Genomic DNA, 56,959 nt, shown 5'->3' on the forward strand with positions numbered 1-56,959 from the left:
GTGGTCACATACTGGGCCAAATGGTGAGCAAAACCTACAGCCGTATGAACGTATGTTTTCCAGTTGTCCATAGTTCTAGGCCAAATTCGATCTGGCTGATGAGTGTACATAGTTCTGTTATCTTAAACATGTCTCATCTATCAGAATGGAGGTAAATTTACTTCCATTGGGCTAAATCACTGCACAGAATGTTTATACTTTTTTCAATGTCATAATCAAGACAAGCGCCTTTGTTTAAAACACAGTCCCTCCAATGATCATCCGTCATCACGTCACTCGATGCAGAGCGCTAGCCTTTCGATGTCAGACAGGGCTCCCCCTAAGTCACCAAAATGATTAGCCAACTCATTAGCCAAATCAAAAATCTTTTAGCCATTTTGAGTAACTTTTAGCCAGTTTATGATCTCAAGTGTGGCAACAGCTTTCTCGTCATTCAGGAGTCCCTAATTTTACAAATCAAGATGTTTTGTATGATGTTCATGATGGTTTTTACATTAAAGAAATATGTGTTTAGTTTTTGCATTTATAATTTGTGTTTTTATGACTTTTCAGGGATAGAAATCCTTTTTGGTGGTAAACTTTAAACACCAGAAATAAAATTAGGTAACAATTGAATTCTAAAAATCTGGTAGCAATGTTCAGTGTATATTACAAGAGGTACAGATTGAATATTTCTGCCACATTCAGTTAGTATTCACAGTATGATAGCTTGTCATAAGTTACAGGCTTCTCTTGTGGCAAATTTATGCAGTCTTCCATAACCTAAATGTTTGAGACACACAAGTAAAACAATTTTCCATGCAGAAGACAGCATTTATGGTATAGCACAATGGCAGTGTAGATACGATTATTGTGGTATTTAAGGCCCCGGTTTTACTTGTATGTCATAGATGTGATCAAGCAGGCTGAACTAGCATCTTGAGTATAAGTACTTTTCTTGAGACAAAAAGGGCTGGGCCAAACAGAACTCTTGTAAAACAAGACACAACGATATATGTTCATTTAAATTACTCACTGTTTGAGGGCATTCATTGTTTTAATGATTATGATAACATTTTAGCCCAGATATATTTCCATTTGATATTTTGATATCATCAAGAAATGTCTGATGATGTTCACTTCTAGATCATTAAACTGGTTGAATCTACAAAAATATTAAAATCATTCAGAATCACATAATTTCTTGTATAAGTTATAGCAGTTTGAAAGTAGGCCGAATGGGAGTCAGTCAAGCTGAATGCCATTTAAATTGGCATTCACTTCTAGATCATTAAACTGATGGAATCTACAAAAATATTAAAATCATTCAGAATCACATAATTTCTTGTATAAGTTATAGCAGTTTGAAAGTAGGCCGAATGGGAGTCAGTCAAGCTGAATGCCATTTAAATTGGAAGGCAGCAAAATTACCTTTCACCTATTGGACCACCCTAGGTGGTTTCTTGAGAACCATAATTGTGTAATTAGGGGGTCTTCATGCATGACATCACATGATGAGATGACCTAGATTTGACCTTTCAGAAAACCTCAGATTTTCTCCTTTTCCTTTGTATTATGGCTCCGTTTGTGAAAGTTTCCTTTGAAATTATGGTTTTTACTATCAAACTGAGTAGTTGCAGGCCAAATTTTGATACAGCAAAGAAGGTAAAACTTTTGATAGACTCAAGGACGACCCAGGGACTCACAGAAGCAAAGCAGGCCTCAGTGTATTCATGGCCGTTACGTTCATGATGTATTGTAGTATCGAACAGCAACAGTGTTTGTTTTACGTACCAGGAAATTTGTAACTTTGTAGAAAGGAGATTAAACTGTTTCAATACATTGCAACTTTGTAGGAAGGAGGGTAAACTGTTTCAACATCTTACAACATTTTATTGTTAGGTGTAGTTTTCTGTTGAGGAGGTCTAAGAATTCAATAGCCACTACATTCGCCAAACAGGAATTTTTGTAGCCATTTTTAACTTTCTTTCGCATTTGGCGAATTGGCGAATAGGTAGCGGGAGCCCTGTCAGAGATACAGCTAAGGAAATATTGTGCTATTCCGGGCTCCAAGCACGTGACGTGTCGCTATGTCGGCCCACCGTTGCCATGTCGCCTATTAGGCCGTATGTGGTCTAACTTTGGAAAGTCCCAAGGACGAACTACATCTACTACCTCACAAGTGACCGTAGCCAATATGCACGGTGTGGTGATGGTGCACGGGCACTCGATATAATTTATGTAGGGCCTGGTGACTGCGCTAGTATAGTTGCAATCACATGGCTGCCGATCTTACAAAGTGTTACCTGTTGGCCGAGGGCTCGTAGTGACGTGCCCTATACGTTTACAGTCGTCCATGTTCCCCGCCAAAAAATGCACAGGTCCAGTGAGTTCCATAGTCACGTGTCTCAGTTGATACTTAACTCCACATTCGAGGGAGCTAGCTGCCGATGAGAAGCGGGAGGCATTCACCGTTTAAAAATCGTCGCAGGAAGCAACTAAACTGAAGAGGGTGACTGGGACTTGTTTGCATACGTAAGTCATGAGAAACAATATGTTTGTGATATAAACTCAGGCCGTAAAAATGACGTTTAATTTAATTTTGAACAGTGACAACCAGAGACATTTTAACTGATAGTATGCTTAACGTACGTCTGCTTCATCTCACACTCCCGTGACGCGTAGCGCAGCGAGCAACCCGAGATGTTGTATATGAATTTGTCGTAGCTGAGTACTTGTCTTACTATAAACCTGCTTTGAATGTCCCTTAGCTTGCATGTTTTCAAACTATTCCTTAAGCTATTGTGTTTGAAAACGAAACTTATGCATGGTTGTTTCAAGAACAAATTGCACGATGCAATTATATAATTACATCCTGATAGTATAGCTGATTGTCGCGACCTATATTTTACAGTGGGTGATTACAAACAAGCAGAGTTGAGGTCATGAGTTAATTGTACCAACTCACCAGAAAGCATTTCTCCGTGAACAATAATTTGAAAGTGGGACTCGATAAGATAGGAAAAGAAGCAGAGTTTTGTACGTAAGACCATCACTGTGGCAAGACTCAAGGTGTTGTTGGTGTTACATACATTCCGTTATGACCAGCATTCGTTTTGACCAGCGTAGTGTGTGGTTACGTGCGCAGTATCACTTCGGTGTGTGCATATACGATTATCATTATGTCAGACGTTTAATACGATATTCAAACTCCGCTGAAATGTTCTTCAAACTACAGTCCCTCCACCTGTCTTCAAACTTCAGTAATTTTTGCGAAATTGCGTCTTCATTTTGACAAGTGTGACTTAAATTACTTATCCTGCATTATCATCGAGTGGTAGAAATTTGGCCATGGGATTTTGCCCTTTTTAATTCTGCTTTGTATGAAGACACCTGTTGTGTCTGCTGGAATCTGTCATACCACATATGCAAATGAAGTTACCATGTTCTGCCGAGAAACGTGTCTTTGTCATGCTAATCACTCTCAAACTTGCATTTCTGAGCCTTTTCTCCAGATTTCCCCTGTGGTAATACTGTGAACTTTGTGGACCAGTTGTTAGGTCATCGAAAGTTCACAGTGTCAGTGCAACAAATACAACTGAACAAGGAAATTTGAAATGTCCATCAATCCTTCATTGTCGTTTTGGAGTGCAGAGAGAAATGAAACCTTTTGCATTTGACAGTCTTCTCAAGCAATGACTGACACTCTACTACACCTGAACAAACTGACATCAAATTTCAAAATGCCAATTTTATTTACAGTAACCTTCAACCTGCATCATTTTTTCCTCTTTATGTGTGCTTCTATCATGATTTGGCCTCATCTATTAGGAAGCACTTCTCCAACCCTACAAGAATTTTTGAATTGGTCACCACAGGGAACATATATTTATAATTATCCATTCAGTAAGTTTTAATTTCATGTTGAATGTCTGTTGGGCAAAGCCCAATGGGTAATAGATAAACTTGGAGAACTGTTTCAAAATCATGGAGGCTGGCATTTAGTCGAAGCAGTTTGCTTTTAAAAGGTAGCGTGCTCATCCCGTTTATTTGGTGTTCTTTTTTGATAGGTTTTACTACTGGTAGTAAGTATGATCAACTTAAACTTCTAGTTACAGTTTCCAGATACTTTTTTGAATTTTGTTGAAATTATGCCCTATATTCTGTGAACTGGTTGACCAAATACCCACAAGTCCAATTTCAATTTATAAGTCGCCTGCAAAATGCAAAACATTAGGGCAGACACTTTTGAATGATAAGATAGGTTGCCAGAAACCATTTTTCATTTTGCCTAATATGAAATGAAGGTTAATACAGAATAAAAAAATTATTCAATGCAAAATTGCCCTATTTTTCCCATCCTGTTTATGGAAAATTAGTCACTAAAAATGAAGAATCAAACATCATTATTAATTTATTTATTTATTTATTTATTTATATATTTATTTATTTATTTTAAATCAGCATCTGAACATGCTTCATAACCATATTTTACATTTGCTTCCTTGCCATGAATGAAATGTAATTATTTAAGGATATTAAAATATTATTTATTTGTGTAAGATTAGGAAATACTTAAGCTTGTTTGCAACTAGTCTTGTCTTCTGTCCATTTTCACAAATGCCTTCCAAACTTCCTTCCCAGATGGCCAAACCTAATCCAATAACACAGCCCCAAGTGGATTCACAGTCACATATCCCTGCGTTCTCAGTGGTGCAGGGTAGGCATCCTCTTCTACCAGCCAGCATTATTGCCCCAGGCTTTGTACACGGTGGAAGTGAGCAAGATCGGCATGCACCTGCCATACCAACTCACACAGCCACGTCAAAGACAAGCAGACCTTACTTTGTTCCCATATTTTATCAGGTAAGTCAGCTTCCTGATTGTTTCTGAAATTCAAAGTTAAAATGTTCATTTCATACACCTATACAAATCTTTTTAATCAATATATTAATTTTTTGTAACATAGTCTATAGAAGAATATAGTTTGAAAACACATCAGTGGCCAACAGATAAAAAACATTCACTTGAAGTTTGATATACTGGTAATGTTGGGTATGTTGTACTGGGTACAAACTGAATACATACATGAAGACCTGATTGGACCATGACTTTGTACTCTGAAACACTGTTGCATTTTTATGCACAAATCAAACATTTATATTACCATCCTGTCCACACACTTGAAAACAAAATATTGATCAGTCACCGTGAAATACCAACGTGGCTTTTTTTGTGCAAATGGGAATATTGTCTGTAGTGGCAAACTTTGAAGGAAAAAAACTTTAGCAAGTCACATACATTATACCTGTTCAGTCCTGTTACCTGTAAACAGTTTCATACTCGCTGTTGACAACAATGCATTTGGGCAAAACCATGATGGTGAACAGGCTAAGGACCTATCCACCGAGCTTTTTACACCTTGCAATCCGAGCTACATGTAGTATGTACCACAAGAAACAGTAAGATTTAACTGTTTCCATATTTCAAAATGCTGTTGTAATGTAGCACTGATTTAAACACAATTTGTCTTTTGCCGATAGTCACAGAACATTTTCAAACATGTTGATAATAGGTTAAAATTGAACAATGTAAAGTCCAGTGTTGCAACCAGGGACGTGCCCTTGCAACAATGTCCCCAAACTCTAACCATTGTCCTGCATTCTTGCATACTGCGGGTCACCTCGGGGGCACTCACGAATCGACTGTGTCGGGCATTGTCTGCAAGTAATATCTGATACTGTTGATAACATTTGTTTTGTATGCTTATTTTGAGGTTTATATTTTCGTATTTTTAGAGCTGTGAATAAAAGTAATTAAAATGCTGCACTTGTACTTACCTATAGTCCGACTGAGCTCTCTGATTGGCAACAGATCAAGTTTACTAGCTGCTACAATTACTTGCCCGAATTCATGCACAGTGAAGCGATCCCGGTAGCTTGCATTTTTGTTTGTAAACTAATTTGTTACACAATAATACGAAATTTGATTAACAACTGCCGCATGTTGTCCCAAAAACGTGCAAAATGTCCCAAAAAGTAAACAGTAGGGGGACAGTGTGTCCCGTGGTTTAAAATTCCTGGCTGCAACACTGAAAGACGTTTTAAACTAGTTGTCAGTGCAACAAATAATAATGTAGGACCATTAAGCATATCAGCCATTTAGAAGTTAAGGAAAGCAGGGATATATGGGATGGCTGAAAATACTCTGACTATACTTACTCTCCATTTCAAATAAAATTTCTTAAACAGTCTTCTCTCACTTTCACAGCAGGTCCCCTCTCTTCCTCCTGCTGAGCTGGTCAAAAGACTTGCAGAGCATGAAATCACTGCCCAGGGAATACCATACCGGTACCTTAGTCATACAGCACCTGTCCATCACAAACGACATAAGACTATCCAGTCTGTTAGCACAACCCATGAAATTCTACCAGTGCAAGACACAGATGAGCAAACTTATTTTCAACGCAGCGCAAAAGAGAGAAAGAGCCGCCACGCCACAAGTGATGAAAATTTCAAGTATCATTATCAATTCGATGACCGTTCCAATATACAGGCTAGTGAGAGACCACGACGATGTCAAATTTGTCCCTACATGTGTTTTGCGGAAAGAGACCTGCAGATCCATTCATGGAGATACCACAACAAGTCGTTTGATCATTCAGACCTGATGCAGTCCAGGACCGGAGACTCTTCCCAATCAATATTTATGAAAGCTGCTGAAGAACATGAAGCAAACCAAATGCAGATAACTCCACCGACCAAATCAGATACTGATTGCATGCCACATGGAACTGCTGGTAAAACAGAAGATGTAAGTTATCCACACAACCCAACTTTATGTACAACCTGCAGAGTTCCACTGCCATCCACAGACAAAATTTCCAACCATGTTTGCTTCGAGATCGTTGTCCATCGCTGTACATCTTGCAACTTCACCACGGATGACTCCGATGAGATGACAAAACACATTGCCGAGTCCCTCCACAAGAAGACGGTGGCTGCTTTCAAGTGCAGCAAGTGCTTGAAATCTTACTCCAACCAGTGGCACTTGAAGATGCACATCCGCAAGCACATCTGGTCTAAATCGCACAAATGCGAGGTATGCGGCAGAGGCTTCAGTGAGAGATGGTACCTCAAGAGTCACTTGAAGACGCACAAATCAAAAGTTAGCGTCCCAGTGTCCACATCAGCTACCCTCAGCACCGTTCATGCACAGAAAGGCATCACCGCAAGCATGCCTACGACTAAAGTACCTTCAGAAGAAACAGCAAGCATAAGGGATAAAGTATTCACCTGTCAATTGTGCAGTCAAGTTTACTCAAACCCTCAGTGTCTTGACAAGCATGTTTCTACCCACCATGATCAAGATGTATCGCAATCGTCATCACAGAAGAAGATACTTATACCAAAATGTCCGACTCAACCAAAAAGTACTAGAGTGGGAGACACCAGAAGGATCCTTTCAATATCAAATCTGTACCCCTGCCCCATCTGTCGAATCATCTATATGACAGAAGATGAACGACAAAGTCATTTAGTCAGCTTCCATAAAGTGTTTCCCACAGTTTTGCAGTTTACACATAACCAGCCCCAGCCAACACCATCCAGTTCAGTGAGCAGCCACAGGGAGAAGGCACGGAAAAGCACTCTCAGTGCAGCTAAATTGGATACAAGCAGCACTGTGGCTAAACGTGCCAAAACAAAGCACTCCTGCACGCTGTGTGAAAGAACATTTGCCGAAGTGTGGCACTTGAGAAGGCACATGACCAGTCACATGAACAAGATGAAAGACAGCGACTCCAGTGCCAGGGACCAAAAGAAACCTGCGGTCGCAAAGACTGAAAAACCAAAACAAAAAGAAAAGACGGATACTGATCATAAAGGAAGTGTGAGCCACTTGAGAAAAAGAAAATGTACCTCTCTTCTTGAATCTCTAGAAGACAGACATGGAAAGAAGAAAAGGAAATCCCTGTCCGAAGGTGTCTTTATCTTAAAACCTCACATGTGTAAAGTCTGTGATCGTACATTTGCAGAATGGTGGAATTTGAAAAGGCACATGCAGAGCCATGAGAAGGTTGATGAGGGCGTGCACCTGGACGGGGACATTGCTACAGTATCAAAAGTATCTACACAAGATGTAGCAGTCAGCGGTAATGTTTGTGCATGTAAGCTGTGTCCTCGTACCTTCCCAGAGTGGTGGCAGCTCAAAAGACACATGCAGAGCCACAGGAACGACGTAGCTCTACTGTGGACGGACTTGGTTTTATACAGCCATGCGACCGGTGTTCTGTTTGTGCCAGACTCCATCTGTAGAGACTACAGCATAGACCTGCTGATGCATTCCCAACTAATGCTGAAGAACTTGGAGACGGTTGCGGAAGACCCTGGACCTTCTTACAGGATCCTTGCGGGCCATGTGGTTGACAGTATTACATGTAGTGATCAAAACCAAAGAAAAAATCAGGGAGTTGATTCCAGTTTACAGAAATCAATGGCAGAAGGACAGCTGAGGACAGCCAATGACAAATCAAAGAAAACATACCTGAGTCAATTAGGCTTGGCAAAAATATCAGAGGAAAAGGACACCAAAACCAGTAATTTTGACCAGACAAGCACCTACAGTACGGTTTCAATCCATAGGGCTGGGCTTGATCCATACACAACCCTTTCTCAGCAGACAATACTGGCAGAGGAAAATGGACTTCTTGTCAGAAGAGACAGTAAACATATCAAGACTGTTTTCATGACAAATCAGGCAGTTCTTGGCAATGAAAGTGAAAAACCCAAAGTCCCTCCACCAGAGAATGATACAAATGACAGCACCATGAAGAGGGACCGAAAGAAGAAGAGGACAGGATTTTCTGTGAAGAAAAGCACAAAGAGAGACCAGTCATCATGTCTGAGACTGGACAGTCACTACACATTTGAGAGAAGCCAGTACGAGTCGGATCTAAAACTGAGCAGGGAGAAAGACACGGGTATGTACCGGTGCTACTTCTGTGACAAGAATTTCCACCAGCCGTTTCACCTCAAAATCCACATCCGTACGCACACTGGCGACCGCCCCTACAGCTGTAACTACTGCACTTACTCTGGGACGCAAGTGGCGTCCATCAGATCACACCTCAAATCCAAGCACAAGAACGTAGCCTACACCATCATCACCAGGAAGTCCAAGAGCAAAGGATTAGCTGATGATGAGAGTTTGAGTTCAGCTGAGGAGCAGACGGAGTCAAACAGGGAGGCAAAACATGCCAAGAACACTGATGAAATGAAATCTTCAATCAACGCAGCCTCAGACCCTTATGATGTTAAGGCCCACAGACAAGATGAGCAAGAAGTTAAACCAGAGAGGTCTGCAGTTCTCTGTAAAGCAGATGTTACTGGCAAAACGCTAGACACGCAAACAGAAAGTCTGGGTGATCTTCTGCAGCCAAAAGTTTTAGAAGTCAAATGTGTGCAAGGTGTGGCAGGTGTGATTACAGTGTCAGAAACCAAGAAAAATTTGTCAAGTGGATCGCATGAGTCCCTGTTGTTTACCTCATCAGCAGTACACCAGTGCATTGCTGAACCGCAGTCTTCTGCCGAGCCATTTGTAGAGAATTCTGGTAGCCTGCCAAGAGTTGTCACTCCGTTGTCAGAAAATAATACCATCACCCCAGAGTCAGATGCACCTATTCCAATCATGACCCAAAATATGGCCAAATCTGTGACTCCATCCATCGATGATTGTCATGAAGCACTCTGTCTCTCCAAAGACAGGTCAACAGTTTCAGTAGCTGAAGTCATTGAGGATGAAAACAACAATTTACCAGTTCCTTTGAACTTAGTAACATCGAGGGAATCCAGACCTAACAAGCCAACAAGGTTTACTGGTCACTTTGATCCCTACCACATTGTGAACACCTTCCAGGCTCACGTTGGCAATCAACTCTCGCTCCCCATTTACAGCCATCTCTTCTTCAGGGACATCTTTGAAAGCCATGCCAGCACGATCAAATCAATGTACTTGCAACCACTTGACCTGAGCATGCCCAAAATGCAACCTCAGTCGTCATGTGACCGGGAACTGCCTCTTGATTTGTCAGCGAATGTTTCAACACAGACTACCATAGAGGGCAGTAGACTGTCCACAGTGGAAGAAGCAAAACTTTCAACAGAAACAAAGAATGCTCCCGAAACTCCACTGTCAGTTCACAACCAGTGTAGTAAAATTCAACCAGGATATCCAACTAGTGCCCTAAGTAGTTGCCTGGATCTTAGAGCCTGTGTGGCAGGTGAAAATCCTGGTATAGTTGGCTTCACTGACATGTCTGGAAGACACCTACATGGAAAAGGACTTATTCAACAAAGCAGTGTGGACAGGAAGTATGATCAAGTGTCAGACAGGTTTGTGACTAGAGCATTCCACACAAACTGGAGGGATGATGATAGAAAAGTTTCCCATATCTCTGATACAACTCAGTGCTCAACCAATTGTTCCAGCTTGTGTTTACAGGCATCATTTCATCCAAACCATCATGCAGTGACACCAAGTCTGAACGAGGACATCTCTTCAGATACACAGACAGCCAATCAGTCACAGTTTGAAGACTTGAGGACCACAGAGGTCACAGAAAATATTCACGGCGATGATGCTCGGCATTTAGGAGATAATGCCCAGGTGGAAACTGATATTCAGAAGAGCAGAGAATCAACAGGTGTCATTGCTAATCCACAGTCCAGTATGTGTAGTGAAACATCTCTGCAAAAGCCAGAGGATGCGGAAGATGGCATGAAATCACAGACAGAAATATCAATGTTGAAGAAAGCAGAAGGAGAAGTGTCTGATGACTGCACCAGTTTCCATAGAGATGAAGATTCCACATCCAAGGTGATGCTAATGCCAAGTGATGAGGACGAAGCTATGGATACAAGAAACCATGGTGATGATGACAAGACAGGATTTACAGCAACAAAAGATGAAGATGAAGACAAGCATACATGTGGGGGTCAAGTCAGCGACGAAGAAATGGAAGTAGATGGCATCCAGAATGTATTCCCTGTCGATGGAAACGACAGTTTTGGTTTTACAGAAGGAATCCAAGAGGAACCTATAAACAGTGTTGTTGCAAAGAGAGAGGATGAGGACAACTGTACAAAAGAAGAACAGAGCAGTGGTTCCATGATAAATGAATTGAACAACAACTATTATTCTCCAGCTGAATACTTGAAACCAGGTGAAGAGAATGGTAAGTTGTAATTCTTGATCTTTCTTCCTTCCTCAGTTAAGCTAGTACGCACCTTATAATGGCAAATGTTGAACATTAGTTTAACCATCCTCTTTCAAAATCCAGAATAAAAATCAGGGGGTCATCTTGCAAATTTTTGTAGCTTTCCCTATGTTATTTCTGTTGGGAAAAGTTGTGTTTCAATTTTCACAAAAAAAAGGTGGCAATGACTTCTCAAATACAGAAACATGAACAAAATGATAAAGTGAACAGTAGCAATCATACTCATGTTTACAAGGAATTTGACCAATGGACCATAAAAATGTTGAACTATGTAAGCTGAGAAGCTTTTTTCCAGTTCCTCATTTTCAATTATTTGTAAGTTTTATGAAAATTCCACTTTTTTCGCTGAAAACATTGGACACATTCTACCAGTGCACAACTCACAAGTCCATACTTTTCAGCATATGGTGATTCTTTAATATTGTAACATTTCCTACCGGTACAATTAAGTTCTAACTTAACCTTCGTGATGTACAGTGCGGCTTATATGTCATAGGATTGCTGTAGATAGAATATACAATACCATCAAAATTTTATGGACTTGGGTCACGTGGGTGAATGGCTCCCTTCGTTTCTGAGAAGTAAAACATACTTGTCTTTTCCAACATATGTTGGCAGGTAATTAATACATCGTAAAACAGTTGAGTCACTAATCACAGACACCAAAAAGTATAGTTACCACTTGTTTGAAGTTTTTCCATCTTCCCAGTTTGGTTCAGTTTGTCAACTTTTCAGTCATCTTTCTTCAGTCAGTGACCATGCAAGTCTGTTTGTTTTCTTTTGTCAATGCTTCTTATCCTGCAGTTTAATTACCCAATGCAAGGCACTTTCATCAAAATAAATTTTACTCCTGAAATGAAAGAAATAGAAATGGGTGTGAAACAGGAATAGTAGGTTAAGGGGTATGAACACTTCCATGGACAGTTAAGGAGTTTGTCAATACAAGTGTTCATCATGGATTATGTAAAATGGACTAGACATTGTATTACTATATTATTACATTCCAACCCAAAACTTACTCAATGATCAGCCTGCAGTGACTGGTATATCAGTACATGTACTTGTAACACTGCCACAGACTTGTTCATACCTTACTCAGCTCACTGGTAAGATTCGAAAAGCAAGCTCTGAAAGACAAGTGATAAACATAATAGTATTAGTAAACAACATGGCTATTTCTTCTGTGTTTTCCAAGTGTATGTGAAAACTACATTTCAAGCGATTTCTGCAGTGTTTTTTTTGCTTATTTCTATTTCATATTTTTTGTCTAGATGTTCATCCAGTTGGTATATCATATGCAGACACCACTGGCAAGCTCCATGACAGCACTCAAATTATTCAAGGTACAGATTACCCTTTGTAACATTATTTCATTTGTTGACTGTGTGTAGCCACATTTGTCTACTGACTTTTCTTTGCTCGGTATGTTTGAACCATGTGTAAATTTATGTGGTATCTTTCTCCTAGATGTTTATCCAATCGGAATATCCTATGCAGACACTGGCAGGAAACTTGGTGAAAGTAATCAGCTAAATCAAGGTACAGATTTGAGATTATATTTGCCAACAGTATAGTCATCACAAACATGGCAACTTTCTGCTTCTGACTTTATAATACAGTTCATTTAAACAGTGTGTAGTTAAAGTTCCACAGTGTTTGTCTGACTATTCTCTCCCCATCAACAATAGTGCGCTAGTCCTGTTCTCCATGGTAAAATTCATTTCAAAATATGAGTTGATAGTACCATGCAACATATTTTAACATTTATATTTGCATAAAACGGTCAACTGTTTAACCCTTTGAGTGCTGTAATTTTTCCCACCAAAATTTTAGTGCAACATTTTACCAATTTTTGTGAATTTTTCTGTAATTTTTCTGATAATTTTGGACCAAACGGACATCACATTTCATTGGTTACAGTTTTCATAAAAATTTTGGCAAAAACCTGAAAAAAAATTGACTGGAGTACATACTATAAAGGCAACAAAAATTGACTTTGGCGCTCAAAGGGTTAAAATAGGCATGCAAGCTGACTGCTCATGCCATGTTCTTGCATGACTACAAAAGGTACGACTTGTCCAGCCTATTGTTACATGTGACCCTTACTTCCTGTTTAATGATAGTGAATGACAGCATTAATGTGTATTTACAGAATCATTAATCATTTAAACAGCCATATCAATCTGTAAATTTTCCTTTGACAATTAGTTCTACACCCCAACCTTTTGCATCACGGTCATTTTTTTCTTTCTTTTTTTTTATTTTTTATTTATTTCTCAGAGGAAACTAATCATCTCATACACAAAAAAATGGAGGAAGAAAAAGAGGAGAAAAGATTTCTTTCTGGAAACAGTTACCCAATCAGAATACACCAACCAAATAAATCTGAATACCCCATTTCAGAGTGTGAATCATCGGTGATTGACCCAGACAATACTCAGACACATTCACTGGATTGCTTTGATGGCAGTGGTAATTATGTAGGAGAACCCAGTGCTTTCAAAAGACTGGTACCAGTTACATCTGATGCAGTAGTTCAGGCCTATGGAATGAAGCACACAGGCAGTCACCATGACAACACGGATATGGACACGGATATTGCACCATCAGATATTTTGGTTGCTGATGATGGTGATGACAGTGAGGTCAAAACTGAAAAAGTGTCACCAAAGTTGTCAGCATCAAATAGTTATGATTTTGAAAAATATGTTAAAGGAAGCATTATGCAGGAACATAAAGCATGTACAAGGATTTCTGATGGTGATTTCAGCCCACGTTGGTTTACATGTGGACAGTCCAAAAACGAAAGCAGTACACTGGAAAGTGTGGGAGACACAAAACTCAGCCAAGCAAACAGTACTTCATCTTCTGCTTGTGATACAGAATTTCTTGGAAACATAGAAGAACTCAGAAAAGTCATCAGTCTCACTTCTAGATGTGTTTCACAGCCAAGGATTTTATACAGTAGAGATCCATACTTCAGAAGGTACAGCCAGTGGTCTCAAACTACCATGCCAAGTTATTGTACAATGACAAACCAACCCTGGAGGAAATTTACTCCACTCTGCGTACCGCCAGTTATACATCTGCCAACTTCTGACAACTTCAGAGTTGATTCCACTACGGTCATCAGAAAAGGGAAGAGTTCTGGATCACAACAGGGGCCTGTGAAGATTGCACCAAAACCACGCCGTCAGTTTGCCGCGTCTTCACCAATCAGTGGACAGAATCAGCAGATAACAGAGGTTATAGCGCCACCATTCAGAGCGTGGCCACCGATGGAAACTGTCAGGTCTCATGTCACTGCAGCCAGTGCTAACACTTTGACGTACACCAAAAATACAAAGATCTCTCCAGGGGACAAAATATTTATTGTATGGTCTAGAAGCAGGCCTGAGCCCAACAAAAAATCAATTGAAAACGCTCAACCAAGGTGGGCAACTGGAGAAGAAATGTACAGAACAGCAAGTACATCTAGAGAAAATATGCAAATTGTGTGGTCCGGAATCAAATCAGAATGCAACACAAATATTGATAAAAGAAGTCCAAGATTGTACAATATAAACGCCATGGCCACTGATGACACCACAACCAGTAGTTCAAAGGTCACAATGTACTCAAAGAGTGAACAACCAACAGATACTGGTATACCTCAACCACAAATATGTGATGTGAATTATCCTTTGCTTCCTATTCCTACATACCCAGCTGACAGAGTGAAGGTGTGTGCTACGAAAACAGTTGCGAAAGCTCAAGTACCATTAACGCCAATAGTACCTCTTGCTACATCACCTATGCCTCACACAATGTTCACAAGTGTTTCTGATGCTATTATACAGACCCAGTGTTCTACGACAAAGACACCAATGTCACTGCCATGGTCAGGATGTGGAACATCGTTAAGCTTGCCATCAACCACTTCTACAGCAACTCACAATGCTTCCTGCTCAGGGTCAGTGTCATCATCAAGTCGGCACGTCGTGAGCCACCCATCTGAAAGAGCGTATGAACATGACCACTCATATACATCAAAACACTCAGCTTATGAAAGTCCAAAGATCATACCAAATCTGCCGTGATCCAAGAATTTGAAAAAGGTGGCTGCGGTCACACCTATCAGGCATCTCAAGTTGATGATGGCAACTGCGCTACTATGCAGACAAGAGACGGTAAACAAGGTTGCAACAAAACAGGCATTTTGTCATCTGTTCACAACAAACTCCCTTTGGATCAAAGCAACTCCTGGGTTCATAGAGAAAGGAAAACAGAGACAAACAAAGGTGAAAACTGTGATATGGATATTCTTTCCCAGGCATTAGAGATCAGTAACATTGGACATGATTGTGCAAGGTCTGAGAAATACTCTGGTCAGGCTGGCAGAGGACGTGAGACCGTTGCCGACAAAAATCACAGTAACCAAAGCCTTTCAACTACTATCTGCATGATTTCAGCAAAAGAAGCAGAATTCCCTAATACCCAGAACCCTTTAAGTGAGAGTGTTTGTGAAAACAGTGAAACTAAAACGGAAGTTGTTGACATACATATTGCCAGCAGTAGAGAATCTACTATGCAAAGGTCTCATCCTATACCCCATGGAGTTGAAAATATGAAGGCAACGGAAGAGTACCGTCTAGCTAATTCTGTTGATATAAACACAAATGGCAAAAACAACCGTACTGATTTCCAGGCTGATGCTCCAATGGTCCTCAACTCAACCAGCAGTCCTAAGATTTTCAACCCATCCGGTAGCCCTAAGGCGTTCTGTCCAATCGGTAATTCCAAAATTTTCAATCTAACCGGCAGCCTGAAAGAACAAGCCCATTCGTTAGTCCCAAGATTTCAGCTCAAGTTGGTTGTCTGAATGTCAATCCAACACCCAGTGCAAAGTTTTTCACTCTGACTAATAGTCCCAAACTCATCAGCAGCCCAATTGATGGTCCCAAGATCGTTAGCGGAGCTGGAAGTCCTGAGATGTCCTGTCCAACAGGCAGTCCAAAGATTGTCTGTAGTCCTAAGATTCTGAGTCCACAAACACAAAGCAGGCAGATGCTCCGCACAATCCCCCAGATGCAGGATTCAGAAGTTATCCATACCCATGGAAGGCCATGCTCTACACCTGAGATGGCCAAGCTGACCCCCCTGAGTGGGCCCGGAAGGAGAAGGAAACGCAAGAAAAGGAGACGGAGAGAGAGGAGGAAGCAGAGGAAAACCCATGAGGAGGTCAGAGAATGGTTGCTGTCACTTCCTGATGATATCACGGAACCACCCTCAAGCAAGGACGAACTTCACACTGATCATGCAGAAGGTAGCAGTGATCTAAAAGGCAGATGCAGAGATTCTGTTCAAAGTGAATCCAGCACTTCTCAAGTGTATTCCACGAGACTACTCATCAACCTAAATGACCCAGCTTGTACTGCAGTCGGTGAAGAAAATGACACCTTTCCGGGCAGAACCGGGAGAGAATTTGAAATTGTGGATAGGTCATTGCAAGCTCACAGCCCTGATGGAATGGGATTGGTTGATAAAAGGGACGAAGGCACCGGCAAAGGGATCCAAATTTATCCTGATGACAGCAACAGAAAGTTTGGCAAACACCATCTGGGTGAGTTTACACCTCATGAAAGAGAGGCAAGTAGTCTCACTGATGCCACGATTACAGACAACCAGGTTGTCGACCCTGAACAGATTGTCTCCAAAAGACACAGCAGAAAGAGAAGATATGACAAATCAGCCGATGAAAGCATGGACAAGCAACGGCAGTGTAGTCCCTGCACTTCAGAAAATATCCAATACGTCATCACTTCATCATCCTGCCGAGATGATTTCAAGAACACCACAACATCACAGAAAAAAGTGCCACCCCTGAAGATAACTCTGAAAAACAAAACATTGTCCACCGCCCACCCTGATGAAGCGTCCGTGAAAAAAAGTACGAAAATGGAAAGAGGAGCTGAAATTAGCACAATCAGACTTCGGAGACAGTCATCTGAGTCACAGTGGTCTGTTTCCAGGAAGTCGCCGCCGAGAGATTTCTCCCATGAGAGCAAGGATGATCATAGAGAACATGCAGGCAGCATGTCTGATTTATTATTTCCGGAAGGAAATATTGCTGGCCCTTCACTGGTTGGGAGAGTTGAAAAATATAGGATGTATCGGATGGCAATGAAGTGCACCCCCATCACTGGATGCAAGAGAATTTCTAGTGCCAGCGCCAGTGCCAGTGCCAGCAAGTCGAAAGGTCAGACACCGATGCTAGGCAAGCACATCTCGAGTTCAAAAACCAGGAGTTCTAGCGACTGCAGTGATTCTTCATATTTCTGTGATAAGGAGATTCAGAGTAAAAGTGTTTTGTATGACAGAGAGTTTTGCCCTAATCCTCCCAAAGTGAGAAGAATGATACAGCCATCTCCCCAGCCTCACTGCCGAGTTGACAAACAGTGTATCTTTGAAAAATCTTCAAAGGTTTTAGAAGCCAAGATGTCTGAAGACTTCACAGGGCAAGTTGATGAAATGCAGCATTTCAGAAACAGCACAGTAGTGGAGGATACTGGTGTTGCTAACACTGGTTGGCTAAGCAGCACTGAGATGTTTTCACCAACCATGCAGATTTTGCCAAGTTTCTCTGATCATGACATTCCAGAGACCAAAAATATGCAGGAGTTAGTTAAACACAGGGATATAGACACTTCAAATCTCAGCTTATCAGTAGTCCGTGAATCTGCATCTTCTGAGAACAGTCCTAAGTCTACAAGTAAAACAAAAGAAACATTGCCTAGTTGTCATGGAAACTCTCCTCAAAGATGTGGCAACCCAACCAACAGTTTTCAAGGAAACTCTCTAAGACTTTCCCTTGGAAATTCTCCAAGAAGTTACCATGGAAACTCACCAAGAAGTAGTTAAAAAGTGTACCCATTGTTGCCACGGAAACTCAGAGAATTTTCCGGGAAAATGCAACATAAAAATATAATATTTCCCCCAGTGAATTATGGTTCTGGAAGAGTGGTATCCTTACTGTGTATTGCTATTCAACAAGGTCTGTATGCATCTTACAATTTGATTTTTATTTCTCTGTTTTACAAAAACAAACCAAAAGTACAGATCTGGTGAAACCCAGTAAAGCTGTTTAGAAGCAGTGTTCTGTTTTCAAGAAACTTGTTCCATAAAACAAGTTTATTATATTTTTGCAGAAGCACATAAAGACATACTTTTGCCTGTAATTATTGATCAAAATTACGTTGCGTGTGAAATTTTACTGTTGGTGGCATAAAACTTGTTCATCCAGTTCAGTTCATGGCTAAGCAGACTCTAACACTTTGTGTTATTTACAAAAATCATTCTGCATGTTATGAATGCGATACAGTAAAAGTCATGAAATATCATTCATCTAACGGTCCAAAACTCTCTGTTAAATCATTGCTTTTGGAATCTATCCAGTTGTTTGCAGCTTGGGCCAAAAGTTTGATCTTTCATCCTTTGTACCAGAGATGTCATTATTTTAGTGTTAGAGAACCAAATGAACAGCATACCCATGGACACTCTAGACATAGTTCAAACTGGGAAATCAACATTTGTTATATATTTTGAGATATTGATATCTTTAGTGGACCCATCAACTTTATTGTCATGTTTGTTCACATGTTAGATGTTTTCATTGTGTATTTGAACAGTTTTGTTTGGAAGATAAACCATCTACCATGCACCATTCAGCTTCTCAAGAAAGCAACCATTTTTATAACATACTGATCGCTTCTTATCTGTATGGTTTAACGTCATATATTAATGCTCAGTGAAACGGTTCTTGCATGTATGATGAACAGTTTATTGCTTTTCAGAGCAGTTGCTCATTTTGTAAGTTACATATTATAATTATGTGGACCATGGGGGAAAAAGAATTGTTTAATATTTCTGGGGAAAAAAACATGTTTTTTCTTGTAAACTCTGAATGGTCTCCAAGTTAGTAAAGTCCCCGTATTTATGAAAGTATTTCAAAGAATTATACTGGAGACAACGAAAACTTTTGATCCAGTGGTGGCAACTCAGACAGTTGCAGATTTTGTGATAGCGAAAAGCATCTATGCCTTGTTTTTGTTGAAGAATATATGATTTCCCTTAAATCAACTCATTCCTATTCACTTCTCGTGTACCGGTATAACACTGTTATATCAACTGCACAGCACAGCAAGAAACATTTTGCTATGAACAGCGCCCCCAAGTGTTCAGAATTACAAACGGGCATTTTCCTCCAGATAGTATTGTGTAACTTCCTATCACGCCTGTTGATGATTGATGGAATAAACTGTTAATAACAGTGAAGCAACACCTGTGATCGCACAGAATGGTATCCTTGGGAAGTACAGTAAAGATAATATCTGAATAGATAGGGGCTTAAAGCCAATATTGATAATAATTAAGAGACCTTTGTGTTTCTCTACTTGTTGAGTTTATTCATATCAGTCAAATTTGAAAAATAAATAACTCTTGTTGTTTGATAATTTTTAATATCATGGGTGCTAGCCACACATTTTCTTTAAAGGAAAGTGCACTAAAATGATAGAAAGAATTGAACAAACTTGAACTTTTTACAGGTTTCATTCCGGATATACAAAACAACTCTTCTGGTTAATCTTTGTTACAGCATCATGCAATTTGTCAACTTATTCTTCGTTTAAACAGCGAATTCCACTGATAAATTTCAGAATCTATACTTGTTTGGAATTGTGAGTTGCGCAAGATCAGTTTGAATTTCTGAATAAAACCCCTGTCAGAAATGTTCTGAAGTGTTATCGTATTTTGTCAACGGATCCACCTTCCGAGGAAGGGAAAAGCATCTGGAAAATGTAAGATGGTAACCAATATATGAGAGATGGTATCCAGGCAATTGCAAGCATTTATGTCATACTCTAGATGCAATTGAAATCCCATTTAGTTAGAGCTGCAAAGTCTCTCACCATAATATGAGAATATTAAAAAAAGTATACAAAGGGAATGAAAAACTTAATTTTTTTTTTAATCCACTAAACTGACCCCTAACAAAATATTGATAAAGGTGGAATTTGATTATGTGGCATTTTGATGCTTTGAACATCGCCAGCAGAAAGGCTGACCATAAAAAATAAACGTGTTTTATCACCGTAGGAAGTAAGGGAACATTAATAGAATATTACAAATAAATCATGATGAACAAGGTGTTTAGGATTCTGTAAAACGACTTGGGTTAATATTTACCTTGGAGCAATACTTATGTATTCATTCATATGCAAAAATCGAGATAAAGGAAATTCTGTTTCCAAGACTGCTGAAAGATTTTATTGTAGCAAGTGTTGCCGTGCAAACAATGATACTAAAGCATGCGTATCCCACGCAAGGTTACCGCACAAAAGGGTGAATTTCTTTTTGAGCCTTGCAGAGCTGGTACTGATCATTTGCAGCTTTTGCTACTGTCATTACTCATTTGGCGGCATCTGAATTGAAGTCAAAACACAGTCTGCAACACGTTTCATGGCCTATCCCTCTCACTAATACTTCATCACTGATTTGCTATGATTAGTCCAGCAGGCGATTAAACAGGAGTTGGCGTGTCATCTTTCACGCCCCCCTCCCCCCTGCATCACACACACGCACACAATGAATTCTAAGCTAGTCTGTTGATTGATTTTGCTTTCCAGTCAACTTCCTCGGCATCATCGCGTTTGATTGATGAACACATTTACTGTTCACCGTGTGGAGTGTTTGTCGATGATGAATCATGGTGCCAACACCTGACACGTAGACCGTAACAGTAACAATGCATATCCCATGGTGCATTGCCAAACTGATCTGCTGATATTTCATGAATTTACGATTAAAAATGAAAGATAAATAGACGTGTTTCACTATCGAAAAAAATGTTCAAACATGAATAATCACCGGATTTTAGGTGCTTACATCTGCCAACTTCAAACAATGGTAATATTTTTTAGACTATTTCTGCAATAGTTTTTTTTTGATATTTTTTAATGTGCTTCAGAAAGTTCAAGTTGTGAAATGCTTTGACAATATTTCTCAAGTAGTTTTGACGCAAAGATGAACTTTTGAACCCAGCAATAACACTACAGTTAATAAATGTATGCATCCAGATGTGTTTATGTGTTATAAATAAAGTACAATTTTTAATTTATGAATAACAAAATGATGCATAATAATAGTGACTAACCTGGGATAATATATGAGAAAAATACTTTATAAAACCTCATCAAAGCTGAAATATCTGTTTCTATTTACGTTCATTTGCTTATTACGCACCTTGAAATTGAAGGACATAAACTTTTGCTGAATCTTACTATGAGGAAAGTTTAAACCATTCCGTTACGAAATCATAAATAAAATCAATTATTTATAAATTCTAAATAAACAAGGCAGGGTAAAACGTTTGTAAACTGTGGCAAAGTGAGATACATTCGAGACTAAGGGACTCGCACATTGATAATTCAAACATTTGCATGGCAAACATAACTCATCATACTTGATCCAAATCCACTACAATCTTACCTTGAACAAAGCTAGGTTTGCTGGGAAGTCAAAAAAAAATCTGATGAAGAAATTTTGTTGACACCTGTGAGCATGATAAATTGCTTAATTAAGGAAGCGTTGTACGAAACCAAGGCACTTTTATTTAAAGCAATATTTCTTATCAAAGATGACATGAAAACCCCCCATATTCTATGTATTTTCAAAAACAGGAGAATCTACAGTTTAATATGGCAGCAATAACTTACTTGAAGGATGAAGTAGACATAATATTTGGGGTAGAAAATCTCAATTTTGGTATTCAAGATAAAAATTAAGTAAAAAACTTGATACATTATGAAATTTAATATCTCATTTAAAACTAGAGTATATGTAGGAAAAAGTTGTCTGCATTGTCTATTTTCATTCTTAATTGGCAAGCGTTGAAAGACTGGCATAAAAAAAAAGCGATTCAAATCATGATGAACAAAATTGAAATTAATCTTATGGAAATGTAAGAACTTTACTGACAAACAAAATTGTCATTTTGTTGTACAGTGTGAATTTCCCCTAAAATGTGACCCCGCAAGAGGGGAGTTAATTTTTTTGAAATTTTGAAAATGGACAAAACAAAAAAAGCCAGGAAATCAGGCTATGTACATACCTCTGCATAAATTAACTTCTTTTTCACCAAACTTACCACTGTTTGTCACACTAAAAGGTGACACCAACTAATATTTTAATCCTATGAAAATTGAATAAATATTTTCAAAAAGTGGTTTTGAGCAAAGTACGCCGTGTTATGTGCAACGCAACCTCAAGTTGTTGGAAGTTTAAATTGGAACGGCAAACATTTCAAACTCATTTTATTGTTTTGCATTTGACAATGATACACACACAAAATAGACTTATAAACAAATCGAACAAAATATAAACAGTGAGCGAGTACAATACCTGTACACGCTTTCCATTGCATTATGGGATATGTAGATAGTGCAAACTTGTTTACTATAATTGAAATAAGACTATAATGTCGCTCTGCTAGTAACAAACCTGCGACCGCGAACAGCACAATTATCAACGGCTCAAACCAAGGGAGTTCTTGTAAAAATTTCTGAATATTATTAGACTTACAAGATTTTTGGCTTGTATCAAGAATGACGGGTGATTTATTTGTGTTCTCTAAGCAAAGCTGATTTTACGTGACTATCTGTCATACATGGTGAATGCAATTCTAAAGAAATTTGTCTGTACTAACATCATTGCTTTTGCTACAAGCACGAGTAACTTATCACCAACAAAATACAAAAGAAGCTTAACCCTTTGAGTGCTGTAATTTTTCCCTCCAAAATTTTACTGCCACATTTTGCCAATTTTTATGAATTTTTCTGAAATTTTCCAATAATTTTGGACCAAATGGATATATTTTATTCGCTACCTTTTTTTATCAAAACTTTGGCAAAAATCAGAAAAATTGACTGGGATATATTTTGGAAAGGGGAGAAAAATACTCAAAGGTTTAAAGGGCAAGTAGCTGTAATGTTTAATGGTTATTTGCTATTTTTGTTTCCATTTCAATGACTTGTTCTACTCCCCAATCATGTTGAGAGACACAGTGCTTGTATTGTCAGCTCAGCAGCCTGTACATATGTAAACTATGATGTTATTGGTGACAAATGAATGTTAGTCTGGACTAGAATTAAAATGTAAATAATAACTGTGCATTTTACACATTTAGACAAGTGTGTTGACAATCTAAATAGTTGGTGTTCCAACATGCTTGAGGGAGTAGACCAGGAAATTGCAGTTATGGCAACAAAACAAAGCAGTGAGAAAAACCATCACAAGTTACAGCTACTGACTCTCTAACGGAACAGTTTTGAAATACACAGCTATTAAGCATCCTTGGTGAAAGAGCTTGGAATGGTTCATGAAAATGAAAGCATGTGTAGTTGTTAAAAATGCTTGGCTGAATGAATGATGAATTAAATGAATGAGGCCCTGTTCTTTCACTGTTTAATTGACTGACATCGATTGGTCAATAGGCTGAACAGTCACCAAGTCAGCCATTGAATTTGTCGCCGGAGTTCAAGCGTCTGCGGAGACGTTTGTGTGGTGATGATAATAAAGGCTCTTATATAAATTTAATCAATGGATAAGGTCTGTCCACGGACTCCGGACTCCGAGGTTTCACAACAGCCAGACAATGCGTCTTTTAGGCTGCTCAATGAAGCATGTGATTGGCCATTACAATATGCAGATCTCATTCAAATGTGGGCCCTTATTAGCATACCATCATCCAGCGGCTGAGATGTGAGCCATTGCCATGGGAGCTGTTGCCATAGCAACTGACATGTTTGTAGCCAATTGTCATGCACACGGGGTCTGATTTTTTGAATAAACACACAATTTTCATCATATTTTTCTTGAAAAGACATGCATTTTCTTATATTTCTTCTCCAATAGGTATCGTGAAACAAACTTGTGAACACAACACATTGAGTTGGATGTGCAATGTTTGATATTGTTGACGAAACATCAGCGTGTGCACCTTTACAAATTCAACAATTTGTGATTTCTCTGAAAAAGTATGTCACAGCCTCTTTGAATTTTAAAGTTTGGTCACTTTTACTGTAAAACCAAATTTGCACGGCAACTCTTAGATCTGAATTCTGATTTGAAAGGTTTTACTTCCTTGATAGAATGAGAACCAGTGTTTCACGATAGGGAGTTATTCGCTCATTTTGTACAAATTAACGACAATTTACAGAGGACAATAGCTGTAATTTTGATGATTTTATTATTTTCGGTCTACGGAATTCTAATTTCACAACAGAAATACTGGAAATCACTCCAAAGTTATAATACAGCTGATGGAGCTGGAAGATTTGACTGGATATGAGAGTGAAACCACCGGTAATAATGAAACTTGGGATTTGGCCAACTGTGTTCAATCAAGCTGAAAATTGGCTTTCATACTCTTTGGTTTCCCATTCATTGTCTTGGTGTACAAGAACAGAAATGTGACACTACCTGTAGTTTTGTGACGGCACATTTTCCTATAGAACAGATAGCTTGTAAAAATTTAGTACTGGGCATGTATATGCTCATTACAACATACGATGATGGCATTTTGTGATCAGCTGGTCAGGGCAGAGACTGAAAAATGAAGTTGCCTCTAAATAAATTCTAAATGTGTGAGGAACAGATTGGTGGTAGGCAGACAATCTTTCAAAACAATTGTCATCACTAGACATAGGGCATTGTCATTCATGAGAAAATGGAAAAGCAATCAGAATTTGTTCAGATTTCAATGATTACAACTGGTGCTGATTTAAAGTACACAATGGTCAGCTGTTGTCTAGCCAACATGGTTAATGCCTATTGGGTATCATACACCACACTGAAACCTGCAAAAAATTTTCCAGTTTCCTTGTTTTCACTGAATCAACATTGACAAGTATGGCATGCAATTTCTGACCTTCCATTGCAATGGTTTTGCTCAAAGTCATTGCTTGAAATTGGTTATATTTGAGGATTTAAGACACTAAAATCATCTCTCTCTCTCTCTCTCTCTCTCTCTCTCTCTCTCTCTCTCTCTCTCTCTCTGAGACACAGGCACACACACACACACCACAGCAAATGATTACAAATCAAACTTCCTTCAGGATGGAATATATATAATTTTGTATTCAGTTTTTTTCTGTCCTTTTTTTTTTAATCTTGATATTCTACATTGACATTATCATACAGATTTTCACTACCTTTGATCTAGAGAAAGCCACAGAGAATGGATTAACAATGGATGTACACACTGCAGTGAAATCTTGCACCAATTGACTCTTAGGAATTTTTTTTTTTCGTAAGTAGTCATTAAAAAGAGACACAAAAAATTCATTGTTTTACCGCATTTTACAATCACTTGAAACGGAGAAAAAGTGAAACAAATACAATTTCATAAAATAAGTTGATTTCATAAAAAATTTCAGTCATCAAGTAAAACAAAACAAATACAATTCATTGACTGGATAACTGTATTAAATATATGTTGTGGTACAAATGTCCTTTCTATAGTTTAAGATATTTTTATACAATTAGGTTATTCGGCAAAATCGCCTCTACATGAAGGTCTTTTATACACTAGAGCTACGCGATGTGCTAAAGGATGGCAGTACGGAAACAGTCAAACTCTCAGGCTTTTTACGTTCATCAGCACTACCATTTTTTTTTGGATCATTCAAATCACATGATGATCACATGGTATCTATAGCTTACATGGACTGCAACCAACGATTGGATCATTCTCATCACATGGTATCTGTAGATTACGTGGGTGCAGCCAATGATTGGATCATTCAAATCACATGATGATCACATGGTGTCCATCGCTGTACTTTTGAGAGCTTACTTGCATTGATGCTAATGCCCACAGTCCCATCCCAATTGCAAAGAAAAAATAAACAGAAAATATTTCATACAGAGGATGCATCAATAGAGTGAAAAAAATTCATTCTTGGTTAAATCATGAGAGAGGTCAAGTTACTTTTTGAACATGTACATCTGTCATTGATAAAATTACAAATGCATATAAGTTATGATGGATGGCACAGCTTATGATCTATGACTTGAGTAATCCACTTGTAAAATAAAAGAGAATGCAACTGTGTCCATTTAATATGCTGCATTTTTCACATCAACTGCTTTTTCAAGCATTGAACATCCCTTGCTGTTCTAGTAACTCATAGAATGCGGGACGACAGTTACCCATACAAAGTTTTTGAACAAGTGTCTATCATTTCTGACCACTAGATCTCCTCGGGAGTGAAGTTGTCCCTTACTTCTATTGCTGTCATTTTTCATACTTGTATGGGGTAAAAATGTTAAAACAAGGTTTTCAGCTCATTTACAATTTAACGATGCTGAATACAGACTTGTAAATATTTTTGGAATACAATCAAACAGTTTGCGAAGAAGTTTGAAAAGACTTACAAATTGATGGTTATGCTTTGGTCATGTCTTATGCTATGAGTACATCTGCGCCAGATGCAGACACCATCTTCAAAGCACAAGACAGTGACTTCCCGCATACAACACGATCACATGATTACATGTAACAAAACCTCTCTGTTTTGCTGGAAATCTCTGACGCTATTATTGATTGACTTGTGAATCTCTAGTGCCGTCGTACAATATCCTGAAATTTACTACTCTAAGCCTTGAACCTGTTGGGTCCACAGTGGTCAGTACACACCTACATGATTGAACAATAGTGGAACAGACAGCCTTTGCCTATTTCAACATCAACTGTACACACGCAACCAAACCGCATGGCCTACTTATTATATCCAGCTAAACTGAAACTTTGTCTGTCTTAATATATTTCCACACTCGATTCCCAAAACAAAAACGTAATGTGTCTGCATAAAGAGTGATGTCACTGATTTGCAACAGTCTACATTAACTTGACAATGGTTTCATTTCATTGGAACAAATATGTTTTAACAGATAGTCAAAAAACAATCAGACCACAGTTTTTCAACTCTGGATACGGTGAAAAAACAAACAAAGCACATTTCAAATCTTGATCTATTTATGGGAAACTTAGAAAGGTGAAGTTTTCATGAACAGCGCCTTCTGTGCACTTGTTGAAATTCTGGCAGAGAGTACTGAAGCAGTTAAGAAAAAGTGGGCTTCTCTCTTGGAAAGGTCAAAGGTCAACAATTTCAAAGCGAATACTGCATTGTTATGTAAATTGTGAAACAGCTGACCCAATAGCGTTGAACATTAATGAAAATTTATTTCGTGCACGGACTGAGTTGGCATAATTTGTTGAGGTCAGCCAATTTTGTACACATACAAAGTGATGCATTGCGGAAGGTTGAAAGTTAAAAAAAACTTTAGCAGTTGTTTTGCAGGAGAACTGCACATTACTGAGAATTACTGAAAATGATGGGCTGACTGTATGGATTTTTTTGGATTTGAACAGATCTATAATTTACCAATAATTTGAAATTCAAAATGGCTGTTCCTCACATCTCCCGTACCGGCAATGTAACCGAAAACACTGACTGACTTCTGATTTTCACAAAAGAGAGATTGTGAACATATTAGTTCATTGTCACATTTCACAATAATGCTTAAGTATACTTAATGCTCAGTACAATGAAATTTGAACTTGTTTTTCAAACAAAAATCAAGATAAGCTGGCTTCCATAAATAAGTGCAATACTATAGCTATGTTATAACTGCCAATTTCTTTGATATATGAGCATTTCAAACAAAATCCATCAATGCTTTTGAACGTACAATCTATTTGGGCACTTCCTCCTGATACAATCTAATTTTATTCCTGATTGTTGATCAATCTGTGACCAAAGGGGAGGGGGAGAGACTTACAAATGCATTTTGAGTGCATAACTGTATACCCTCATCCCTTGGGAGGGGGGGAGGCAGAGAAGCAGTATTTTCACGGCAGACAAGCTATTTGCCTGAGAAACCATATCTTGCATTGTAAGACCCAGGTATGGATGGTGTGGTAGTTTGTTGGAAGTCGTAAAATAAAATCTCCCAGTACAAAATATCGTTGAAAAAAAAAACACACAACACAAAGGAAAACCACTGAATGAATAATAAATTACTACATATAAACGGAGTGCAAGGACATAAATAATGTGAATTGCGACTGGATCTGCAGGAAGATTTACGAGTTCTGTACAGTGAACCAGTACACGACGGATATTGAAAGAAAAAAATACAGTTGAAATATTGTAGTAAATGTTTGGTTTGTGTCCACAAAGACACGCAAGTGATCACAGCGGTGCAGGTTGGGAATGGATGCTTCACAGTTCACTCCTTCAATAAATCCGATCGATGCTTTGACTGACAGCTGTGGTGGAAAAACCGACCCTTGTCTCAATCTTAACCCTCGGCATATGCCTTCATGCATATCTGCAATCTGGGACAAACTGCCACAATTGTGATAGTTCCTTAAGCTGCATTCTCTTTTTTAAGTGATCTCCCAAAACACAGGTGTAGTGTCTCTATTGACTGCCATCAAAAGCTACTTAAACGCCTACATACACGTGGGAGCGTGTTCATTGTGACATACTTGAAATGAAGTCCGGCTGAAAAAGGGTTGGGGATGCTACAGCAATGCTTAAAAGAGGTATATTGGGATAGGGATGGAATCACATTAGCTGTCAATCAAAGCGGTACATGTCAATATCAAAACGATGCCCTCACACATCAATAATCTGACAGACACGACCTTTGACCAAGGCCAGGTCTTAGACATTTGTTATTATCTGGGAATGGTCACTTGACCCCCGCTTAAATTTGTTTGGACTTTCGTTTGCATTGGGCACTTCAGAAAAATCAAGCAATTTGAGTACTGATTCGGTTACATTAATCATGTAAAATTATTAAGCAGATACTTTTATCTCAGCCTGTGGTAGCCAAATCTTGTCTGATTTGTGTGACAAACATCCCCTGGAGTAGGGTACACTCTGAGTGAGTACTGCAAAGCTGTATGGCATCGCAAAGCCAACACTGCGCTGTCAAATGAGATCACCACTTATCGGATTATTACAATGACCACATAGGCAATGAAAAGACTTAAGAAAACACATGATAAATAAGGATTCTGCTTAAAAACATACATAAACATATAAATATATCTACAGAGAAGGTGAGTATGAAAGCTGGCCATCACCAAAATGTTTGATCCAACCCCCTTGCTTTTTCCCCAAGGTACATGGTAGGGATGAAAGGCTGACACAACTGGACTCATGAGTTTTAACCCCTTAAACTGCAATGCTTTGGCCCACGGCCATTCTTTCTAATCCCTACCATGGACCAGTGTACTGTAAAAGTAGGGGATGAATAGTTTAAAGAACAACACTTAACCGTGATATCGCAGTAACAGGCAAGTTCAAATATGACAGTCATTTCTCTGAGGGACAAAGTCGCTTCCTTTCTGTTCTCTGGCAGTAACCATTTGGTTTTTTGTGCCTAGAAACAGAAGTTTTAAATTTTTGTTCAAACTTTTCTCAAGGAAAATGTAATTGGTCTCTTTCAGAAATCACTATGCAAAGGTAGCTTGCACCATAAAAATGAAAGACGAACTTTTACTCCAAACTTTCCTTGAGCAAACTTTCAACATTCTCTTTCAAAATCATTAAAAATCGGGGATCTCTGTGCAAATTTTGGTACCAGAGAAACAAATTATCTAATATTTACTGATACTGTCTGGAAGTTCAAAATGGCCGCCATCCCTGTGATATCTTACGGGGGAAATAGTTTGGATTTTCACAAAATTAAGCCAGTGAAAACTTTATTTACTCTGTGAGCTTAAAATAAAGCCCAGCATGTGGCACATGAAAACAGTATTGTAAAAGTTTTAGAGTCTGAATATCTGGTTTCAAGGCACATTCTACCTCCAAGAAATAAATTGTCTAAAAGTTCACGGATATTGAAATTTCAAATGGCTGGTATTGCCTGTATTGACTTCATGGGGGAACAAACACACAAAGGAGAAAACTGGTGAGTATTGCCTGTATTGACTTCATGGGGGAACAAACACACAAAGGAGAAAACTGGTGAGTAAACATCAGCAGCAGACACGAAAAATGGTGTATAAATTTGACTTTCAAAATCTATCCATGGGTGCATTTTTCCTTAAATGAAGCCTTAAGGTAGAACGCACCTCGGGGACAGACATTCGGACTCTCTCACTCTTACAATGCTCTTCTGATATACCACATGTGGGGGTTCATTTTAAAGCTCTTGGTGAAAGAAAACTTTGAACTGGCTTAGTTTTTCAAATTTGAAAATTTTCATATTTCTCCGTAGAGTTAACACAGGGATGGCGGCCATTTTGAATTTCAAATATCGGTAAATCTTGGGTAATTTCTTTCTCTAGTACCAAAATTGGCACGGTGACCCCCTATTTTTATTCTTGATTTTGAAAGAGAATGATTGAAAGATTCTTTGAGGAAAGTTAGAGCAAAAGTTGAAGTCTTTCACTTTCGAGGTGTATAGTACCCTAAGACAGCGACGTTGTCCCTTTACAAAATGGCACATTTAAAATCAATAAATGATGATTAACTGTATTAGTCTCATCGGAACTGAACTGCCTTTGCTCTGAAAGCCTTACAATGCCAGCAACTACCCTATGTAGCATATGGCAATAAGTAAATGGATACAGATTAGTACACTGCTTGGGAATGTAACAAAATTTGCAACAAATTTCCTTTCGAATCTTCAAATGTGACTGAAATGTGGTGGAATTTTCATGGTACTCTTAACAATGGCACTCAGTCACTGTAAACTTTCTCAGACCAAAATTGATTTTTAATTTTATTGCTTATGTCAACAAATATCAATTTTTCTCACATTTTAATATTTTAATTCAATATTTTTTTCATCCAAGCAGCTGTACAATATATATAGACATCTGTATATTTAAGAATTCTTTACGGTAGCTGCAAATTCAACATAGTGCAGGATTAAGGCATGGTACATGTCACTCTTGGGCATTACTTGTCTCTCAATCAACCATGATCAGAAGTGAATATGTCAGCATTTTCTACAATTCTGTTTGAGAAATTGCAGATAAAAAAAAGACACTGCACGTATTGAGTATTGGTAATGTCAATTCAGTAAAAGTAGACTGATACAAGTGGACTAATTTTACTACCAGCGTCTTGCCTGATAGTTTCCTTTCTAGCATTGATGTCTTGTTGAAATATGGCCACAGAGGGAGCCCTCTTTGCCTGTGTGGCATGAAGCAAGAAGCTATCAGACACACAATGCCGACGCATACGGAGACCTGCAAATTGTGGCACAACTGATCGTGGTTGTTCTGTTACACGGCAAGGCCCTGAGAATGACACGTACATGTCTGCGATACAGAAATAACGTCAATAATCAAAACAAACAGTACTTCAGTTTTCAAGAGTCATTGTTTTCACCACTCGCACACGAAACGAAAACCATGAAAAAAAAAAGGAATAGAGTCTTAATAAAAGGACATTAGGAGCATGACAGGTGATCAATCTTCCACACTGAGCATTTTAGACATTGTTAATATGATGCAACCAAAAATTATACACAGTAAAAACCCTGTACACAGTGTTTGGGCCATGTCTCTGTCAGTTTTCTGCCAATGCTGTCGACACTGTGTGCCGGCACCTGGCATGGAAAATCTACATCCATGGAGGAAAAAAGAAGCCAGAAAGAGGTTTGCTCATGATCATTCCATCATAAAGTTCGCCTTGATTTATGAGAGCTTGTCAATTACGTGCACTTCAATACTTTGTACTGGAAAAAAAAGGCAACGTTTGTTAATGTTTTTTCTACATTTGCCAGATCAAAAGAGGTAATTTATCATGTGTACTTTGACGCTATTTGAGCGGATCCTGTAATTTAAAGAAAACAACTACGGTTTGAATAATAATAGCATGCTTAACTATTTATTGTGATGCAAAATTACCGGGGCCAAGCTGCAAGGCCCACTTCAACTGCATTTTTCGGCAGGGGTTTCATTTTGTTTGCAGATGTGTAACAGAGAGCAAACGTCGACATATAAATCCATCACGAGGAGACTATTTCTGGCTGAGTACTTTAAGTGGGTCATCATATCAGAAATATGATAACTCACCCTTTCTACGTCACCTACTGCATGAAATATATTGCCAGGGTGCAAAGTTTGAAGCCTGACGACTTTCGGGCTTTCTGTAGAACGCAGGCCAACCAAAACTTTCCCTGGCATTGTTTTCAGTGGGTGACATGATGATGAAGTGCGCCTTTCTTCTTCACATCAGCGAAGGTTGATTTAGCCCCATATCCCTATTCCACTTTGACATTTTTGCTCGCTATGACTTTTGTCTGGTGATTGGAGCTGATCTATGTATAGCAAATAGGAGGAGGGGTCAATTTTTTTTTACGGGGACCGTGCTGACACAAGCGTGACAGTAGCATTTTCTAGTGAGTAACAGCATTGAGGTGGCACAAACGAACAGAGCTGGCAAGAAAGCCAGTTGTAGCAACACTGTGAGAGGGTCAGTTGAAATTATGGAAAGAAAAAAGATTCCGCTGAAAAGGGTGCAGCATTTCAGAAGAGCACTTTTCTCTCCACTTGTCTTGTGACAAAATTTGTCATCTTTGGCTTGGCAAAGAAACTTGTAACCAATTTTTGTTTGTGTTTTTCACCTCTCCACACCTTGTTGATTAATCACAGAAAGACATTCATTCACACATATACTTTGATGAAAGTAAATAGGGGTGTAGTTTGCATGGATGTGTTCTATGCACTGATTGGTCACATTTTGCATTATTTCATGCTGGATGAACTTAAGAGCCAATGATAATACACCTATACGGTGGACTATTGCAACCTTTTCAGTGGAATCTCTGAAAAGCCTGATTATAAAATTTTCAACAAATTCTACCTATAACTGTGACGAGCTCAGAATAGTTCTCCAAATTCAAATCACAAAAATAAAAGCAATTATTTTCACAACATTCTAACATGAGAAAGACCAAATCTGAAATACCACAATGACTTTCCTTTTTAAGTTATCTCATTACTACTAAAAATTTTCACTTATTTTTTTTTTCAAAATATATTTTAAAATAATCACAATGCAGCATTCACCAATTTGTCCATCTCCTCTAGAGGGTTAGATCCCATGTCATCATTTCCCATGATGGGCCCATACATGGCTATTTTCAATCCACAATCATGCTCTCTCTCATGATTCTCCACACTGTTACTGCCGTTCTTGTCCGACTTTCTGCCGTCACGAATCTGTCTCCCGACAACAGCACTCTGAACGAGCTTGTCCATTGCCTTCAGCGGATCGTCACCTTCGTCCTCGTAGGTGCCTGTTGCCATGGGCAACACTCCACCCTTGGTGGTTGCTAGGTAGCCGTTCTGATTGACGGGCTGATACAGAGATCTTGAATTACCGCCGTTCTTTGGAATGTCGTTTTCGTCACCTGAAGAGGCGTGCTCGGAATTGCCTACCTCTGCCGTCACACCTCTACCTTGACAAAGTCCCTCATTCCTTTGTACATCACCGTCAACGCTTGACTTGGGAGATGCCGCAGAGCCGAAGTCTTGCTTCACAATTTTTGATTTGAGGTTGTGAACTCTAAGCGACCTCCTGTGAAGAGAAGCGTTACACTTCTCGAGTGATTCAGTTTTTATCTTCTTGGAGGGGCCTTGGTACTCACTGGATGATTTCTCAGTGAAATCAACACCATCCTTGGATTCCTTCTTGACGGTCAATGCTAGTGGCTCATCTTGGCAATCCATCTCTGCCTGTTCTTGTTTCACTCTACTGGACGTTGCAGCTCTGGGACTGTTGGGATTGGAATTATTGCTGGTTTCCTGATTACCTCTGTGTTTTGGAATTGAAAAATCAAGCGGCTGTTCATCTTTCACATCATGCATTTGGCTTCTCATGAAGTCCAAGTGGCTCCTGCTCTCGTCACCGTGGCCTTTCCTCAACATTGAAAACTGAGTCACATGACTTGTACTCTTTCTCTGACGCAGACCCTCGTACCTCTCATCCGGAGATAATCCGGAACTAGTCCAGTGCACTGTGTGCATCCTTTCTGGAAGGGCTCTTGACACTGCATGACTATTGTTAGTCCTGCTTGGGAATTTGCCGGTGCTTGCTCCGTGGACCAGAGCCTCGAGATTTCCCAGAGGGTTGAACTGCACCCTTTGACTACTCATCCCCAGATCAAAATTATCCGGGTTGATGTACTTGTCTCTTGTACTCATGTTGCTTGCAAGTTTTTTGTGAGGCTCCTCCTTGCTCTGTTCCGAGGTAGAATTCTGGGAGGGCCGTAGAGGGAATGTGTTGTTTGCTTTTGGAGCGCTTGGGGTCGGGCCAGGGCTTTCTCTGTCATCGCGGTGAGATTCCGCAGTGAGCTGGGAATTTCTCGGATGTGAGATAATCCTTGATTTAACGTGTGTGTACATGCCATTATTTGTCGGTACTGCTGAAATGACCTCCCACTTCATCATGTTGCCGTTTGGTCGGCCGGAAGCCGAGGACGAGAGCAGATGGGAATCTTCAGCCGCTTTCTGGTAGTGTCCAGTCTGCGTCATGTGCTTTGTAAGCGAGTGAATATTATCAAAGGAATGGTCACAAGCCAAGCATTTAAGCACCCGGGAGTTGCTCATCTTGTTCTGAAGTCGCGCCCTCACAGTCTGAAGTTTTGAATCATTCGGCACGGAAGAAGGCAGTTCCTGCATTGTGCTGTGATGACTTGCCCTGGAGTGGCTGACAGCACCTTTGTTCTTGCCTGACGCTGATCCAGATGCCACTTGCTGCGCTCTAGCGGCAGCAATCACTGGCGGATCAGACACGACAACACGGCCGCGGCTGTCGTGCACGTTCCTCCACGCTTCTTCTCTCTGCTCGGCCATGAGGGCCTCCCTGGGGTCGTCGTCCGCCGCGTCTTGGTTTTGAAGCTGGTCTTGGTGCTGCTGCAGCAGAGTCTCCGTTTTGTAGCCGGGCACTCGGCTGAAGTGCTGGGTCTCCATCATGTGCATTGTGAGGTCCTGAAGGTTGTCAAACGACTTGTGACACACCATGCATTTCATGACCTTATCCACCTGTATCTCCTCTTCGTAGTCAAGGTGGTGCGTTTTGCTTTTCTTTTTGCGATTCGCTTTGTTTGGGTTGAAGTGACCTGACTGTTTCATGTGCAGTGTCAAGTTTAACAAGTTTGGGAATGACTTTGAGCACTGTCTGCACCGAAGATTGCATACGTTGACGTCCGACTCTGTCGTCCGCTTCTGATGCCTACGCAAGAAGCATTTGCTGAACAACTGTCCGTTGGGCCCGATGCATAGATCATAGCCTTTACAGGTGCTGACATCATTCACCATTGGGTCGAGCGGTCTCCCAGTTATATGTCCAGTTTCCTGAAGGTGTGTCATGAGTGCGTCATTACTAACAAATCTACGGTTGCACTCTAAACATCCAAAGACATGTTCCGGCCCAGTCCCTTCAGATGACATCATCTCCTGCACAGACTTGACCCATGTGGCATGGGCTGCTGACAGACTGCATCCTTCCTCTTCGGCTGTCATTGCAATGGACGCCGCGGCAGATTCGGCCACCGCTGCAGCCTGGGCGACAGCATCGTCATCAAGTTTGAAGGAGGACGTTGGCGGCAAATTAGGTAGGTAGTGTAACATATGGGTCGGTGTGCTCATCGACCCCACTGTTGAAGTATTACTCAAGTTCAAAGGGCTATCATCATTTTCACTGAATTCACTTTGGACCTCCGAGGGCTCCTGTGTGTTTCCCTTCCTAATTTCTTCCCTATCCTTTGCCGAACGCCTCATATGTTCCTTCCTCTCATATTCGTAATTTGCAGCATAATATTCGGCATCATCATCTTCAGTTTCCTCGGTCTCCATGGAAACATCATAATCTTCATCTTCCAACTTTTCCTCATCAAGCTCGTCATCCTGTTCAACATCATTGCCAGCTGAAAGAGGAATGGGAGAAAAAAAAAGAGATAAATTACTTTCCGCTGCCTTCTCTAATGAACAGTCATCATTTATCAAATGGCGCAAATCACGGCAAATGCTTCCAACATCATGTGAGTTATTACAAACAGTATGTGCAACTGATGATTAATCACGGAAGCCTAATATACCAATTCTTTGTCTCCTGTATGACATGACAAAAGAGCACACTGCCCAGAGAACGGGGAAAAAATATGCTTTCCTTCTGCGTTTGATGTATGACAGATCCCAGCTGCGTTACAGAGGTTATTCAGTGTGTTATCAATCTCAGGACAGATTACGTGTGTGTGTTGAACTTGGCATTTTCAGGTAGAATGTCAGAGGATACAAATTGTGATTGATTGTGCAACACCGGTTTATTTCTTGATTACCAAAAAAACCCAACGTGGACGCGTGTACACTCATACCGGAATGGTCGAGAACACGATACAGTAGAGGAAAGATGAAGTTTTATGCCAGAGGAAACACCACTGCCGTAAACAAAATCAACTAACTCATCTCTTGATTGATATATCAGGTTGCTTTTGTTTTTTGAATGCCGCAACAAGAGAAAATAATTAATCTTTTGTACATTGAACACTGCTATATTTAACCTACGTATACAAGCATAGAGCTTTTCTGGACACTTTCACACTTTCCCCTGAAAAGGGGTTAAAATCACTAGTTTGTGATTTTGTTTGACTTTGCAGTTTAAAATTATGCAGAATTAACATTTCCTGCCTGCCTGATATCAAAGCAATGAGATTTCAGCGGCTTTCAGAGTGATTTACATCCGTAATTTGTACATTTGGTGGCTAGTCACCGAATGTTACGAGTTCTTTCCCCTGTGCAATCATAAAGCCCTCTTGAACATATCAATTGGTTTACTCATCATGTTTGATGTAGCAAGCCATTTATAACGTTACAACTCTTTGTGTTGCTGCTGGAAAAAAAAAACATCACTTGTCAAAGAAACACATGAAAGTGATCAGGCCTTTGTGAAGGATGTTAAATTGCACCAGCTTGCCATGAACATGACATATGACGAATCATGCTTCAACAAGATTGATTACAAAACACTCAAAACATCACTCTTGAGAAATTGGATAATTTAATGACAGGCAAGAACTTTGATAAACTGTGAGTTTTGAAAATTTGGCGATATTTGATGACGCCTAAAAAATAAAATATTGAAACCAACCATAAATGATAGGTAAATAACAAAATACATGTCAGCGAAAAAGCAGAGAGTAGCAGACAAACAATGCACAAGAGATCAACCCTAAAACAGGCTTAACATCGTATAGTATACACGATGTCAGTCAATGGGCAAATATTTCCCTACAAATCCTGTAATTTGAGTTGAAACACTATACATGCACACCTCGTACAGGTAGAGTACGTGTGATACGGCAGATTGTGCGGTATAAGAACCACTATCATGTAACTGATCACGTTTATCTGTTTTCATTCCTGACAAGACTGAAACACACACTTGACAGCTTAGCAGATCACTGAGACAACGGCAGCATCCTGTTTTTATGTAATAACTCATGATTAATGGCTCAGCAATCTGATATGACTTACTTTCCTTTCATAAATTTTGCCACTTCATCTCCGCCCCTTAATTTGTCAATTTTTATAGAGATAACAGCCCCAACTTTTTGTGTGTGTGTGCATAGCACCAATATATTTTGCCCGTCTGTGGGATGAACGTCTGTTAAAAGACCCTTTTTTTTTTTTGACAGAAGCACCCTGGTAATTTATGGTCACATTTGTGATGATATTGATTGCTACTACAACTGTTTCTATCAAATTCTAGTCTTCGGGACCAACCCACCAACTGGAAATAATAGAATTGTCACGCACAGACAGGGTTAATAATAAATCTTCATTGTGGATAGAGGGCTGATGGACATATTTAAATCTACAGAAATTTTGAAATCTTTCATCACTAACGCATCATGCTATTCAACTCTCAAATACTTTCCATTGCAAAAAATGAATAATATTAGGTTACTATGCTGAACGAAAATGCCGGAAATTTATTGAAAGTTACAAGTACATGCATTGTTCACTGACGTTTACTGAGTACACAAAGTACGGGGAAATGATTAGAGAAACTGCTGTAATGGCCGCTCTCATCATAATCTGCAATAGTGTCAGTCAATCAGTCATCTTTCTGACCAAAGACACGCTGTGTACTCAGTTCTTTTCCTGTTGTAGATAGTCATGAGAAAACATTCACAGTTTGCCATGGTAATGAATGTTACACAAACAAATGTTAAATTGGAAGATAAAACTCTTTGACCACCTGATTATGGTGTTTTCCCACTGATTTCTTTTACAATGTAGATTCTCTCCATATACGAAATGGGGTTAAAAGAATTAAAAGATTGCATATATTTTGCTTGTGGAAACCTAGATTCTTAAAATTCCTTCTGGAAAAGAATGAAAACTTCAAGGTTCCACAGAGAAGTTGTATGTGGTGAGACTTTTACTGATAAACTGCCTAAAAATGATCTGTATTTGATTATAAAATGGTACCATTCATAGTGTCAATTCCATGAAAAGAAAATAACTTTTTGATTTTCATGAATACAAGATAATGACGACTTATTTCTCTCTTGCTCAAGATTCTGAACGAGTCATACTCATGCTGAAGTGTGACAAGGGCGGGTAAGTACATGTGCAGTATCTCTGAAAACACATCCCTACCGTGCATATCATCATTCTACTTTGAGGGGACAATGTCACTACTTTTAGAGATTTCCAATGTCATGAAATATCATGCACCTAAAAATCAACACTGAAGTCAAATCAAGCTCAGGATGCTGATTATCCATCATATACAGTACACCCAAAATCTATTCTCAATGCACTGCATGCTGGGATATGCAGTACCTCCACAATCCACCCTCACTGCACTGCATGCTGGGGTATACAGTACATTCCTAACCCACTCTAACTGCACTGCATGCTGGAGTATACAGTACATTCCTAACCCACCCTCACTGCACTGCATGCTGGGGTATGCAGTACCTCCACAATCCACCCTCACTGCACTGCATGCTGGTATACAGTACATCCCTAACCCACCCTCACTGCACTGCATGCTGGGGTATGCAATACCTCCACAATCCACCCTCACTGCACTGCATGCTGGGGTATGCAGTACCTCCACAATCATCCTCACTGCACTGCGTGCTGGGTATACAGTACATCCCTAACCCACCCTCACTGCACTGCATGCTGGGGTATGCAGTACCTCCACAATCAATCCTAACTGCACTGCATGCTGGGTATACAGTACATTCCTAACCCACCCTCACTGCACTGAATGCTGGAGTATGCAGCACCTCCACAATCCATCCTAACTGCACTGCATGCTGGGTATACAGTATATTCCTAACCCACCCTCACCGCACTGCATGCTGGGGTATGCAGTACCTCCACAATCCACCCTCACTGCACTGCATGCTGGGTATACAGTACATTCCTAACCCACCCTCACTGCACTGCATGCTGGGGTATGCAGTACCTCCACAATCCACCCTCACCGCACTGCATGCTGGGGTATGCAGTACCTCCACAATCCACCCTCACTGCACTGCATGCTGGGTATACAGTACATTCCTAACCCACCCTCACCGCACTGCATGCTGGGGTATGCAGTACCTCCACAATCCACCCTCACTGCACTGCATGCTGGGTATACAGTACATTCCTAACCCATTCTCACTGCACTGCATGCTGGGGTATGCAGTACCTCCACAATCCACCCTCACTGCACTGCATGCTGGGATAACAGACCCTGAAGCTCTTTGTTCAGTAAAGCAATAATCATATCTCAGTAGCATTTTATTTCTGGTCAACACCACAAATTCAGGCTTTCTTTATCTGTGTTGTCAATATCACATAAAGGTTGAGGGTAAGTTTTGTTGACCATTCTTTGACCCCTTCACCACCATGGTTTGGCCCAAACCGCATTGTCATCAACTGTGAGTGTGGATCAGTTTACAGGGAATTGGGGTGAACAGGTACATGTAAGGAGACAGTCACATTGCCATGGCTACAATCACTTTTCGATAACTGAATTTTGATGACTGAATTATAGAAAATAATGCCCTGTAATAGTTACTTTGATTGGCCCTGCAAATTCTGGGTTTACTGCACTGCCTTGCTACATTTTGGCATACCACTTTATTTAAACTTTTGAGCGCTGTAATTTTTCCTGCCAAAAATGTTGATGAAACATTTTACCGATTTGATGAATTTTTATGTAATTTTTTTCATAATTTTGGACCAAATGGACATTACATTTCATTGGCTACAGATTTTTATCAAAATTTTAGCAAAAAATTAGGAAAATTTAAACACTTGGAGCGCTGTAATTTTTCCTGCCAAAAATGTTGATGAAACATTTTACCGATTTGATGAATTTTTATGTAATTTTTTTCATAATTTTGGACCAAATGGACATTACATTTCACTGGCTACAGATTTTTATCAAAATTTTAGCAAAAAATTAGGAAAATATTGACTGGTGTACATATGATAAAGGTGACAAAATTTGACTTTGGCGCTCAAAGGGTTAAGCACAGCTATTCGACCTGCACACTGGGGCAATGGGTAGGAATCAACACATATTCACAATTTCGGTGACTGTTTCAAAGAGTTATTTTCCCAGTGGAAGAAACTGATACAAACCATTGTAAGATGATAACACTTTTATCCTTACTAACTATTCTTCTTACAGAACAGAAATCTACTGTACTGTACCGGTATGAGTTTCCCTCGGTGTGCACAAACTGGCAAACATGTCACCTTTGTGAAGCCATTTGACATCAACAATTGTCATCCAACATATCAAATAACAAAATCAACCCGTTCATCACCATGGTTTGTGGTTTGACCCAAACCCATTCATCTCAATGGTGATTGAGGACCTGTTTACTGGGAATTAGGGGTGAACAGCTTAAATCATCTCTAAATTGGTTGTTAATATTTTTCTTTCAATCAGAAGCTATTCGCACAGTGAATCCATTTATCTGGTTTCAGTAGTTCTGTACATATGTACACTTCACACAGAAATTTCTTTTTTATTTCTTTTTTAATATTGTGATGGACTAAAATGTGATTCAGACATAATTTCGACAGATTCCTTGCACAGATTAATGATATTCACATCAAACCCTTGCACAGAGTAATGAGATTCACATCAAGCACCCGATTTCACACATTCAAAGGACGTGTATTGTTGTACACATTAGCAGAAAAACACCTGTTAAGTACCATTCATTCAGATTTGACTTTTAGATTTTCATAAATTGTTGAGTTCTGGAAAACGCGCGCCTGAAAATTCAGCTTTGTTTGAGTTAACACACAGAGAAGAAAAACCAATCTTCCTAACACCTACTCGATACGCCACCTTTCTCCCGCTGCACAAAGTGTGAGCCTTCACGAACAAATTAGAACAACTCTTGAAGCATACATATTGACTTCAAGATATTCTTTGCCCCTTTTTTTATTATTCGTGTGTACATGTATGTAACTTGTAAAAGGACTGATTGACGGCAGCCGTCACTGTCCTTGCACGCAGGTGTATTATTCATAAGATTGGATAGTTGACCAACAGCTCTACGTTCTATTCATGGGCCAGGAGAAACAATCTTGAATGGCAGTGATAATCTCTGTGTGCGGCGTTCACATGAAAGGGTTTCTGTCACGTAAATGATTGACAGGTGAACAAGCCTGATTATCTAACAGCTGGAGGAGGGGACAAGCCCTGCCCTTCTTTGGTCAAAGAATATCATACGTTTGTTGGAAAGAGATGCTTGGTATGACGATTTTATCCAGGTGAACTGCATGTCAGTGCTCGGCGGGCGCGCTGGGGGATCAAACTGATCAGCGGAGAGCTGCTGGAGACAGACTTTTTTTTCATCTATGTCATGTGTTCTCCGCCATTGGAGTCTGAATATGATAAATGTGTCTAATGGGTTTTCCAAATGACAACTTTTCAATCAAGACATTGTCAAAGATGGGTATTTCATTATCACAATTCCAGACTGGGTGTGGTTCCACTCTTTCCCTATTCTATGTCAGTCACGCCATTATGGTACGATTACAGACATGATCAATGACCATGTTAGACTAGCAATTGTTTTTCTTTTTTTTTTTAATTCCACGACAAGAAGTAAAGATAAAGCACACACTGCGATGAAGTGTCAAGTGAATATTTCTGCGATCGCTTTTTACAAAACACTCAACGACAAACCTACAATGATCCTGTGGTATGCACAAATTAATGTTGAGTTGACATTGTAGAGTACTTTGCGGTCTGAATTATCTCATTAAAATTACATTTGACAACTGACAGAACAGTTACATGATCCAAGTATTTTAAACAGGTTAACTGAAGTTTCAAAGCTCTCCATCACAGACCTTTTCTAGCAAAACATCAACGCTTGCAGATAGTTATATTCAAAAACACGGGTAACTTTATTACTTTAATTTGCAACAAAATTTACAGCAAACCAAACCGGGATTTTATGAGAAGTAAAATTACACAGTAAAACCCAATGTTACTATAATCTTGACTGATATTGCATTTATTTATCTCTTTCTTAAGAGCCCTGCAAAATTCATTCCTTCTTTGCTAAAAGATGAATTGAAAGATTAAACAATAAACCTCACCAAGCGACGGTATATCATGAGATTTTGACCAGTATATCCCTTTTCCTGCCAGACAGTAATAACTGTATCACTTCCCCATCAGCCAAGTCAGTAAAAAGCGGTATTGAGCCAAAAAATGACGTATTTTCACCCACTTGGCTTGGTATGTTATAGCATGTTTTGTCAAAAAAAAATCAACTTTACATTATTATGTTTTCAACAGCCTTCAAATGTACAGTATTATGTTAAAATACATCATATGGAATACGTTGTGTTTTATTAATTTTAACCATCTTGACCTGGTAGTGAAATATGGACTTGGCAGGAAAAGGGTTAAGCATGAGCTAGTGGTCAAAAGCTAGTGGTATTCCTGTAGCCGAGGTGGTTTATAGCGATTGTATCGTGACCGTATATGGAAATTTAGGCATGATACGTCAAAAAGGAATTTTCTCTAGCTGTAGAGAGACAACTTTGCTGTATTGCAAATGTATAGCATGATTTTTTTCACACTCAACCAATCAGATCGTTGTATTTGCACTGTAAATATATAGTTGTGGACTGGTATGATAGCATTGTCAATATCTACCTAATATAAAAAGTATATTACCTAATCGATCTCAAATGCACATGTAACCACTGGGAAAAAAATTTATTTCAACACTTCAAACAAAGATTTAAATATTGAAAATACTGATGGGTTGACTATTTTCAAAGCTAACAGAGGCACTTAGAAAGAAGTTTGACGGCAGGCCCTTGCCTCTGAGAAATGCTTATGAATTGTAAGAACAAAGGGAAAGACATGTCATCAAGTTTTTTTTGCCTAAATTTTTGCAAGACAAGCACTGAAATTGTGTGGACTGAGCACTCACAACTACATAATACAAGCCTTATGGAGAGATATTTTCACAAACCCTGAAGTTGATTCAAAAGAGTAACAAAATCTGGTCCGTTACCAAGCAACAGGGAATTTATCAATATGCCTCCCGTTAACAGAGGGTAAAAGGTATTCAATGGTCTGTGTCCACTCATCCAAACATGATTTTTCGTAAGTCAATTTTGAAACATCAAAGAAACTTTGCATCAGCCCCACATATTCACAGGCACAAGTATGGAAACCTTCACCGCTTATGGAGAACTTCATGCATCAGTAGCACATAGTACTGGCTGTAGAAAAGGGCACACTGCAAAATTGCGAACCTCAATTCGCCCTTTAATACTCAAAAGTAAGTTCTGCGGTCCATCTTGCTAAACCCAATATATACTGTAGTGTGTCTGTAAACCAAAAAGCCCTTTGAGACCCAAATTAATGCTGCAAATCTGTTGGAATTGACATCTGCAGGAACCTGATTTCACAGAAAAATAGATACCAACACAGTAAAGCATGAGCAAATCCAAAAGCAAGGGACTGAGAAACAAACCCTTTAGCCTTTCATCCCCAATTTACTTTACAAAGATCCAATCTAGCCACTGAAAATTCTTGGGTTATACCAAAGCTAGGTATTGAAGGGGGCTTCAAGAAAGGTGGATGAATGAAACATGCAGCTGCAATGCCTTTCGGATGTAATCATCATACTACAGGGACAAGCTGCGGTCACGAGGGAAAAATGAAGTGATATTGGAATGCAATCCTTAGCAGCATATATGCCATTATTTGATATAACGTGCTTGGAGGTGAAAAGGCTTGTATGTGTGTGTTGCAAGTTTTTTCTCTGCATTTACACTACTACTTTCTAGAGGAAAGTTTCTTTTGAGACTGTAATCTACTCCAATCATTGTTGTCATCAGTTACTTAAAAACTTACAACTTTGACATCTGATCTAACAAACTGACTCTGGTTCACTGCAGCATTTAATGATTGCAAAATTTATGCATGTACACAGTGCTTTTATTTGTTGCCGCAACCTGTGATCTGCAACGCTGTAATTTTTATAGCTTGAATCACAACCATCTGATCATGGTACATGTAACAATGTACAAATTTCACCTTTCTGTCAAGGTAATTTCTGAAAGACTTAAGTCTTATGAAAAACTTCCGACAAATAATCGGTTTTTTTTGCAGATTAATGATGGATCTCCAACATCATCGGGATGAGCTCTGTTGTGGGTTGCTGTTCCGAAAACACTACCATACCACTTGCTCCTGTTAGGAACTGACTATGAGTATGACAAGTGACAAAGATGATAATCAGAGTCAGTTCATACTTCACAATTTGTGCCTGAGACCACAAGGAATCATTAGACGGGCAATGAAATATTGATACCTGATGTTGCCGTCAAATTGGATGTACCACATGACCTGTAGAGCGCACTCCATGCGTAATTTACTGGTGTACTGGGATAGGTATGAGACGGCTACCAAGTCACTGCATTTTGATGAACCTATAAACATGTACCACGTCTATACTACATCATATGTCCCAATGACAGTGAAACTAAAAGGTCTGAGATTAGTTTTGAAGAGTGTGACAGTATTATCAATAATCTCGTGATTTGAAAACAGAAAGCAACAAAAAAAAAGGCTTGAAGCTCAACATTGTCAAAGATTAATGAGCCCATTAACGTTGCTTGAAACCACGTGAATGTAGTCATAGACAGTCTGCCTTGACCACTGTCCATGAAGTAATATTATACATCAATGATCATTATGCAAACATAAAACTCCAGAATAGCTACATGTAATTACACAACCACATCATTTGTCCATATGCGTGTACATATTAAGATAATATGAACCTCGGGGACACAGTACTTGACTCTCAAAATCTTACAAAGTCAATTCTTTGCTGGTCTGTACCTTGATACCGCCTCATTTTGAAACTTAAAGCAGACACTGAGTTTTAATTATCTTTCGTTTTTGTGAAATGGAAAATTTACTTTTTTCCCCCCCAAAGCGTTTTTCTCAGAAAATGGGCAGCCATTTTGAATTTCACATACTTGTAAGGTGATGAGCGTAAAACTTTCATTTTTCTGAGGTGTGTATTACCTAGGCTAAAGGAAAAGGGAGTAGAGATTGACAAACGCTGGTTAGTGTGGATACGAGCAATCAAAACTTAATAAATGATGATTCTTTGACGAGTCTGTAATCTGTAACCGTTTAGCTTGAAGTTCTCGGCAGAAGCTGAAATCCGAGACGGATGTGATGCTCACAAGTGCTATGAGATTACAAACGTAAAACAAATTATGGATCTGTGCAAGCATTCTGGCCTATGTATCATGTTTAATAAGATAATACAACAGAATATCTAGAAAATCTACCCAAACTGTGTCTTTGTTTGTAAACTACTGTAGCAGACTGGACAACCCATGGCCCCGCATGACACAGACATTTTCAGTATTCAACTGGGTGTCATAAAGCATCGCCTGAATATAAAAACTGGATGCTTGCAACCGGATGCCTGTGACGATAACAAATCACATGTCTGCTGTTATACGATGTGGGAGTGAAAGCGTGGTTGTAATGGGCCAGAATGGATGTGCATAGACGTCAATCAGGTTAATGAAATCAGTCATGATGTGGCTGGGGCTGTGACAGCTGGTCCTTATTTACACTGTCTAATTTGTCTTGTCCCCAGTGGGAGGGCGCATGAACTGGTGGGAACCCTGTGAACAGCATGTGACACTGCATCAGAGCAATTCCAGGCAACTTTCAGCCATAGGGTGACCTGGTAAGGTCATAGGTCATAGGTCACCTGTGAGGTCAAGTCCTTTACACTTTTTTCAAAATGGTCCTAAATTTAAAAGAGCAGGTCTGATTGCTCATTGTACATTACAATTCACTAGGTATGCGTAAAGTAATGAAAATACACTCAAGAAAACATATGGAGACACTTCAGAGATCAAATTTTCAAATATACACAAGGTAAAGGTGGACATGCCAATCACTGAAATCAGTTTCCTGGTGTACATAAGACAAACCTGTACTGTACATAGCGAAACATCTAGCTTACATGTGTGGTTTTCCAGCTCTGAGTATTTTGGGATTAACGGGGTTTCACAATAGTTGCAAGTCTAGTCTCCTCTGAACGTGAATTTTCATCTCTAAATTTTGATTTCCTTTCTACTGGCAATGCACATTCTCTTTGACAATGAATTACAAATCACAAATACCAGGTTGAATTTTTGCTGAAAATATACTGAATTCTGAATGAATTGCAGTGCAAACTACAGTGTATCTGCCACCATAATTTCCACTTGATTTGAAATATCTGTTCAACTGCTAATCAATGACCCTAGAGAAAGTGGTTTTCACTATACCATTATGCCACACCTTTGCTCATAGCATGTTTATATTAAATTTCAAATAGTACACTCAGGAGGTACGGATTTTGAAATAACAACGGGTTGGTGAGGCAGGGTATGCCCAAACCTCTTTGCATTTCAATGGACCGGTGTGATTTTCTGGTAACAGGAATGATCTGCCACTCGGTTTTTTTGTTTTTGTTTTTGTTTTTTATCAAAACACACTGCACATATTTTGTACTTTTTATTAGGATGCAACCACTCATGCAAGTGTTTGACCTGTTTTCTGTCAGTGTTACAGGATTTCACTAACCTAGTAAAAATACATCTTTTATAAAATAACAATGCTATTAAATGTATGTGCCCTCTGTTTGTACCTTTACTACTTAATCCTGGAGACATACACCATAAAATACAACCGCTAATATTTTAGCTTTTAGGATTCACGTCAATGAACTCAATTCATGTCTTAGCAGTTCCTAACCTGAACTACAACTGTAACTTTTTGATAATTGTTACTCTTTGCTTCTTCTAACCTTATGGCAAAGGAAAGTTTCAGCTGGGCATATACTGTTGGGAAATTAACTCACAAAACTACGAAGCTGATCCCTGTCTATGCAAACCGATTCGTATTCCCTGAAATGGCATACATGGCTGCGTATTTGTAACACACCACATACAGTACTGCTAGGGCAGAAGCAGCATGGTACATGTATGTGCCAAGTGTTACTGCACTAGTGCATGGTAACATGGTAGTTTGGTGAATGGAACCAACATCATGAAGAGCCACTTTCGTCAATACTTGGCTAAACGTTTGTGTGGGTCTTCTCCAACAAGGAAACTTTATACTATCTGAATTTACAGTGGAATGGATCAAAAGTTACCTACAACAAGTTGTTTTCCAAGTTTATACACAAGAGCAGTTTAATTTTGAGACTATCTTGAAAACCCACCTCAATGAAAAATGTTGTTGCGGTTAAAGTAGCCCACCCCAAACACGACAGCCATCGTAATATTACTGTAAGCACACGATGAGTTGCACAATGCAATAATCCCTCACATTAAGGATGTACGAGCGGTACGCGCGCGTGGAATTTGTCACTTCCCTAGGATTACATTGAAATTTGCTGGAAAATCAATTTCTACTAATGTCATTTTCATGAAAATTTGCACAAAGCTCAGTCTAGAGAAATAAATAATACTGATCAAATAAAATTATATGGTCACCCCGCTAAATTTTGAGATAAACAGCATTGAATTATTTCGTCCATAGAAAATGCTTGGTGAAAAATGCTGACTCAGCATTTTTTCTCACAAATGGCAAAATTCATGGTCATTTATCTCACAAACGAGCGCGGTGACCCCTATATTTTATCACACATTTTGATAATACTTACAAAGGAGAATCCAAAATTGACAATTTAGGGAAATGACATTACTTTTAATTTTACCGATCGTACATCCTTAATCTCTACCTCCCTGTTTACAGAATTCTAAGCATACTGAAGGTATGTGACAGATTGATCATTATCAGCTGGTCACTACAAAAAAATATCATCCCTTCCTTGTGCAACACAGTATCAGTGTTCCTGATTTGACTGCATCAGGAATCATCAAAGTCTTTGTGTCTGATAACAGTACAACTAAACAGGGAGATGAGTGTAGATATACGACGGGAAAAATTTTATTGGGAGATTTTCTCTGAACACTCACAATTTTGAATTTCCAAAATATAAAAGTATGTTGAATGAACATGACCAAAATCTTTATTCTATGACAATCACACAATCACTGAAACTCCTTCAGGGTGTTTGGGGTCAACGACACAGCAATAAACTACAACATGAATGTACTGTTGTGATGAATATTAGAAGGTTACAGGTCACGGTGGTTCGCATTGATTTGTAACTTCACAGAAACAGGCATGTTTTCAAGAAGACAAACATCTATATAATTGGTGTCTGTACAGTAGTCCATGAATTTGATATTTAACCATGCTCTGTAGATCTTGCTACAGTCTCAAAGAGATGTTAAAATTTCTGATATTCCTATTCTATAAACCATCAAGATTATATGAAAATTTATAAGAACAATTTTTTACAGATTCTGTTGTAGAATTTGCTGCATTTCAATGTAAGTAGTACACTAAATTCATTTTTTTAGTGTTTGTTAAGTTCAACATAATAAGTAATACCAAGCATGTTCACTCACATAAAAGCAGATTTACAATTTCATGTTGTGATCACTCTAAGCTGCAGTGTTTTATGAAGAAAATTCATGAAAAAAATATTAATATACAGTCAGATGTAAAAATTATCCAATACTTTTATGGGGAAAATCCGGACTGAATTAACTAAAGTCGCATTTGATATCGCCCACCCTTGCAAAAGCTAACTGGAAAGATCTTGTCCCTTGGCAAGTTTTGCTCATTGTGTCGCCAAAACTACAAATTGCATAGAGACATTCTATTGAACAGATCTTTAAAATATCTGCCTTCTCTCCCAAATTAATGAGCCCCATTCAGATGATTCTTGTTTGCCATTATATAATTCAATTTCTTCCCATCTTTACGCGTCAACCCTCACCAAACGTAATTTAGCCCCCTCCATTGTTGGGCACTTCATTACAATAACTATAACCAAAGGAGAATAATCAAATTAAAAAATACGGTGGGAGGTTTTTTTGTTAGTTCATCTTGCCTCGGCAATGGTAAAGAACAAACCCTAGTTGATAAAATATTGACTTAGATATTGTACATCTTCTCATTGCAAATACCTCGGTTCAGTTTCAGTCAAGCCTACTGGGAACTGATGATGATGCTATTTCTAGATTCAGAACTCAGGGAGACCAATGTGAAAACAAAAGGCACTTCAAAGGATAGGCCCCCCAGGAGCTCCTGAGCAAACATTACAAATCTAGTTGGCTCATACTGTGATCATGACAAGTACAGTAATGTCTACCTTTGCACGCCCTGTGTCAACCCTTGCCGATGCAAAAACTTACAAAAATCTGGAATGTTTTATGGATGTCAAAAATTTTTTTACAATATCTCCCTATTGACTGAACACAACAGCCTTTGCAGTGAATATGTCAAATTAGCTCAAAGATGACTTGTAGTCGACTAAATGCGTGTCATGTCTGTCATCTTCATCAAGCCATTCTCATCGAATTCTGCCAGAGACAAAGTCGGACGGTTTACATACATCCAATGAGGATTAAAATGGTTCAAACTGCAGTTTACCATAGCCACAGCTACTAAAAGTCCTAAAACCGTTCTTACAACATCAACACTAGTCTTCCTCTGTATACTGCCTGTGGTTGCAGTAATCATTTTGTTCATACCTGTCATTATATGAACTCTTCTTTTGGCGGGAATAACATGCCAAAAATTATAGTTATGGACTAAGACAGCAACTCTCTCAAAGCCTTGTTTGCTGCAATCTTTCCTACCTCTGTTGTATTACATCCACAGATGTGCGCTCAACAGTCTGGCCAAGTGAGGCACACACACATCACACAGTGACGTCAGCTGGACCAAGTAGAGAGGGTCTACGCTACATGTAAACTGTGGGATGAGGAGAGGGCCACACGTGAATCTTGAGCTTCTGCAGAGTCTAACAAAAATACTAAGATTACTCCCTCGGCTTTGTGAGCAAATGCATTGCATCTCCTAAACTTCTATATCATAAGATTAAAAAATTTCTGTAAAACATGTAATAGGCTTTCTGCCTACTAAAACTGCTATCAATTGCAAAGTGTACCATTTTCCATTCCTAACTGTAACAATGGCTTGGCCGTGTCATTGCCCTTTTTTTCATGTAATATTGACTTGTTTCATGAGAGCCTGAACTGTGCAATCCATTGTAATTTGAGATGGCAATTTTCCGTACTGTTAGATTCTAGTAGAATGATGAGAGACTTATCAGAAGTTGTGTTGCTATATTGTGTCTTATCTCTTCCAACACTAACCGTAGAGAAATCATCAAATATGTCATAAAATAAATCTGTTAATAACATTGGTCATACATGTACCAACCTTTAAAATAAAGCACACAAAGAAACAATGGTGATATTAATGCTCTCCTCAGCTTGTACACTCGCATACATAATTTAATGCAAATTATTTATATTGTTTACATAGTCTGAGCCTGACAAGTGAACAAGTTGCCCACCGTTGTGCGACCAAGTGGTGGTAGGTCAACTGCTGTACATTACCTCATATGTCCCAGATTCATTGTGTCGTCCAGAACAGTCCTGTACCGATTCAAAAAAGCATAAGTGAACTTGATACATGAGATGAACTTTTAACCCCCCAAAAGTTGATTGACAGTATTGATTTGTTATTGATTTTTACTCCTCCCGGAACAGTGAAAGATTTATGGAACACCAAATACCGGTACCTAACAACATGTTGCCTTTTACTAGGGTAGTATCCATTTACAATAATCCATAAATATGAAAAGTTAAAAACAATAAATTCATACGTATGAAAGTTAAATGTCAAATTTATTACACTGTAGAATTAAAATGTCTCTAAAAAATGGACATAAAATAGGAATGACTTAGAAAAACAAAAAAAAACAAACTAACAAGATACTGCACACAATTTACACTGGCTTGCATTATCACTTTAGACTGTTTTTCTTATACTTAGAGTACAATTTTGTATTATAGTTATTAGTCATTGTCATTTGCTGCCGTGTAAACGTACGTACAATAACAGTACATCAGTAGCCAATGATACGTCTCGTCCATTTAAAAGTTTGAACGCCTCCGTGCTCCATTCTATTCATCATTTGACATGTCCATCTTTCAACTGCTTGCGATTGTTAATAAAATATGTCAGTCAGAGGTCAGGCAGAGAGACAAGGAGAGAAAAATGCTCCGCAGAAAAAAAAAAAATTAGTTATCTACGCCTCTTTACTTATTATACTTCCAAGATTCTCATTAATCAAAAATTGTCTGGGGATATGCAAATTATATGCAATTTATGTTGAACGGAACAACTACCAATTTCACGCCTGACTGCCTTGGCTAAGTTTAATCAGGAAGATGGGATACACTTCACTCTGGCTGTCTTGGCTTTGTCAAACAAGAGCTAAACCAAGCCGTATTATGTCTGAAAAATATAAAAAAAAGCATGGTGCGGCTACAAATTTTAATACTACAAGATTAGCTGCAAAAAAGTTGCATTCAGAAATCAATAGGGCTTACGGCTGTAATTTTTGCATGCACGGCTAAGCTTGGCCCCAGATAACAACATCCTCATTTGCATATGAAACAGACACCTGATGATTGACAGTTTGCCATTTGATTGATTGACTAACAAATGGCGCATTGTGTTCCCAGCAGACAATTCAATGGGAGTCGCTAAGAAGGAGAGACAAAAAGGCTACAGTTTGATCCGATAGGACCAGAGTCATTTCATTTGTCTGTTCAAACGATCTATAGGGGTTTTCTCCTCCTTTCTCCAGTCTGATCCAAATCAAAGATCAAAGATGGCTGAACAGAATGACAATCAGTAATTGCAGACTGACATGTCTATGGCATTCACATACAGACATTTGATAGGCAAGTTACATTTTTCCTTCACGATTATCGGCCCATATACAATGCTTCAGCCTTATCACTTTCACCAAATTCACTTCTTTTAAAAGTTCAGAATAATGTTTACATCATTTCCATGGTAACAGTGTACCTTCCAAAATTCCACTTTTGTGTCCCTTAATCTACATGTAAATGTTTGAAAATAAATGAACAAAATAATATCTTGTAGAAATTGATCTTGCTTCAATGTTATGGATGATAAAACATGTAATTGAAAACAAAAATTTATACAAAATTATTAACATGAAACCTGAACAAATCAGAAAGATATAGCCATACAGTAAAAATTAGGATTTCTACTCTATTTCACATTGCAATATTATTGCCTGTATTGTTACTGTCATACGGCTATTTCTCTCAGACTTTACAAAAGTCCTGCATGACAATTTCAATAAATCACCTCAATTCAGCCCATATTTCAAAATGAACGTTTTATTCATAAACAACTAAAACGAGAACAAACAAACCCACTGATATTTGATAGAGCAATTTATCTAAATTTGTAACTAGATTTAAAAACACTTGGTAAACAAGTATGATGAATGAGAGTATCAAATTAAAACAGAACAAAATGGAAATTTCTGTTATAGAGAGGTGGGTTTTTTCCCCTAAACAAGGCCTTACGGCTTGAGTGACAGGGCTTAAATTGATTGACAGCATAAGCCTATTCAGGTTGCAACTTGTCAGACTGCTTGAAAATAAAGCACGCACAGATGTCTAGTTTTCATGAACCCCACGATTCAGGTTGCCAACGTTTGCCAGCAATGAAATGTTTGATTGACAACCCGTGCACTGACTGATTGGCATGTCCTGTCTGTTTGCGATTACCAAGAGGCACTGCCAAGGTGGTCCGGGCATCACTTCAAAGGAAGGGAGAGACAGACAGACAGACAGCAAAAAATTTTTTTTTTGCAAACACAAAACCAGGGAGAAAGACAGATGGCTTTGAGTTATTAAACTTCCAAGCTGTGGCTGGTACGTCATTTTCCTAATTACCAACCTATCCATCACGCTCTCTTGAAATACACACATTTGCCAACTGATAGGAATCGCATGCATAAGCCTGATAGCTGGTTTCATGCGCTGTCAAAAGGAATGCTTTCAGATAGTCCTGTCACTCCATTTTCCCAGTCTAATAAATACTCACCAGGGCGGCACAAGGTGACAAGGATTGGATGCTGGCAGGCTTGTTCCCACTATTATTTTCAATATGTGTTACCCTGATTACGGCTAACAACGCCGATAATACAGTGGGTGGAGTTTCCTTGAGAAAGACAATGGCGGGTGTTCTAAGAAACCTTGATGCCCTTGGGGTTTTTTTATAAGAGGGTGGATGCTATCGAAATCCAAGCAGATGGGTACGACGACCCCGGATGCCCTTCCAGGACAGATCCATATGGCACATGCTCTTGAATCATAAGGCAGAAAACATTAGTAAACACTCCTATGTTAATAAAGGTTCCATAATCTTTCCAACTCAACTCTAAGTGAAAGGCCATATTTTCCTATTGAGACTGAAGCTATCATTTATTATCCGTTCACTAGCTATGTCAGGGGACACTGAATTGTGATGATAAATCACTCAACTTTATAAGTAACGCTAAGAGATGCTGGCAGACAACCAGTAATTGAACACACGCAAACATATCTTTCATTTAGACCCGGTTAATAAGTAAGTGGGGGAACCAAACTTTAGGGTCACGGAAGTAAACTGTGTTTTGAATCTAATATGCCCAAATGAGGTAAACTTCAGAGATACAGATTCACTGTCTATATTGGGGGCAGTGGGGTCATCATAAATAGTCCACAATCAAATAATGCTGGGTGAATGACAAATGTACTGAACCATCACCCCCAGTGCATAAGATCGGCTTGACACATCACGTAAAATGTATAAGGGTAGTGTTTTATTATTTAAGAAGTAAAGAAAATCGGAGAGAGAGTGGATGTGGGTTGCTATTTGAAATACTTCTGAATGCGGCTGTTCAAATGATAGGTGAGCGCATGAAACTGTCACATTTAACGAGCGCACCATTTGTCAAAGTGGCGGGCTTTGCATCCATAAATGCTTGCTTAGTCAACGCACATCAATCAAACGCACTTCACTACATCAATCTATCAGGAGCATGATGTGACGGCTCACAAACGACGTCATTTGTTTTACAGACAGATGTCTGACTGACGGCCCCTGGAAAATTCCACCCCGTTTCAACTGCGTCAGACAAAGGAGAATTTTCCCCCACTTTTTCCCGGCCTGTTTGATGGTCTCTCCTCACTCGGGAAGTTCACGATCAAGTTGACAACGACGCCCCCAACCGTAGCGCACTGTTTACATGCACTTCCGTGTCTCACTTCAAAAGATGCCGCGATCGGTCGAAGGCTACCCCACCATATAAATTATACCCCTTTTTATTCTTTCCCCACACAGGAAATATGGGGAAAAACGTGACGGGCGGACTTTTATTTTTATCAGTTCACATGGAATTAAAATAAAGCGATAAACAGCTTGGTTCGCGTGTATTTGGCTGAGCCTCTGACCGTACGTATAAGACGGAGGTTTTCCCACGCACGCGACAAAAACAAAAATGTACAGAAAACATGGATGGGTCCACAACTCGCGTTTAAATTCACAACACTGAACACCTGGTTACACATTTCTTTGTTTGGGATATCTCAAATGTTGTTCGATGGATACACTCGTCAATATCGACTGTACACTATATCACGTCTAGGGGAACAAGTTCACAGTTCACAGACAACAAACACAACAACGGCGAGGCCGACGCGATGGGCCAACGAGACTGACACTCGTAAAAACAGTTCGGTAAAGACTACTTACTTTTCAGTCGTTTCGGGGCTTGTTGCTTCCGTCGAGGCATTGTCAGTCATTAGGCCATAGGTATTCACAAGAAATCACAATAACGTCCCTCTACTCATCGCATAAACCGCTTGAAGATGGTTATAGTTGACCGTCTGGTCTCGACCACAACCATTATGCCATGGCGGTCACACGAATCATGGGACAGGAAGTGGCAAAACACTTCCTTTGTCGCTGAGGGCGTCGGATCAGGCGATTACAGAAACCATTCATGGAGAAAGCGTAAGGTCGGTATATATTGTTTGCCCTCACTTTCATGTAATACTCAATAAAATAACCTCATTCAATTTCTTCCGACTTTCAAATATTAAACTGGTCAAAGTTGTAAGCCAAGTACAGTCGCTTACTTTGCAAGTAAACGAAAGTCCCAACGGAAGAAACTCTCGATAAATAACAATTCGAATGGGCCAAGATTGAGTTTTCGTGTCTGTCATACGAAAGTTTGACGGCTGAGCCGTGACCTGAAGTCCATTTCATTGGGGTAATGTCTTTTTCTCTCTCTACCACTGACAAAACGGACAAGGTTACTATACTTAAAGCTGAAAAAAACACTCGAGTGCACAAATTTTTCACAGAGCAAGTGGTTTTACGCGCGTACGCGGACGACCGGACCAATGCAGAAATCATAGGCAACAAACAACGGCTATAAAACACGTCTTTATTCGTAGGGTTGCTGGGCGTGTTCTATAGACATCTTATATAAATCACTTTTATAACCGGCAAGCCGGCGAACTCTTTGATGAGGTGACCTTGGAAATGTCTGTCCTTACGTCAAAAGCCTAACAAAGCCAGGTTTCTAAGTCTGTGCTTCACCTATTAAAACTACTCTTCCGCTTAAGATTTTTCGTCGCAAAACATTTTCAATCTTCGAATGCGTAAAACTACAAAATACATGTATCATTAAAATGGAACCAGGTTTTGGAAATTGTAAGCACCAAGTCATCCAAACAGCCAATGTGGCGTGATAACTTCTTTATACCATGCCATGGCGTGTACCCGGGATATGTGTAAGCTTATGACAGGTAGAGGTCCCCGGCAGTTTCCCATTTTTTTTGTTAAACATTCATCGTCGTAAACTACGCGCTTCTTTACGGCAAAAGCTTAGCGCTACCCGTTAAGAGTAATATTTTTGCGTAGGTCAGCGGAGCGGAAATTATGCTCGTGCTCGCGAGAATGTCAAACATCGGGAAACTTGATTGCCTAACTACTTTCGATCGGCTCATCGTCTTCCTATACAAACATTTTCGTCACCCATGAAGGTAGACAAAAGTACAAACTTCCCCGA

At 39.2% G+C, this 56,959-nt stretch overlaps 2 protein-coding genes across 3 annotated transcripts; one reads left to right on the forward strand and one right to left on the reverse strand.

Moving 5' to 3' along the window:
* Positions 1-2,274: 2,274 nt before the first annotated feature.
* Positions 2,275-15,336, forward strand: LOC139147712 (uncharacterized). Of its 2 annotated transcripts, none has more exons than XM_070718876.1 (6): positions 2,275-2,514; positions 4,624-4,845; positions 6,250-11,212; positions 12,526-12,597; positions 12,722-12,793; positions 13,535-15,336. In XM_070718876.1, the coding sequence occupies exons 2-6, from the start codon at positions 4,624-4,626 to the stop codon at positions 15,331-15,333; spliced, it is 7,128 nt and encodes a 2,375-aa protein (XP_070574977.1). In that variant the 5' UTR covers positions 2,275-2,514; the 3' UTR covers positions 15,334-15,336. The 2 variants fall into 2 exon arrangements, with proteins under 2 accessions (XP_070574977.1, XP_070574978.1); XM_070718877.1 differs by having other exon boundaries at positions 6,253-11,212.
* A 15,103-nt stretch (positions 15,337-30,439) lies between these two features.
* On the reverse strand, positions 30,440-55,829 carry LOC139147713 (teashirt homolog 1-like). Its single transcript, XM_070718878.1, has 2 exons — positions 55,636-55,829; positions 30,440-36,256 (listed from the first exon to the last, which is right to left on the reverse strand). Exons 1-2 carry the CDS (start codon positions 55,673-55,675, stop codon positions 33,378-33,380), a joined length of 2,919 nt encoding a protein of 972 aa, XP_070574979.1. The 5' UTR covers positions 55,676-55,829; the 3' UTR covers positions 30,440-33,377.
* Between the last annotated feature and the right edge of the window lie 1,130 nt (positions 55,830-56,959).

This window comes from Ptychodera flava, chromosome 13, assembly GCF_041260155.1.
Source record: "Ptychodera flava strain L36383 chromosome 13, AS_Pfla_20210202, whole genome shotgun sequence".
NCBI classification, from domain to species: Eukaryota; Metazoa; Hemichordata; class Enteropneusta; family Ptychoderidae; genus Ptychodera; species Ptychodera flava.

Coding starts and splice junctions, on each gene's coding strand:
- LOC139147712 (XM_070718876.1), top strand. CDS start 4,624: ATGGCCAAACCTAATCCAATAACACAGCCCCAAGTGGATTCACAGTCA. Junction 11,213..12,525: donor GAAACCAGGTGAAGAGAATG/GTAAGTTGTAAT, acceptor TTTTTTGTCTAG/ATGTTCATCCAGTTGGTATA. Junction 12,794..13,534: donor AAGTAATCAGCTAAATCAAG/GTACAGATTTGA, acceptor TTTATTTCTCAG/AGGAAACTAATCATCTCATA.
- LOC139147713 (XM_070718878.1), bottom strand. CDS start 55,675: ATGCCTCGACGGAAGCAACAAGCCCCGAAACGACTGAAAA. Junction 36,257..55,635: donor AGCCCCGAAACGACTGAAAA/GTAAGTAGTCTT, acceptor TTCCTCTTTCAG/CTGGCAATGATGTTGAACAG.